Consider the following 72,089-nt stretch of genomic DNA (forward strand, 5'->3'; position numbering starts at 1 on the left):
CACAGTATCACAACCTACCAATCCGCCACCTTTTTCAGGGGCGGATTCACCGTGGATAAAAACACGGCGGAAACAGCCATTTCAAAGGGAAAACGCTCACCTCTACACACTCCACAAGGAATCAGGACACCATGGATCCAGAACTCCGAATACTCCCTGCGATAGTCTTCCTGCTCCTGTACGACCATCCTGGAGAGTGCAAAGCCACAGTCTCTCAAGTCTCTACAGTGGGTGGTTTGCCCACTGTACCATCCTGGGGAGTGCAAAACCACAGTCTCTCAAGTCTCTACAGTGGGTGGGTTGCCCACTGTTTAATCCTGGGGAGTGCAAAGTCACAGTTTCTCAAGTCTCTACAGTGGTGGTTTGCCCACTGTACCGTCCTGGGGAGTGCAAAGCCACAGTCTCTCAAGTCTCTACAGTGGGTGGTTTGCCCACTGTTCAATCCTGGGGAATGCAAAGCCACAGTCTCTCAAGTCTCTACAGTGGGTGGTTTGCCCACTGTACCATCCTGGGGAGTGCAAAGCCACAGTCTCTCAAGTCTCTACAGTGGGTGGTTTGCCCACTGTTCAATCCTGTGGAGTGCAAAGCCACAGTCTCTCAATTCTCTACAGTGGGTGGTTTGCCCACTGTACCATCCTGGGGAGTGCAAAGCCACAGTCTCTCAAGTCTCTACAGTGGGTGGTTTGCCCACTGTACCATCCTGGGGAGTGCAAAGCCACAGTCTCTCAAGTGGATAAGAGTGGGTGGGTTGCCCACTGCCATATCCTCGGGAGTGCAAAGCCACAGTCTCTCAAGTGGATAACAGTCTCCACTGGTTCTGGAGGGGAACTGGTGCCCAGAGTGCTTCATCCTGTGCAGGACAGAGATAGTGGATGGATCTCTCCACTGGTTCTGGAGGGGGACTGGTGCCCAGAGTGCTTCATCCTGTGAAGGACAGACAGAGTGGATGCTGTTCTCCACTGGTTCTGGAGGGGGACAGGTGCCCAGAGTGCATCACTCTCCCCATGACGGTCCCAGTTCCGTCACTGCCCCTGGCGCACATGGGCTAGCGGTGCTTGAGTTGGCAGTGCTTGCCCTGTTCAGCGGTGCTTGTCCTGTTCAGCAGTGCTTGCCATGGCAGTCTGTTCCCTGTTTAGCAGTGCTTGTCCTGTTCAGCGGTGCTTGCCATGGCGGTCTGTGCCCTGTTCATCGGTGCTTGTCCTGTTCAGCGGTGCTTGCCATGGCGGTCTGTGCCCTGTTCAGTGGTGCTTGTCCTGTTCAGCGTTGCTTGCCATGGCGGTCTGTGCCCTGTTAAGCGGTGCTTGCCATGGCGGTCCTTCATTGCCCAGCGGGGCTGTGGCTGCCGGGGCCCTCCTGGGCACTGACTCTGGTGGTGGTCTCCTGGCCACTGACAATGGGGCTGCCCTCCTGGGCACTGACTCTGGCGGTGGCCTCCTGGCCAGTGACGATCGGGCTGCCCTCCTGGGCACTGACTCTGGCGGTGGCCTCCTGGCCACTGACGATGGGGCTGCCCTCCTGGGCACTGACTCTGGCGATGGCATCCTGGCCAGTGATGATCGGGCTGCCCTCCTGGGCACTGACTCTGGCGGTAGCCTCCTGGCCACTGACGATGGGGCTGCCCTCCTGGGCACTGACTCTGGCGGTGGCCTCCTGGCCAGTGACGATCGGGCTGCCCTCCTGGGCACTGACTCTGGCGGTGGCCTCCTGGCCACTGACGATGGGGCTGGCAGTGGCCTTTTGGGCAGTGGGGATGATGGTGGTCTTCTCCGCTGTGCTGCTCTTCCCAGACTTTGGCGATTTCTTCTGCCCCTTCACCACCTTGGGAGGAGTCACAGCTGAGTGGACACTCCCCCCGGGACCCTTGTGAGCGGCTTTGCCTGCTGGAGTCTTCCCCCTCTTCCCGCCGGGCACTGTCCAACTTCTGGTGCTACACAGGGGGGGGACTGGCTGTGCTGTGGCTCCGTGTCACACTGGCTGCCCTGGTTCCCGGTGCACTCCACATTCCTCTAACAGGCACCACTGGTACCGGCGATTTTTTGGCTGAGGTGCTAGTACGGGACCTATGAATTGGAGGTGGGGGGAGGTGGGAAAGAGGTCAAGGTTGCTCAGGAAAAGTTTCTTAGGAACACTGGGACGGGTAGCTGGAGGGGGTCTGGGAGTGGAGAAAGAGGAGGTGGTTGTAGGAGGTGTACATTTTGTGGCTGTGGGTGCAGGTGCATGCGCTGGAGGCTGTCGTGAGGTGGATGGCTGTTGGGTGGGTGTGTGCCTGCGTTTGTGTACTTTGGGAGGGGGCGCCACAGACACACTGGGAGACGACACAGGGGACGTGTAAATGGTAGTGGGGGTGGTGAGTGCAGGTGAGCGGGGTGTGGTGCTGGGTGTTCTGGTGCGAGTCCTAGTTGCTGTTGTGGTAGTGCATGCAGGTGAGAGTGTAGACGAGACTGGGAGGGAGGAGGGAGATGAGGAGGAGGGGGACACAGTGGAGGCAGTGGATGTTGGTCTGTCTGCATGTGTGTGATGCATGCGTAAGTGCCTGTGGGATGTGTGGTGCTTATGTTTGCCTGAACTTCCCATGTGTGTTGATGTGTGTGCAGGCTGGTCTGATGGTGTGCTTGGGATAGGCTGAGGTACAGGGGATTGGGTCTGGGCGGAGGAAGTTGGAGGGGGGAGGCTATAGACAGGGACAATGGCTGCCATCAGTGCTGAGGCCAAAGATTGCAGGGTTCGATGAAGGGCAGCCTGACCAGAATGAATGCCCTCCAGGAATGCATTTGTGTGTTGCAATTCCCTTTCTACACCCTGGATGGCATTCAAAATGGTAGACTGGCCAACAGTAAGTGACCTGAGGAGGTCAATGGCCTCCTCACTGAGGGCAGCAGAGGTGACAGGGGCAGGGGCTGAGGTGCCTGGGCGAAGGTGATGCCCACCCTCCTGGGTGAGCGGGCACGGGGCAAAGGCTGAGGGGCTGTTGGGAGGGCGGTGCTGGTAAGGGGGGTGGCGGCTGTACCTGTAGAAGTGGGAGGCACAGATTTTGCCGCCACCACAAGGGAGCTCCCATCGGAGGACGAGTCCGTGTTGCTGGTTGCTGATCCTGTCCCCGCCGTGAAGCTCCCCTCGCCCTCCGTCCCACTGGTGTATTCTGAGTTCCTGGTGTGGCCCTCCATGGCCATGTGGGATGCAGCTCCCTCGTGCTCCGGTGCCACTGTACCTCCGCCTGATGATGCTGATGCACACAAGAACAGGGAGACAACAAAAGGGGGGGGGCGACAGAAGAAAGATAGGTTCAGTGCATGGCTTACAGCTACCGTTGGCGGACAATACAGACACAGCAGCCCCCTGCACTACGCCCCGCTGTTGGGCTCTACAGATGCAGTTCCTGGGCCTACATGGCTATGGTGGACATCAGCACACATAGATGACACAGGGGCATGTATACCTGTATTTGGCACTCTACAGAGGTGGGGTGGAGTGCCACATGGCCTGCATTATGGAGGGGCCTAGCCTACGGAACTCGCCCTGGCCTAGGGAAACCCACAGCCCTCCTCCCCCACCCAGACACCTTCACTGCACGCAAAGTCCGAAGAATGATCTTGTACTCACCCCTTTGTGTCTGCTGTGATGCCCTCAAGCGCCCATCCAACTCTGGGTAGGCCACCACCAGGATCCTGAACATCAGGAGGGTCATGGTTCGACGGGCACCCCTCCCACGTTGGGAGGCCATCCCCAGCTGAGCCTCCGCCGTCTTCTTGCTCCAGCGGCGAATGTCCTCCCATCTTTTCCGGCAGTGGGTGCTCTGTCTCTGGTAGACCCCCAGGGTCCGGACGTCCTTGGCGATGGCACGCCAAATATCCTTCTTCTGGTGGGCGCTGACCTACATGACATGTACAGGGGAAGAAGGGAAGTCATTAGCAACTGCACCGTCGAAGTGAGTGGCCCACATCCCTTGCCTTGCCATGTGGCACATGCATTCACAGTCCTTCATGCACACAGAACTCTGCCCCCTTCCTACTTACAACCAGCCCTCTCCACACAGGCGTAGCCCATACAACATGCTCCCTGTGTACTCACCTGTTGGTCTGGAGCACCGTAGAGTAGCGTGTACTGGGGGAGGACCCCGTCCACGAGCTTCTCCCACTCCTGTGCAGTGAAGGCAGGGGAACTTTCCCCAGACGCACGAGCCATTGTCTCTTCCAGACCGAGGTCACAGAAGCACTTGCAGTGTAGGTCCTCTCCTGTTGAAGATCAGGTATCGAATGATTCAACAGATAGAAAATGGCGGTCACGTCCGCAGCGGTGCGTATCATCACCGCCAGCGCACTTCCTCATTGGCTCCTGGGACCCATAGGGTCCAATGTTAACCAATGCAGCATTGCGCCGCGGTCTTCGACCGCCTACTGCGACGGTGTACAACGCCAGCGCAGTTACCTCACATCCCATTGTCCCAGTTTAGAGGTCAGGCAGCCGCCATTTCAGGGGCCCACATGGCTTCATTTTCAACTGCGTCACACATACCTAGGCCTGGACTCAACACACATACAGACAACTTTTTGGATTTTGTTTCGTATTCTGTGTAAACTGTGGGTACATACCTCTGAGCTGTTTGACTCAGTGGTCGCTGTTGTCCTTCCTAGGCACCGTCAGCTGGGACAGGTGAGGAGATGGCGGAATCCTCCGGTGTACCGACCGCTGGTGGACCTGTTGACAATGGAGGAGCGACATTTAATCATCCCCTACAGGTTTTACCATGCCACCATCCAGGAACTGTGTACCCAGTTGGAGCCTGACCTGATGTCAGCTATCCGTCGTCCCACAGGGATCCCCCCTCAAGTGCAAGTGCTATCAGTGCTCCATTTCCTGGCAAGTGGGTCATTTCAAACAACAGTGGCAATGGCATCAGGGATGTCCCAGGCTATGTTTTCCAACGTGTTGTCCAGAGTGTTGTCTACCCTGCTGAAACACATGAGGAGCTACATCGTTTTCCCTCAGGTGGAGGATTTGGCTACAGTTAAAGGTGACTTCTATGCCCTGGGACATATCCCCAACATCATAGGTTCCATTGATGGGACCCATGTAGCTCTGGTTCCCCCCCCCCCCACAGGAGTGAACAGGTGTACAGGAACCGGAAGAGTTATCATTCCATGAATGTACAGATGGTATGTTTGGCAGACCAGTACATCTCCCAGGTAAATGCTATGTTCCCTGGCTCAGGGCATGACGCCTACATCCTGCGGAATAGCAGCATCCCTTATGTGATGGGTCAACTCCAGAGGCACCGTGTGTGGCTATTAGGGGACTCTGGTTACCCCAACCTGTCATGGCTACTGACCCCAGTGAGGAATCCCAGGGCCAGGGCAGAGGAACGCTACAATGAGGCCCATTGGCGGACTAGGAGGGTGATCGAACGCACCTTCGGCCACCTGAAGGCCAGGTTCAGGTGCCTCCATATGACAGGTGGTTCCCTATTCTACTCACCAAGGAAGGTGTGCCGGATCATCATCGCCTGCTGTATGCTTCACAATCTGGCTTTTTGACGCCAGGTGCCTTTTCTGCAGGAGGATAGTCCAGATGACGGTGTTGTGGCAGCTGTGGAGCCTGTGGACAGTAATGAGGAGGAAGTAGAGGAAGAAGACATTGACAACAGGGACTCAGTTATCGAGCAATATTTCCAGTGACACACAGATGAGATCACATTCCTGCCTACTACAAGTACTTTCACACTTCTAACTCTATCCTGTCTGTCAATTTCAACCAGTATATGGTAACTGAGTTGTACATTTCCATTACGCTTTCACAGGTGTGGTTACCAACGTGTGTCATCTGCTTACATTCCTCATGGACTTGTGATGTGTGACCATAGGTATGTTAACATTACCTTTGATAACAGACTTTGTCACTGTCATTGGTAATACACATTTTCAAAATCACAGACTGACTCCAGATTGTTTTGTGGTTCAAGGGTGTTTATTGAAGTGCTAAATATTGGAGGGGGGGTGGTAAAATGGTGAGGGGTGATGGTGGAGGAATGTCCATGGCAGAGTCCAGTCTATTAGTCTCCCAGGTGCACTGCCCATATGGGCATAGGAAGTGGAGCTGGGGCAGTTCCAATATGGACAGGGTTACAAAGTGGGACAGTGGGATGACAATCAGGGTGATCTCATTGCTTGGAGGGGGCTTGCCATCGTGCTCTGTCCTGTTCCTGGATCTCAGGGACCGCTTGCGGGGTGGTTCTCCGTCTGCAGGGGGTGGGGTGCTGGTGTGGTGGTCCTGTGGCGGTGCCTCCTGTCCACTAGCGCCAGCGGAGGTGGTGGGCAGTTCATCATCCATGCTAGTGTCAGGGGCCCCTTGGAGTGCCATGGTGTCCCTCCTGGTGTTAAGTATCTCCTTCAGCACCCCTATGATGGGGCCCAGGGCGGAGCTGATGGTTCTGAGTTCCTCCCTGAACCCCAAATACTGTTCCTCCTGCATGCGCTGGGTCTCCAGAAACTTGGCCAGGACCATAGCCATCGTCTCCTGGGAGTGGTGGTATGCTCCCATGATGGAGGATAGGGCCTCGTGGAGAGTGGGTTCCCTTGGCCTGTCCGCCCCCTGTCACACAGCAGCCCTCCCAGTTCCCCTGTGTTCCTGTGCCTCCGTCCCCTGGACTGTGTGGCCACTGCCCCCAGGTCCCTGTTGTTGTTGGGGTGGTGGGTTATCCTGGGTTCCCTGTAGTGGTGGACACACAGCTGATTGACGTGTCCTGGGGACGGAGGTATGGGCCCGCTGGGTGGGTGCTGTGCTGGTGTTACCAGAGGGTGGAAGGTCTGTGGTGGGCTGTGCCTGTGCGAGGGGAACCGACTGTCCCGAGGCCCACGATGGTCCGGGCTGGTCATCTGGATCCAGTTGGCCAGAGCTGCTGTCATCACTGTGGGCCTCTTCTGTGGGTGGGGTAGAGAGGTCTGGACCCCCCTGTCTGGTGACGTTGGGTAGTGGTCCTGCAGGAGTGTAAAAGCATGATTATTGCATGTGTGTGTGTCATGGTGTGCAATGGGTGGGTGAGCGTGTACCCCGGTGCTAGCATTCCTGTGTGGGGGCTTGTGTGATGATGGTTGGGTGGGTGTTATGGGTATGTGCAGTGGGCATGCTTTGGTGAGTGGTGTCCATGCTTTGTTGTGTCATGCAGGGCTTGGTGTTGGGATGGGTGGTTTGTGTTATTAGTACATTAGTGAGGAGTTGCAGTGATGGGGGAGGGGCTGCGGGTGGGGGTCTGTGATAGCATGCAGGTAGGGTGGGGGATATGATATTTAAGATTTGACCAGAGTCCATTCCTCCACCGACTCCTCTGAGGCCCTCAGAATGCATAATGATCAAGACCTGCTCCTCCCATGTTGTTAGTTGTGGGGGAGGAGGTGGGGGTCCGCCGCCAGTCCGCTGTACCGTGATGTTGTGCCTGGAGACCACGGAACACACCTTCCCCCGTAGGTCGTTCTACCTCTTCCTGATGTCCTCCCGATTTCTTGGGTGTTGTCCCACTGCATTGACCCTGTCGACTATTCTTCGCCATAGCTCCATCTTCCTAGCTATGGAGGTGTGCTGCACCTGTGATCCAAATAGCTGTGGCTCTACCCTTACGATTTTCTCCACCATGAGCCTGAGCTCCTCCTCCGAGAACCTGGGGTGTCTTTGCCGTGCCATGGGGTGGTGTAGGTGATGTGTGGGGTGGTGTATGTGGTGATGAGTGTGGTGATGTGTAGTGGTGTGTGGTGTTTTGTGCGTGGATGTAGTGTGGATGATGGTGTTGTGTGCCTCTGTGTGGTGGCATTGTCTATGCTGTGCAGTCTCCCTGGCCTTCGTCACTATTTTTGATCGTAGGGGTTTGTGGGTGATGTGGGTGTGTGTTTTATATAGTATTGATTGTGTGGGAGAGGTGTTTGTATGTGTATCAGGTGTGTGTATTTGGAATTGTCCAATGTGGCGGTGTTTTGGAGATGTGTGTGTATTTTGAGCGCGGCGGTGTGTACCACCAATTGAATACCGCGGTTGAAAGACTGCTGCGTTGATTCGTGGGTCTTGATAGCATGGGCGTGTTTCTGTTGGCATGACAGTGGAGGTTTTGTTTTCGTAAGTTTATCACTGACCTTTGGTGTGGCAGACTTGTGTGGGTGTCTGAATTTTGGCGGATTCCGAGATGTGGGTCATAATAGCTGTGGCGGATTTCCACGGCCCCGGCGGTGTGTTGGCGGTCTTCTGCACGGCGGTAAGCGGCTTTTACCGCCAATGTTGTAATGACCCCCACAGTGTCCCCGCACTTAAGTCCTTCAAGGGCAGGGCCAAGGGAGGCTTGGTTACCTTTGTATCTGTAATGGCAAAGGGGGTGGATGTGCGTGTATTGGGCACATCCCTTTTTTCTTGGTTCTTATTTTGAAACTTCCCGAGCTTTTTGATGTGCTGTTGATTAATTACTATAATAATATTTTTGATCACTCGGACACTAGTGTGGTAGATGACCTTGAAACAGTAATGCATAAGGCTATGAACACAAGTAAGAAGGAGTTAAGAATAATTTGGGTTGGTGATTTTAATTCCAATCTGTGTGAATCGGAATTCTTAGACTGTTGTGGGCTCTATGATGAATATGACTGTCCCATCCAACATTTTAAGCACTCCCTTTATGGGAACGCTCTTAATCGTTTGATAATAGCTAATTCCCTGCTCTTCTACATGTCATTGGCAGAGGGGGCACCAACATTTGTAAGAGGAGACACTCATACTACAATTGACTTTATTATCTATTCCAGAGAACTTACCCCTTTTGTTGTACAGTGTAGGGTGATGCTAACATGCGTTAGTGACCACAACCCGTTAATTTTAGAGACAAGCCTGGGTCTTAATAGCAATCCTAGAGTCGAAAAGCGACATATGAAATTTTCAGCTTGGAAAGGCTTGACCATTAAATGGGGAAAAATAGATAGTAACAGTTTTTTTAAGGACCTAATTATGAATAGATGGACAGACGTGATGACAGCCCTGGGTGAAGGCACTCCTCCCCATCAAATTGTCCATGCCTACTCATCCCTGACAAAATATATGGCCAAAAAATTGCAGTGCCCTAGTACCAATAAACCAAGAGGCCCACGATGTTTCAATCATGCATGCACTTCTTCCTTAAAAAACTTTAAGAAAATAATTAATTTTTTCCCTCAAGATAGACATGCAATTAAAATTGCAAGAAAGAAATACAAGGATGCCCTTGCCACTAGAAAAGCTGAACTGAGGGAGTCTGCCTGGGAGGAATTGACTGAGGCGAGCAAAAGCAGAGATACAGCCGCTTTTTGGCGGGTGGTCAATTCACCACTATTAAACGACAATGTTAATATGACTATGGACACTGTCATTCCAGCACAAACCTGGGTGGACTATTTTTCGAAAACCTTTACAACTGAGGAAAATGTCACACAGGATGACATGAGTTGCTTTATGACACTAGTAATGCCATCATTAGTGCAGCTTTTAGTAACACTGTAAATGTAGCTGATGTAAAACAGGGTGTCCAAGATTGCCCCTCTGAGAAAGCTCCTGGCCCGGACAGAATTCCTACCGATCTATCTAAAGCTCTCCCAGATTTTTGGGGCCCACTGCTTACCAATGTTTTGAGATCTGCCATGACAGGCCCATTAGTAGACACCTGGAGTGAGGCGATCATTGTCCCGATTTTCAAAAAGGGGAATAGGTCAGACCCCCTATGCTATCGACCAATTTCCCTCTTGGACAGCTCTGTCAAGATCCTGGGCCGAGTGATTCTAAATAAGTTGGAAAATTGGGCAACGGAGACTAATTGCCTCTCAGAAGTGCAATTTGGGTTTCGACCAGGGCTGGGAACAGTCGAACAAACACTCAATTTGACCTTGATAGTCCAGAAAGACACGAAAGCCAAAAAAGGGTGTGTACATCTAGCATTTATGGACTTGTCATGTGCCTTTGATACAGTCAATCGAGGAAAATTGTGGACGGTTATGTCAGAATTGGGGGTGGATAAAGACATAATTGTCCTACTCAGTAGGCTTCATTCATGCACTTCAGCCTGAGTCCGATATTCTCAGGAGGGCGATTTAACAGAGAAGTTTTCTCTATCAAAGGGGGTCAGGCAGGGTTGTGTGCTGGCCCCCGTTCTTTTCCTTCTTTATATAAATGGATTAGAGAAATATCTCTGTGAAAAGGGGAAGGACTTACCAATCATTAATAATTCCCCAACTCCAGTTCTGTTGTATGCGGACGATGCCGTGCTCATGTCAAGGACAGCTAATGGCCTCCAAATTTTATTGAATGCTTTTAATGTGTTTATGGAAAATCCTGGTCTTAAAACTAATAGATCAAAGTAATTTGTGATGAAGAGTGGGCCAAAGCTAGCAAAAACTAAAAAATGTATTATGGAAGGAGAAGAAATACTCAAGGTTCCACATTTTACATATTTGGGGGTTCCTATTGATGTAGATTTTAACTGGAAATTTTTAGTAAATATATACGTCCAACACAATTCCAAAGAGCAATAGACGCGGTTTTTAGATTTTCGAAAAAGTTGGGACACAAACACATAAAAGAGATGATGACTGTTTTTTCGAGTAAATGTCTCTCCATTGCGACATTTGGAGCAGGGGTCTGGGGTTATGCTGAATCCTCGAGCCTTCAGGTTGCAGAAAACAAGTTCCTAAGGAGGCTATTAGCAGTCCCGCAATCAACCTCAGTAAAGTTTTGTCATGAAGAAGTGGGCTTGAGAGGTATATCCGACTACATAAAGCTCCAACCTGCATTATTATGGTTAAAATTTGTTTAAAACCGGAAGCTCATTTATGTAGAAAGGTGATACAGGACTGCCTCTCATTACCAAGATCAATGGACATACCCTGGCTCAGATATGTCCGCTCATTGCTTCTCTCTTCCGGAGTAGGGGAGCTTTTCACTAACCCGGACCTTATAACAAAGCGGGACATTAAAAGACTAAAGGATACATATTGACAGCAAATATGGGACCCAAAGTCAAACTTGGGTCTAGACCAAAATCAGGAGAGATGTCAGTCACAGCAATTACATCCAATGTTATACTTGGTTATAACTAGCTCTGAGCGACAAAGGTTCCTACTTACCAGGTTACGCCTGAACACATTACACCACCTGGTAGCATTTCCCTCATGTGGAACCTGGTTTAAGACTCTCCCCCCTTGTTGTTGTGATGGAAAGACACCTCAAAGCACATTGCACTTTATACTTTTTTGTAAGTTCTATGATACCCCAAGAAAAAGGTTTTTACGGCAGATTTTTTAACTAAAAGGATTAGAACCAGCCAGAACGCATACTCTTATTTACAAAAGTTGGAAGACGCAGAGATAATACAGGCTATGTTAAACTATTCATATGCTGCTTTTGGAATTGGAAAGAGGCTTTAAAATATGCTGTATTAATTTAATGTTTATAGATTTTAATTATTGTATTTATTGGATGTCTTTAATGGTCTTTTTGTACCGAATAAAGTATTGAAGAAGAATAAGAAACTGCCAACTCACCTCTCAAATTAAACTCTTGACAGGCCTAAACCTTCCTTTTGAATATTAATATGTCACCCCTAAGTAAGGCTTTAGTGCCCTTAAAACAGGGGGCATAGTATTGATAAGAAGTAACATGTAAACGTTGACTGTTACACCTGTCCATACAGTGAGAAATTCTAAATTATTTTCACAGCAGGTAGGACTCTGCTTACATAGGAAAATCCTGAATTACTTTATTCAACCTCTTAATACAAATGTTGTGTTGGTAACAGCTAGAGAAATATTTCAAATTATATTTTCAATAGACAAAATCCAAATTAATACTACAGTTGAATTTTATGTATTAAGGAAAAGGTATTTTAGAAACATTGCTGTTTCCCTGTCTCAAGGCTCTAAGGTCTTTCTCTAAGCAGTCCAACTGGCACCTGGCAGCTGATGACTCTCTTGCAGTGAAGTGTGAATTTCTCAGGACAGGGACAAACAAAAATTTGGGTGGGAATGTGTTGTCCTTCCCTTGACAGGATAGTCTGTGGACTGTGCCTAGACACTTGGTTAACTTCAAAAGAGGCCTACCCTGTCACAGGCATATGTAGGTCACACCTAGGCCTGCACCCTCTATTATCCTTCTAGTAAGGCTGGCACCAATCCCTATGAAGTGGGAGGTGAGGATGGAGGTACCCAAGAACTAGTTTCGAGTTATTACAAGGAAAGGACTTGCCCATTTCCATAAACACTCCTCTAGATGGGCACAGTGAGCTCTGATCAGAGGAAGAAAAGATCTGCCATGTTGGATTTAGGGAGAGAGGGTCACCAGTGGGATAGTTTACAGTACAACACTCAGAATGTTCTGCATAAATAGAAAGGGTTACTCCTGGAAACTTTTATCCCATCTGCTGGGGAGTGGCCAGGAGTTGCCCCCACTGACAGAGTGGCACTGGGCTTTAATGTGGTGTCCTCAGTACCATCCTCAAAACAGTGCTGCACATGAGGTATATTCAAAAGAGGAATACCCTGCTCTCTGAAGACCTGAAAAGACTGGACCTGCTTTTGGTGTGCACAGAACCACAGAAATGACTCAGAGGGTTGCACAACAGGCCTCCTGTTTGAGTTACAGGGGTACACCAAGCTTCAAGAGGATTTGTTTCTGCATTTCCAGGTGAAGAATTCCAAATGAACCAGTCTTCGGCAACGCTGCTGGTCTCTGCTGGAGTGCGTTTTGACCCCAAGTGCTGGCCCCAAGGTCCTGTGCTCCTCCCAGCCTAACCCTAAGACCTGAGACTTAGAAGCTTATTGCTTTGAAAATCACCTAGAAACTAGGACCAACCTGCCAAGCTGACCTGCATCACTGACGACAGTACGTTCACATAGCCCCCACTGTATTCTCCTCTACAGCAGACATCTTGACGCTAAAATGTGTCAACGTCAAGCTTTCTTTGGCTATAGCCTACTGCCTAGTACCACCAAATACATTTCCTCTTCCATAAAAGTTTCTAAGCGCAAAAGTAACTTTTTAGCTGTATAAACCTGTACCTGTGTTGGACCCTTGTTTCATTGCCATTGACCTTGCCGTTCACCTCAGTTCCATTCAAAGGCAACCAAATGACTGCACTTGGCACTTAAAGCTCTTAGGAGGTAGCATTTTTAATTCAAACTTCAAAAAATTATACCTCCTGTTCTCTTTATTCTGTTATATTATTTATTTAAATATTCTTTATTTGCTAAACTGGTTCAGGATTTTATTTGTGTTCTTTTGAGTGCTGCATAAATGCATTACATATTGTATCTAAAGTTACCCCTGACAGCAGTGTGCCATAGCTATCAGGCGGTTGAACGCAGGTTTCTTTAGTGACTTTTGTAGTTCACCCTGACAAAAATGGATTATTATTCAGGGTCTCATGGATGTCAACTAAAACAATGTTTACACCAACCAGTATTTCCTATTGAGTTCTGTTGGAATTCAGAAGGAGAACTAGTTGAATGTTATCAAATGCCATCAACAGATCCAACAGGATTTACGCTAGAGGGTGGGATTCCATATTTTTTTTCAACTTCTGATACTACCTCCAAATTAGTGTATTGTCAGTACCTCTTTGATACTAAAATCCCCAGGACGGTCGTGGACTAATGACATCATTGGCCCTTTGTAACAACTTCTTCCTCTTTAGTTTCACTACAAACAGGAAGATAAACATGATCTACAATTGCAGGGTACTGAAGAGTCCATAGAAACTTCAACAATAAAGAAACTCTTTTCTCTGTTTTTTGAGACTCTGAAATGTTTCTGTTGCTTATTATGGTTTTAATGTACGGCTAGTGAAGCAGTGATCTATGACTATGGTAAGATTCTAGTCTGTCAACAAAGTAGTGGGTCGCAGGCAGAATGCAAGGGCCCTAATGAAGTTGATGGGCAAATGTATTCATGACAATGCAGTCTTGTGTGGTTACTAGAGTTAGCAAAACCTAATTGTGTGTGTCTAGGCACACCTCTTTGGGCTTTACAGCCACATGCTGACTTTTAGAGTTAAACTTCAAACTCTTTTGCCCTCATTACGAGTGGCCCAATAATTTCTGATATGTGGAGAAACTCCTGTTAATGCACACATTAGAACTGTATGTTTTTTTGTTTTCTATTACACACAGTACATACATTTTGTGATAAAATGGCATTCCCAGTTAAATTTCAGTAGGCCAGTCCTGATGGCACTGAAAGGTAGAATAAGGTCAGAAAAATACTAGAGCATGCAGATTTCAGTGCAGAAAGCACCAAAATCCTCATTTCATGCCTGCATTTAGGGGATAAGCTCATAATATGTGCTATTAATTGCATCTGATAAAATTTCCCATGGTACTGTTATTTATGAGGCACCTGATACCAGGCCTTTCATAATGAATCCCTTTGTGTCAGAAGCCAGGGAGCTGCAGAAGTGATGGGAGTATTCCGAACAAACTTGTGAGTTTTATTGAGACTAAAAAGGTTAATGGAGTGCCATGGATAGACTGGACTTTGTACCAGCAGCTCATTTTGCCACACTCTGGCAGAGTGAGATGAATCCAGAAAGACTTATGGGTGACAACAGGTTGGCCAACTACCCCGTGTAGTCGCTCATGTAGCTCGGGATGATGGGAGCATGTCCAGTCTTCCTTCTCAGAGAGGAGGCAGTCCTCAAACAGGGGGCAGCCCTCTGGGAGTCATGACAGGCCTCAAGCAGCAAGGAAGAAAATTATTAAATTTAATCAAGTAAACCAATATTATCAGCGGAAAAAGTAGGCCTCCGATAACTGACATGAACAGGCATGTGCAGATATGCATCCTGCAAATTGATGGTAGTCAAGTAATCCCCCAGACACACCAAGGAAATGAGCTACTGGAGAGACAACATCTTGAATGGAATGGATGCCACCTATTGGTTGAGGAGCTTCAAATCCAAGACTGGCTGAAACTCCCCTGATGCTTCGGTACCAGGTACAGATCAAGTACTCGCCTTGACTGACCTGAATGAGTGGCACTGGGAAGATCACCTGTTTCCTAAACAAGTCCTCAATCCCTACCAACAACGCAGCCCTCTTGGCCGGATTCTTTGGTACAAGAGTAGGGATGCACCCTTTACCTGGAGGAAGTGAGACAAAGTCTATAAGATAGCCACTCAGTACTATGGTCCTCACCCAGTTGTCGGCTATATCTTCTGACAACTTGCTGCTTATTTGGTAACAGGTATTTATTTGTATTTCTCTGACTGTAAAGTGAGAGTATTTGTAAAAGTGATCTAATTGTCAATCCAGCTGTTGTACAGGAAGTGACAGGAAATGAGGTGGGCAGTGGCGGCCCGTCCTTTAGGGTGAAGGGGCCACGCCCCCCCCCCCACCTTTTGCCCCTCATGAAGAGTGTCTGTCAGGCTGAACAAAGGCCAGCCTGACAGACACTCTTGATTTTCAGCTCAGACATCCAGGAATGATCCATGTTCAATTTTTGCAGACTCCTGGCTGCCTGAGCTGAACTTTGCTGGGCTGAGGAGGTCACAGCTCCTATGGGCGTGACCTCCTCGGCTCAGCAAAGGTGCCTCAAGGCCCTCCCCTGGGTGACGAGGAAAGCGTCACCCATTGACACTTGCCCTGAGTGCTTCAGGTTTAAGCCCTGAAGCTCCCAGGGCGAGTGTCAAGCAGTGACACTTCGTCACAGAGTGGGGTGGGGTCAGCAGTCTCACTGACCCCATTCCACTCTGTGACGAGGCTGGGACTGCTGCCTTCCCTCATTGGCTGACCTCAGGTCAGCCAATGAGGGAAGGCAGCACTCCCAACCCTCCTAGGACCTGGAGGCTGAAGGTAAGTGTGTGTGTGTATGTGTGTGATGTTTTAAATTGAACGTTTGGTGCACGCGTGCATGTTTGAGTGTTATGAGTGTTGTTAATGGGTGTGCGTGCGTGTGTGTGTGTGAAAGAATGAGTGTGTGCGTTCTTTTAAAATGAATGTTTGGTGCATGTGTGCATGTTTGAATGGTATGAATGTTGTTAATGGATGTGCGTGCGTGCATATGTGAAAGAATGAGTGTGTGTGATGTTTTCAAATGAATGTTTGGTGCGTGCATGTTTGAATGGTATGAGTATTGTTAATGAATGTGCGTGCGTGTCTGTGTGTGAAAGAATGAGTGTGTGTGTGTGCCCCGCCCGCCCCCCTCCCTCCTAAAGCTGCCGGCCACCACTGGCGGTGGGATGTCAGTTTTTGTCTGAGGTAACATTTAAAGCCTGGAAAATGAACTATATACATATTTCAAATTATATCTGCAATTTGGAAAGCACAAATGGATTCTTGTAACTCTGAATTGTGATGCATACATAGATTTTAATAGAATCAAAACAGACACTTGGGGCCAGATGTACCATTATTACCAATAGCGATTACCAAATTATGATTTTTTGTGAATCGCAATTAAGTAATCACAATTGGAATGTATGAAACTCCAGCAGCTTCATATAGTGATTTGCAAGGGTTCACAAATGAACCTACCTCATTAATATTTATGAGGTAGGTCGCAATTTGCAAACCATTGCGGATGGCTACAATCACAGGGATGGTGGCCATCTGGGCTCAGCAGACCACCATGTCTGTGATTGCTTTTATATAAAGCAATCTTTTTTTTTTTTTTTAAATGCAGCCCATTTTCCAAACGAAAACGGGTTGCATTTAAAAAAGAAAAATGAAAAGTTTTCTTTTCATTTTTTAAGGGTAACCACTGCCTGCTCTTAAAAAATGTTTTTGCATGCATTCACAACGGGGAAGGGATCCCTTGGGACCCCTCCCCTTTTGCAAATGGGTTACCACCAATTTGAAATTGGTGTTAACTGCGATTGTTATACGACCGCATTCACGATCACAAAACAATTATACATGCCTCTGCGATTCGGTATCAGGAAGGGACGCCCTTGACACGCCCCTGCCTAATACGGAATCGGTATATAGACGCAAATTGTGCGTGATACATCCCACAATGTGTTTTGGCTATCGCAAACGGCTGATCGCAAAACTGTTTGATACATCTGGCCCTTGGTATTCCAATGATTACATATTGGATGAAATCCGACTTCCACGCATGATCATTTTTTTACACAATATAGTTTTACCAGTAAAACTGCCTATCTACTCAAATTCAGTAGCCGTTCTAATGGAAACCGCTCTCTGTAAACTACAAAACGCTATTTCACCAGTGCGCCAGGGCACCACCAGCTAGAAACCACACCATGGGACACTAAATCGCGTCCCACAGAGCGTGCAGACGCCGCGGCACTTCCTTCACAAAGCAGCTCGTTGGGAGGCCTCTCTGTTATTATTAGCCAAGGCGCTGCGAACGCTTCCCGCCTCAATTCATCATCATATCTGGCAAACCTTTCAGCTTGCCAAGCAACGGACTGGCACCGAGGCCCTCATTACGGGCGAGCTGATTGTTATGAACTGCAGCGTGCAGACCAAGGCATACATCACAATTAGTGGACAGCACAATTTTAAACCCAGTAAATTAAATTAGAAAAAGCCACCCCTCAAAGTGCAAGCATACAATTACGGATGGCTCCAAGGACCATTTTTTTATTTCAGTGTATTATGTTTTTGTATAGCGAGCATGCTTGCGTACTCACCCAGAAATATGTTAAAGTGTCTTGTAAATAACTATTGGGATATGCATTTTGTCGGCCGAGTTTCTGACTGAATTTCCTCTTCCTCGGCATTCTGGGCTTCCTCCTTACGTCGATGGCCAGAATGTGTTTGTGGATAGACAATGTTGCGGTTCACACACCAGTCAGATCCTATGCATTTGGCGGGGTCGCTGCCACTTCCACTTGGGTCACGGCTGGCAAGATTTCCTCCGGTCATCCACGATTTCGAGTTGCACTTGTCAGTCGCGTGGCAAAAGATGTTCGAGTCTGTTTAATGCATGAGGATTTTTGATTAAGAGTGAGGAATTCATTTAATGGCCATCTCTGAGATGTTTTTGTAGGTCGCATTGCTAATTTTTCGTGCAATTTTTTTGGTGAACCCGCATACTTAGTCTCTGCGCGCCCCCTTGCCCCAACATCGTTTCTCCGCTTGCATTGCCCGTTCTGTTTAGTAACTCACCTTCTAGCGAGGTAGCTGAACCTCAGGACCAATAACAGTGCCAGAAAAACTATGGATGCAGGCAGAACCAATTTATTATTTTGTCCTTTTAAAATGCCTTTTTAAGGATTACCAAGCGAACTTCCATTTGAAAGTGTCCGGAAATTTTGGAAAACCATTGTTTTAAGCAAGCTTATGGCTTTAGCTAGTTCAGCTGATTCAGAACAATGCTACAAGTCACAAACTCATCAGTTTCTTAAATGAAAGGCCGGGCTTAGAGAAGACCAGAAACACGTTTACCCTGTGATAAAGATATCTGGCCAGCCTCTTCACACTGTCAGGTTAAACTGCCTTTTAAGCCTCGGATCTCTAAAATAAAAACATCTGTAGTGGAGGCAAGGCACAGTAAAAATCCTGCATTTACCTACTGGTAATAGCATTACTCTGAGGTCCTTCTCTTGCCATCATGGCCCACATTGTGAGGCCCCTGTGCAGCCAATCACAGACATTCCTTACCCATAAAATCCTCCCCTTACCTCCTGTTCCATACCAAACCAAAAACCACACAGTTGGACTGGTCGAAAAGGGTGAGAGAAAGAGCCTCAGTTATCACAGTGAGAGAAGGACTCAGAGAAATGCTATTACTGGTAAGTAAACGCAGCATTACCCCTCCGTCCCTCTTGCCATGATGACTCACATTGTGAGATGTACCCAAGCCAAGAAGCAGACCAGGACAATTGTACATTATAAGCAAACACTGATTTAATCCCATGGTATCAAAACAAAAGAAAACAGCTTACAACACAGAGCTCAGCACCTTGGAACCCAACAATTCCGGAACCTCTGAACCCTGCACCATGCCCAATATTGAGACATAAACCGTAGAAGGAACTGCCTGAGTGGCAACCCAAGAGATCTCCTGTAAAATAGCACCCTGCACCTCAGCCACTGATACAGCCATGCCCCTGGCTGACCTCCCCCGAATCCCCAGAGTAGAAGGCAAATCAAACTGCTTGTATGCCAGTTGAATCACAGACTTGATCTACCTGCTCAGTGTCTTGAGTGGAAGGCTTACCTCCCTTTCGAGCAGGAACAAAGTTAACAAACAAAGAGGAAGAGATCCTGAACTCCTTCACCTACTCCAGGTAGATCATCTCCAACTGCCACACAACCGGTGAATGAAGCGCCACCTCCTCAGTAGTCTGAGGAGCCAGATAAAAGTCTGGAAGAGTCATCTCCTGTTGTTGGTGAAACAAATAATTCACCTTGAGCACAAAGCCAGGACACAACCGAAGAACAAGCCAGTCCTCATACACCCACAAGAAAGGAGACAGACAGGACAACAAGCTCAGTTCCCTCAACCGGCGAGTGGAAGTGGCCACCACCAGAAAAAACACCTTTGAGGTCAGAACGCGTAACCCCACCAATGACAGAGTCTTAAACGGGCCATACTGGAGAGCCCCCACACAACCAGTAAATCCCAAGATGGACACACCACCTGGGGAACCAAGCGAGGATTGGAAAATCCCTTAAAGAGCAGGGAAACAAGACCCTGATTGTCCACCAGCACCCACCCCCCACCATCCCCACCACCCCAGGAGATCAAAATGGCTTAATCGCTGCCCATTGTACTTAAAGAGTGGCAGGACTCGGACCCACTGAAACCCTTCCTTGAGAAAGTCCAGCACCTGAGGCAGAGACAGAGAAAGAGGAAGCACCTGCCGCCGATCACACCAGGCCTGAAACATCTTCCAATGTCTAGCATAAGAAGACCTGGTAGACAATCGTCAGGACATCTGCACAGAAGAAGAGACTGAATCTGAGATGCCCTGCGGCATTAAGACTCCTATTAATTCGCCAAGCAGTCAACCTAAGCCTGGTCAGGGATGGAACCTGGGAACATGGAAACCTCAGGGGAGACAGAGCCATCAGAAATCGCCACTCCTGACCCACCCTCATCTCCATCAACAGAGGAAACCAAGCAGTCAGGTCATGCCAGAGCCACCAGAACAACCTGAGCCGTCTACCTCCAAACCTGAACCAGAAAACTCAGGATCAAAAGGAATGAAGGGAAAGCAAATAGCCGACCCGACGGCAAGGACACATCAGGGCACCCATCCAGAGGCTGACTCCATCCAACCACAGGAAAAAAATGGTGAAGAAGTGCATTTCCAGTACTTGCAAACAGGTCCAACAGGGGGTGACACCACAACTGACACACTTTGGCAAACATCTGGGGAGAAGGACAAAAATCCTGAGAGGACAGAATCTCCCTGCTCAGGAGATCGGCCCGACAATTCAGCCCTCCCTGAACAAATAGGACCCTCAAATACCCCACAGTCAACTGATCCCAAAGGAACAGTCGGTCCGCAACTGTCGACAAGACCAAGCTCACACCCCTCCCTGTCAATTGACATAGGATTTATCTGTGGTGTTGTGTGTCTGTATGATGGCAACCCTGTCCTTCAAAAGAGAGAAACAATGAAGGAGAGCCAGCTGAATCGCCTCCAACTCTCTCCAGTTGGAAGGCCGGGAACTCTGGCATGTCTGCCACAGACCCCAGACTGTGAGATCCCCGACCAGGCCTCCCCAGCCACTCTCGCTGGCATCTGTCTTGATGATTTCCTGCTCAGGGGACATCAAGGATAAGAGCCTTCAGGATATTAGGCAGAATAAACCACCACCCCAGTTCCTCCCGGATACCAGGGGTCACTGGTAGAAGACATGTCAAATCCTGCATATTGGGATACCACTTGATCAGCATGAACCTCATGAGAACGGTGAGGTACCACTGAGCCCAGGACACCAAAAAAACTGTGGCAGCCAGGTCACCTTATAGCCTTAGCCAAAGGGAGACAGGCTGAATTGGCACTGCCAGAAGATCCATCAGATGTAACTTTGTCACCCTTGAGTCTGGCAAAGTCACAATACCCAGATCTGTCCGGACCTGGGCCCCAATTAAGATGCAATCCTGAGATGGAACCAGTTGAGATTTACTAGCTTTCACCTAGAAATCATGAGATGACAGAACATCCAGTGTCCTCTGCACATGTAAACAACTCAGGGGAAGTGAAGCCCCCTTGGCCAAACAGTCGTCAAAATATGGGAAGATGGCAATCCCTTGCAGATGAAGAATTGCATTCATAGGGGCCAACTCCTTTGTGAACACGTGAGGGCTGACTTCAGGCCAAACAGCAAAACCTGATAATCCGTCTCCCTAAGAGTGAACCTTAGAAACTTCTGATGACTGACATGAACAGGCATGTGCATTTCCCAGACACACCAAGGAAATGAGCTGCTGGAGAGACAGTGGGGGTCATTCTGACCTCGGCGGTAAAAGGCGCTTACCACCGGTCAGAAGACCGCCATAACACCGCCGCGGCCGCGGTAAACCGCCACGGTCATTCTGACTCGCAACTTGCAAACCGCCAAAAACCCGACATCCACAAAAGTCCGCCACACCAAAGGTCAGCGAAAAAATGGCGATGACCAAACCTCCACCGTCACGCCAACAGAAATACGCCCATACCATTCCGACCCACAAATCCACGCGGCGGTCTTTCAAACGCGGTATTCCATTGGTGGTACACACCGCCGCGCTCCAAATACACACACACATAGAAAACTCAGCCACATTGGTCAGTTTGAAACACACACACCTGATACACATACTAACACCACTCCCACACACCCAACACAATATAAAACACACACCCACATCACCCACAAACCCCTACGACCCGAAATTATTGACGAAGGCTAGAGAGAGAGCACAGAATAGACAATCCCACAACACAGAGGCACACAACACCATCACCCACACAGAATCCACGCACCAAACACCACACACCACCACACGCACCACACTCATCACCACAAACGCCACCCCACACCTCATCCACACCACCCCATGGCACCCCAAAGACACCCCAGGTTCACTGACGCAGAACTCAGGGTCATGGTGGAGGAAATAGTCCGTGTAGAGCCCCAGCTCTTCGGGGCACAGGTGCAGCACACCACAATTGCCAGTAAGATGGAGCTATGGCAAAGGATAGTGGACAGGGTCAACGCGGTGGGACAGCATCCACGCAATCGGGATGACATAAGGAAGCGCTGGAATGACCTACGGGGGAAGGTGCGTTCCATGGTATCAAGGCACAACATTGCGGTGCAGAAGACTGGCGGCGGACCCCCACCTACTCCTCCAGAATTTACATCATGGGAGGAGGAAGTCTTGCACATCCTGCATCCTGAGGGCCTCGCAGGAGTAGGCAGAGGAATGGACTCTGGTAAGTCAAATCTTCACTACTGCTTCCCACCCCCACCCCACCTGCATGCCAAATCATACCCCCACCCTCACCCCCACCCCCATCACACCAACTCCTTGCAAATGGCTCACCATCACAACCCACCCATCCCAACACTAAGCCCTGCATGCGACCACAAAGCATGGACACCCATCACCAAAGCATGCCCACTGCACACACACATCACCCCCACAAGCCACCCTCACAAAAGCCCCCACAAGGGAATGCCTGCACTTTGGTACACGGACACCCAGCCATCACACGAAATGCCACACACAGAATCAATAACCATTCCTTTATACCCCTGCAGGACCCGAACGCCACCACACCGCCACGGAGGGTACAGAGATGTCCATCCCACCCCCAGAAGAGGCCCCCAGCGATGACAGCAGCTCTGTCTCCCTGGACCCAGATGACCAGCCCGGCCCATCGGGGACCTCTGGACAGTTGGTCCCACACAGACAGCCACAGGCTACACCAGACCCAACCCCATCTGGGAACACCAGCACAGCTCCCACCCAGCGGGCCCATGCCTCTGTCTCCAGGACACGTCAATCAGTGGTGTGTCCACCACTACAGGGCACCCAGGTTGACCCACCACCCCAACAACAACAGGGACCTGGGGGCAGTGGTAGTGGGCACACCGTCCAGGGGACAGAGGCCCAGGAACACAGGGGAACTGGGAGGGCTGCTGTGCGACAGGGGGGGGACAGGCCCAGTGAACCGACTCTCCAAGAGGCCCTCTCCTCCATTATGGGAGCTTACCACCACTCCAAGGAGACGATGGCGACGGTACTGGCCAGGTTCCAGGAGATCCAGGCACTGCAGGAGGAACGGTACATGGGGTTCAGAGAGGAACTGAGGAACATCGGTTCCGCAATGGGGACCATCGTCCTGGCCCTCAACCAGATAGTCACCACATTGCGGGACCATGTGGCACCCCAAAGGGCCCCTGTCACTAGCCCAGGCCAGGAACAGCCTACCTCCTCCGCCGGCGCTAGTGGACAGGAGGCCCCTTCACAACAACAGGCCACCAGAACCCCACCTCCTGCAGAAGAAGAACCACCCCGCAAGCGGAACCTGAGATCTCACAAGAAGACAGAGTAGGATTGCAAGACCCCCGCCAGCCTAAGATACCCCCTGATGTCATCCCACTGTCCCACATTGTCACCCTGTCCAACCTTTAACTGCCCCTGCTCCATCCTTCCACAGGCATATGGACAATGCACCTGTGCGACTGAGAACTGGACTCTGCCATGGACATTACTCCACCCCCACCCATCACCGTTTTACAATCATGTACCTATATGTAGCACTTAAAATAAATCACTTATTGCACTTAAAATAACAGGAGTCTGCTTGTATTCTTAACAAATGTATTACACATAACAGTGCAATAATGTCCAGTTACTTTGTGATGACAACATACCAATTTCAATAAGCTTTAGTCCATGGGCAAACAAAGCAGAAGTCACGCAGTGGGTCATTCAGCTCTGAAAAGGGAAGGGAAAGTCACAAATCAGTTAACAGGAACTGGGGGGAAACACAGACAGTGGAGACGCATGAGGCCTTAAGTAAATGTAAAATGGCGTGGGTGATTCTTACCTGTATGCTACTGAAAATATTGTTTTATGACTGTATCCCTGTTGTCCGTGTTGTCCCCGTCGTCTTCCTCCTCTTCACTCCCCACAGGCTCCACAGCTGCTACAACACCACCATCTGGACCATCCTCCTGCAGAAAAGGCACTGGCGTCGCAAAGCAAGATTGTGAAGCATACAGCAGGCCACGATGATATGGCACACCTTCTTTGGTGAGTACATTAGGGATCCCCCTGTCATATGCAGGCACCTAAACCTGGCCTTCAGGACCCCGAAGGTCCTTTCTATGATCCTCCTAGTTCGCCCATGGGCCTCATTGTACCGTTCCTCTGCCCTGGTCCAGGGATTCCTCACTGGGGTCAGTAGCCACGACAGGTTGGGGTAACCAGAGTCACCAATTAGCCACACACGGTGTCTCTGTAGCTGTTCCATCACATAAGGGATGCTGCTATTTCACATGACATACGCGTCATGCACTGACCCAGGGAACTTGGCATTTACATGGGAGATGTACTGGTCAGCCAAACAGACCACCTGGACATTCATCGAATGATAACTTTTTCTGTTTCTGTACACCTGCTCACTTTCTTTGGGGGGAACCAAAGCCACATGGGTCCCATCAATGGCACCAATGATGTTGGGGATATGTCCAAGGGCATAGAAATCACCCTTCACTGTAGCCAAATCGCCCACCTCAGGGAAAATAATGTAGCTCCGCATGTATTTCATCAGGGCAGACAACACTCTGGACAAAACCTTAGAAAACATAGGCTGAGACATCCCAGATGATATGGCCACTGTTGTCTGAAAAGACCCACTTGCCAAAAAATGGAGTACTGACAGAACCTGCACCAGAGGGGGAATCCCTGTGGGTTGGCGGATGGGCGACATCAGGTCTGGCTCCAGCTGGGCACATAGTTCATGTATAGTTGCTATGTCAAGCCTGTATGTAAGTATGATATGTCGTTCTTCCATTGCGACAGGTCCACCAGCGGTCGGTACACGGGAGGATTCATCCTTCTCCTCTCAAGTCCCAGCGGACGGTGCCTAGGAAGGACAACATGGAGCACAGAGTCAAGCAACCCACAGGTTCGTTCACACAGCTTGCACAGTACACGAACGCTATGCATTGAAAGGCTTGTATGAGTGGCAATGCAAGGCCTAGGCCTGTGTGACGCAGTAGAAATTATGCCATGTGGGCCCTTGAAATGGCGGCTGCCTGACCTGTGAAGTGTGACAGTGGGATGTGAGGTCAATGCGCTGGCGTGGCACACCGTGGCGGTAGGCGGTCGAAGACCGCGGTGCTAAGCCGCATTGGTTAACATTGCAGCCTATGGGTTTCAGTAGCCAATGAGGATGGGCGCCTGCGGTCGCGGTACGCACCGCGGCGGTACGCACCGCCGCGGGCGTGACCGCCATTTTCTATCTGATTAATCACTCGAGACCTGATCATCCACAGGAGAGGACCGATACTGCAAGTGCTGCTGTGACCTCGGTCTGGGAGATACAATGGCTGCTGCGACTGGGGAAAGGGCCCCTGCCTTCACTTCCGAAGAATTGGAGAAACTTGTTGATGGGGTCCTCCCCCAGTATGCGCTACTCTACGGTCCTCCAGACCAACAGGTTAGTACACAGGGTGCACGTTGAATGGGCTATGCCTGTGTTGAGTGGGGTGTATGTAAGATGGTGGGGAGGGGAGCGAATGAGGAGTGCAACGCACGAAAGATGAGAGCATGTGCCACATGGCAAGGTTGGGGAGGGGGGGGCCACTCACATTGACCAGGCAGAAAAGTGATGAGATTTCCTTTACCACCCTGTACATGTCACATAGGTCAGCGCCCGTCAGAAGATCGACATTTGGCGTGCCATCGCCAAGGATGTCCGGGCCCTGGGGGTCCACAACAGACGGGGCACCCACTGCCGAAAGAGGTGGGAGGACATCCGCCGCGGGACCAGAAAGACCGCCGAGTCTCTGCTGGGGATGGCCTCCCAACGTAGGAGGGGTGCCAGCCGCCAATTGACCCCCCTGATGTCCTGGATCCTGGCGGTGGCCTACCCCGATTTGGATGGGTGCGTGAGGACATCACAGCAGACACAAGGGGGTGAGTATCAGCACATTCTGCTATCTTTGCGCGCAGTGAAGGTGTTTGGGTGGGGGAGGAGGGCTGTGGCTATCTCTAGGCCAGGGCGCATTCTGTAGGCTAGGCCCCTCCGTTAGGCATGGCCCTGTGCCCCTGCCCCCCACCTCTGTAGGGTGCCAAGTACAGCTATCCATGGTCCGGCCTCACCCATGTGTGCATTTGTCGTCCATAGACCTGTAGGCCTAGTCACAATAACTGAGTAGTGTACCCCGATTGCGCGGCCTAGTGCAGGGGGCTTCTGTGTCTGTCCTCTCCGACAACGGTGTTGCCAATGCATGCACTCAACCTGTCTTCATTTCTCCCCCCCCCCCATTTTCTTTGTCTTCCTGTTCATGTGTGCATTAGCATCATCAGGCGGAGGAGAAGTGGCATCGGCGCACGAGGGAGCTGCATCTCACATGGCCCCAGAGGGCCATGCAACAGACTCCGAGTACACCAGTGAGACGGAGGGCGAGTGGAGCTCCACAACGGGGACCCGTGGAGACGTCAGCGACACCGACACGTCCTCGGAAGGGAGCTCCCTTGCGGTGGCGGCAACATCCATGCCCACCGCCACAACAGGTACAGCCGCCACCCAGCGCAGCAGCCCCGCCCTCCCAGCAGCCCCTCAGCCTTCGGTCCGTGCCCGCTCGCCCAGGAAGGCGGGCATCTCCTTCGCCCCAGGTACTTCAGGCCCTGCCCCAGTTACCCCTGCTGCCCTCAGTGAGGAGGTCATTGACCTCCTCAGGACCATCATTGTTGGGCAGTCTACCCTTTTGAATGCCATCCAGGGTGTAGAAAGGGAGGTGCATCGGAGCAATGCATACCTGGAGGGCATTCATTCGGGTCAGGCTGCCCATCAGCGATCGTTCAACGCTCTGGCCTCAGCACTGACAGCAGCCATTGTCCCTGTCTCCAGCTTCCCTCTTCTGACTCCCTCCACCCAGTCCCAGTCTCCTGTTCCTCTGCCTATCCCATCCACACCATCAGACCAGCCTGCACACACCTCTACACCCAAGGGCAGCTCATCCAGACATAAGCACCACAGATCCCACAAGCATTCACCCAAGCAACATCCAGATGCAGACATGCCAACAGTCACTACCACCTCTGTGTCCCCCACCTCCTCATCTCCCTCCTCCCTCCCTGTGACATCTCCACTCACACCTGCATGCACACCACCATCAGCCAGTACTTCCATCACCAGCACACCCTCCATTACAGTCCGCACACGTGCAGTCACCACCCCCACTGCCATTTACACGTCCCCTGTGTCCTCTCCCAGTGTGTCTGTCACCCCCTCTTCCAAACCACACAAACGCAGGCAGCCACCCACCCAACAGCCATCCACCTCACGACAGCCTCCGTCACAAGCACCTGCACCCAAAGACAGCACACTTGACTCTCCTACAACCACATCCTCTTCCTCCACTCCCATACCCACTACACCTACCCGTCCCTGTCCTTCCAAAGTGCTTTTCCTTTCCAACCTTGAGCTCGTTCCAATCACTGACCCACCCCCTCCATCTGGTAAGAGTCAAAAATGCACCTCAGCCACCACCAGCCCTGCATCTACTATGACCATAGTGCAGGGCTATTGGAGTCCACCAGCTCCTAGGGCAGGAACATCGGCCAGCAGCAAGGGGACAGCCAGCCCACCCCCTGGGAAGAGGACAAAAAAAACTAAGGGCCGGCGCGACAAGCCTGAGACGGCTGCCACCAAGGACAGTAGCCTTGCCCCGTCACCTGCCACATCATCAAAGGGAGGCAAGGGCCACAGAGCTTCAGCGAAGGAGGGCAAGGGCAGCAGGCCGGAGAAGTCAGGCAGCAGGCGAGCTGCCCAGGAGGGCCCCACCAGCCCCATTCCGGTTGTGACGGACGACACCCACAGGCCCAGGACTCCATCACAGGAGGGCCCGCGACCGCAAGTTCGGATGGCGACTGAGCGGGAAGTCTTGGCCAGGTCTGGCTCCCTAGAAACACAGGACAAGCACTGCTGAACAGGGCCCCGCCGTGACAAGAACCGCTGAACAGGGCCCCGCCGTGAGAAGCACCGCTGAACAGGGCCCTGCCGTGACAAGAACCGCTGAACAGGGCCCCGCCGTGAGAAGCACCGCTGAACAGGGCCCCGCCGTGACAAGAACCGCTGAACAGGGCCCTGCCGTGACAAGAACCGCTGAACAGGGCCCCGCCGTGAGAAGCACCGCTGAACAGGGCCCCGCCGTGACAAGAACCGCTGAACAGGGCCCCGCCGTGACAAGAACCGCTGAACAGGGCCCCGCCGTGAGAAGCACCGCTGAACAGGGGCCCGCCGTGAGAAGCACCGCTGAACAGGGCCCCGCCGTGACAAGAACCGCTGAACAGGGCCCCTCCGTGAGAAGCACCGCTGAACAGGGCCCCGCCGTGACAAGAACCGCTGAACAGGGCCCGCTGTGACAAGAACCGCTGAACAGGGGCCCGCCGTGAGAAGCACCGCTGAACAGGGGCCCGCTGTGACAAGAACCGCTCCGCTGTGCCCTTCCTGTCAAGCACCGCTCCGCTGGGCCCTTCCTGTCAAGCACCGCTCCGCTGGGACCTTCATCTCAAGCACCGCTCCGCTGGGCCCTTCATCTCAAGCACCGCTCCGCTGGGCCCTTCATCTCAAGCACCGCTCCGCTGGCCACCGCCGTCTCAAGCACCGCTCCGCTGGCCACTGCCGTCTCAAGCACCGCTCCGCTGGCCCCTTCCTGTCAAGCACCGCTCCGCTGGGCAACGCCGTCTCAAGCACCGCTGGCCCATTGACAGTGCCGGTTCTGTGTCGAGCAAGGCTTCACGAAGCACTCTGGGCACCATGCCTCCTCCATTAACAGTGGAGTCGGTAATCCATCTGATGGACTGTGGCTTGGCACTTCCCAGGATGGAACAGTGGGCAAGCCACCCACTGTAGAGACTTGAGAGACTGTGGCTTTGCACTCCCCAGGATGGCACAGTGGGCAAGCCACCCACTGTAGAGACTTGTGAGACTGTGGCTTTGCACTCCCCAGGATGGGACAGTGGGCATGGAGGCCCCTCGTGGATCTGGCGTCGTGGACTCATGTGGCTGAGGTGCCCCCCCTTCCCTTCCCCCTGAGGTGCCTGTAGTTTTATCATCTGATGCCCCAGCAGTGTTCTCTCCAATGGTATCTGGTCTCCTGTGTGGGCTTTGCCCATGTGTTTGTGCACATTGGCCCACGGACTATGGAACTTTGACAGAATGGGCAGGACTTATTGCCTATGTATATATTTTTAACTATGTTCATTCCTTATTTTGTATCTTTCATATTGCATATTTCCCATAACTTCAATGGAGCTATTTATACATATATTTTATAGATCATTTTAATTGTGTCTTTGCATTATTCCGGTGGGTTTGGGGGGTGTCACTCTGACTTGTTGCTCTGCATTGGGGTGTAGGTATTTGGGGTGGGGGGTGGGTGTATGGCGTATGTGTGTGCCCGTAAGCTTTCCTCCTCCCCCCTCCCCTGTGTCGTAGGTGCAGTACTCACTGTTGTCGTCTGTGCTGGCGTTCGTACTCCTGGTAGATGAGCAGGTAGACAATAGCTGGTAGGATGTTTAATTCGGGTTCCATGCTGTCCTCCTTCCTGGTGGAGTGTGTAGAGGTGAGCGTTTTCCAGTTCGTAGTCTGTTTCCGCCGTGTTTTTATCGGCGGGGCTCCCGCCCCAGAAAAGGTGGCAGATTGGTGAGTTGTGAAAGGGTGGGTGGTACATTGTCTGCCGCCTGCCTGTTGGCGGTGACCGCCGCGCTGTTTGTCTGTCCCGCCGTGGCGGTTGGAGTGTTAAAGTGGCGGCCTGTGTTGGCGGTTCCCGCCAGGGTCAGAATTCCATTTTTTTTACCGCCTGCCTGTTGGCGGGTTGGCCGCCGCTTTATCACCGACCGCCAGGGTTGGAATGACCCCCAGTATCTTGAACGGAATGGATGCCACCTATTGGTTGAGGTGCTTCAAATCCAAGACTGGCTGAAACTCCCCTGATGCCCCAGTACCAGGTACAGGATCGAGTACACGCCTTGACTGACCTGAATGAGTGGCACTGGGAAGATCACCTGTTTCCTAAAAAAGTGCTCAATCCCTACCAACAGTGCAGCCCTCTTGGCCGGATTCTTTGGTACAAGAGTAGGGATGCACCATTTACCTGGAGAAAGTGAGACAAAGTCTATAAGATAACCACTCCGTACTATGCTTCTCACCCAGTTGTCGGCGACAGAAAGCACCCATTGTGGAAGGAAGGCTGCCAACCCCCTCCCCACCAGTTGTGAGTCCGAAGGAATCCCATAGTCAGGAGTGCTGACCAGAAGGCCCATCCTTGGGGGTGACATTCTGCTGCTTCCTTCCAAAGGAATAGGAACTGTTGTTCTTGCGAGGGAAGTCCCTACTGTCTCTGGTATCCAAGCGATTCCATGATGTAGAAGACTTGTGGGAAGAGGACCTATAGGGCCAAGTGTGCTTTTTGCTCTTGAATGACTTTCGGATCAGACCATCCAGCTACTCACCGAACACCTTACTTCACTCAAAGGACAGCTTAAGAAAGGAAGCCTTCTCTGCTAGATCCTTCTTCCAGTCCCACATGTTCTGAAGGCAAAGGTCAACTAGGGGCATGGCTGCATCCATGGCTGGGGTGCGGAGTGCTTCTTTACAAAAGATCTATTTGGCTCTCGCTGACACATTTGTCTGTATATTGATGCATGATTAGTGTCTAAACTGCCTCTAGATTCGAAAATGGGTATATTCTGTCCTTTTGCATGCATGGGTTTTCATGGCTTTGTAGGTATGTGCATGTGTGTTTGTAGGTGTATACATTTTGTGAGCACGAGTGCCTTTATGTCTAATGGTCTGTGTTCATCTTTGCTTGCATGTATGTTAGAAAGTATTTTTGAATGCACACTGATATTCTATCACAGTTGATGAGCTTCAATTAGACTTGACCTCATTCCAGAAATTCCAATTAACAAGTATAACACAAAATGCAGGAAAGTAATTGCATGAAATTATGCAGACATATTACAAAATTTGCCCAGGCCTCATCACACCACCCTTGGCATTTCACCCAATATAACTTTGCATTTTAAAGCATGTGGCTTCTCATTTTGTGATACAACTATGGTTCTCCTGCTTCGTTATACCACAACGTTCTGATCTTCATTCCAAAGAGTGAACAACAAATGTCTTTTCCAGGATTTGTCTCCCGGCAAGTCTCATATGCTGGATGTTCCCTTTGTATTCAGTTAGTTGCATTTATAAAGTGAAAAGTAGAACTGCAAGTACCATAACAAATAGGAAAAAATAGGGCTGCAGTAGCTACTTATGTCTGGCAAGTGGCACAATGAGACGTTTAAACTGCTTAAATAAAGCACAGTTTATAACCTCCATTTCCTACCTAGCAAGCTGCAGAAATCTGTTCATGATGCCATTGTAGTTTCTTTCTATGTAAGTAGCTGCTGCCTCTGTAGTCTGCTTTGTCCTTGGTAACTACTAATGTTTTTATCTCTATGTAAATGAGTGCCCTGGAGAGCCGCCCAAGCACTTTGCTATTAAAGTGCTGCCACTTTATTCATTCTGCAACTCTACAAGTAGCTGGCTTTGGTGCCTCATAGGTGCTGAGATATTGTCCTACACTTCTTTGCCCAGAATGGAAAGGACCTGAAGTCACACTGGTGTGACTCTGAGGAAGGAACCAGCAAAATATGCACTCCATTCCTAACTCAGGTTCCCAACAGCATGGCTTCAAATACTCCCCGTATAGAGACGGGTAATATTTGGTACTATCATGTGATATTTCTTTCCATGTACACACTTCAAGATCCTTCTATCAAGACCCAGCAAAAGAGGATGTTCACAGCTGCGACCCATCCTAATGGGCTGAGGGACAATGCTCCCTCACCTTTTGGCCACTATAAGGAGTGATTGTCAGGCTGAGCAAAGGTCAGCCTGACAGATACTCTTTATTTTCAGGTCAGGTAGCCAGGATCTGTAAATGTGGTAAATGTACAGGCCCCTGGCTGCCTGAGCTGAACTTTGCCATGCTGAAGTAGTCACAACTCCTGTGGGTGTGACCACTTCAGCCCAGCAAAGCAGTGCAAGGCCCTCCCCTTCATGATGACAGAAGCCTCACTGATTGCCTCAGACCGGGGCACTTCAGTTCTAAACCATGAAGTGCCTAGAGCCAAGTGTCAATCAGTGACATCTCATCATAGAGTGGAGTGGGGTCACCAAGTCCCACTGACCCTATCCCACTCTGTGATGAGTGAGGGACTGCTACCTTCCCTGCATTTTCAGCAGCTCCCTGTGTGTGGGATCAATGCCGGTTTCCGCAGGAGGGAAGGAGCTGGCTGGGCCTGCAGGGGCCTTAAGGGTCCCCCGCGGTCCCTTGTTTATGCCTAGGCAGACAAACACATCACCACCAAAGAAGCAATTACTTGTGTACAGTACACATCATCCGTGTGTGTTTTCTCTGCAGTTCTACCTTGATGAGTTATGTGATGATGACGCTTGAGGAACAATTACATTGGCAAAGTTATAGCTGCACAAGGACACTGGAGACATTACCTCAGTGTCCTTTGCGCAGCTGTAGTGTAGGAGATGCGCTATACATTTACCCAATGAGATAGCACATACTAATTAGCCAGTAGAAAGTACTCCAGCTGGGTCGACATCCTGCACAAAGCAATAGCCTCTTCTTGGATAAATACGCAGGGCAGGATTCATTCTGGCACGATGCTCATTTTACAGAAAATTAACCTCAATGGGAAGCATTTACAGATATAAACAAAGCAGGTGCCCAAGCGGAAGCTCCACTTCTGTAAAGTAGTAATCATATTAATTCTTTGCACAAGGTAAAGACAAAACAAGTGTGTTTTCTTTGGATTTTCACCATAAAAAGGTATCTGTAATCATTGATGGAGGTGATTGCATCCTTGCATTTATTTGAGTGCAATATCTCATGTGGTGACTCTCATGAGTGGGTTATTTCTTGTCATCTGCTGCAGAGACCAGAGATTGTGTTATCCCTATTAAAATTATAAGTATGTAAAATGGCCTAGAAGCTCCACCCTTTTTGTCAAACCCCATTTACATTAGTGAGATGCAAAGTCTTTCCCTCCATTCTACTGGGAAGATGGACAACTTACTAAAAGAACCCCCTCCCCGAACATTAAATCCTAATTTCAGCTATCCTGTGTGACGGAGACTCATCTTTTCACGTTCGGGGCGAGTCAACTTGGTCCCCGAGTGTTCGGATGTTTGTTCTTTGATTTATATATATATATATATATATATATATATATATATATATATATATATATATACATATTTATATATATATATATATATATATATATATGTATATATATATATATATACATATATATATATATATACATATATATATTGTCGGTCGCCAGTAGGCAGTTATCGTTAGGACCTAATTTCCATATGAAGAGTGATTTCTGATTTACCAATAACTTTGGCACCGGTTGACGAATCTTCACAAAATATAATCCAATAGTCTGTTTAGCTGCTGTCTTGAAAGTTTTTTGATGACCCATCAAGTGGGGGCTTGATGGATCCCCAAAACACATTTTCCCCACTCATTTTTCCATAGAGATTTTGAACACAACTACAGCCCGAACCGCTAGACAAAATTACACCAAATTTGGCAAAAAGCTAGCCCTTGATCCAGAAAGCGTGCTTTTTGTGATAAATCTGTTCAGTAGTTTTTGAGATATTACAGTTTAAAAATATAGATATATAGGGATGCAGATCCTCCACGGATCCGGATCTGCTTATTCGGACTTGCATCCTCGGTTCTCTGAGAAAAGCTAGGCCCTGAATGGCTGGTCACAACCTGACAGAAAGTTGCGGCAGCCATGTTGTTTGTCAAATCAGCTGGGGGGTGGGAAAGAGAAGTGAAAAAACACATAAGGGGTCAGGATACAGGTCGTCTGACCCCATTGGGCACATAGAGTGCTAGGGACCCCTTGCAGGCAAAAGAATTGCCCATTGTTTCTTTTTTTGTCCAATACGTGGATCCATGTGTGGATCTCCCAATCCAGAGAAAAACAGAAAAAAAAAACACAATGGAAATCATAATCATGCTGCGCACTGCCAAATGCCATGCACAGCTCGGGTATGGGTGCATTCAGGCCCCGTGGCCAACTCCCAGCGTGCATAACCTTTGGCCTTGCACAGCATTGGTTATATTTATGTGTGTGTGCTAAAACGTTCATAGAAAGTCACTACAAAAATCAAAGGTTGCAGGGATTTTATAGTTAGGTTTTGAATTTACTTGCAAAAAACCATAGAAATTTAACAGTTATAGTTATGGTTACCTCAAGTAACTATAACTTGCACCCTAAGGTAACTATAACTCGCCCTTTGCCATGTACAGCTAATTACTAAAATATATCACATCCTTGATGACCCCTTCTACGGCATCATCAATATTATCACAGCAACATTTGCAATAACATTATGAACGAGAAAACTGTGCATGGTGAGGGTGTGAGTTATGGTTACCTTGGGGTGCGAGTTATAGTTATTTGAATTTTTAAAATAACTATAACGGCTGAATTTCTATGGTTTTGTGCGAGTAAATTCAGAACCTAACTATAATGTACCTGTAACCTTTGTTTATATATATATATATATATATATATGCTATATATGTATATATATTTACTTGCCTATATCTTTAGCTCTGTTTGACGAATCTTCCTGAAATTTTCCATAAAAAAAAATATGATGCTCTCTTCAGGTGCTGTCTGGAAAGTTTCAGGGTGATCCATCAAGTGGGGGCAGAAAAAGGGGGGGATCCCAAAATGTGTTTTCTCCATATTCATTTCCATAGGGATTTAAAACAGGAATAGCAGCCTTACCACTGGATGGATTTACACCAAATTGGAAAAAAAGCTAGCTCTGACCCAGAAAGCAACATTTTTGTTATTTGGTGTAAATCCTTTCAGTAATTTTTGAAGCATGAAAGAAAAAACAAATGTGTACAAATAGAGACGTGAAGGCTCTGCAAACCCTCCCAATCTCGTGCTGAGATCTGATTGGCTGCCAACACTTCAACAAGGAAGTGATGGCATCCATAAAAAAAAGATAGGAAATTAGAAAAGGGGACAGAGTAGGGACACCCTAACCCCTTAGCTCTGGGGCTGGGGTCCCTGAGGGACACCCCAGGGCATAAAAGCACTTTAAAAAAATGTTTACAGGAAACTCACAGTGGGGTTGCAAATCTGCAGTAAAAAAAAAAAAAAACTGCTGCTCCTGCGCTTGTTTTACTAGAGCCCCTGCAAGGGCCATATCCCGTGGACATGTAAAAATAAAGAGGGGGTGCATGGGGCCCAACTCCTGAGTTTATTTATTCCCTTGGGACCGCCATCTCATTGGTGCTTTATCTTAATGGTATGCAGCGGAGCCGCACATCCCCCCCATGCCCCGGGGCCAACACCTCCCTGGGGCGAAACATTTTAATTATAATAGGGGGGTCCTGCAGACCTTCTTGTGTCCTGGGCACCACCACCTCCCTGAGCCTGTTTTGATTATATGCAGTGGGACACACGATACTCCCGCAGCCCCCCGTAGCGTCAGGGACCACCACATCTCCCCAGGCCAAATATTGAATTAGATGTGGGTTAGCCACGTGGCCCTCCCACAGCACCGGGGGCAGCCACCTCCCTGGGGGAAATATTGAACTATATGCGGGTGGGCCACGCAGCCCCCCACAGCCCAGTGGACCACCACCACCCCACAGTTGAAGTAAAAGAATGAAGGGGGACCGTTGCGGACCACCAACTCCCTGGGGCAAGTATAATGTTGGAGGGTGGCTTCACAGCCTCTCTCATGGAGCCATAGATGGCTTTAGGAACAGCTACCTCCCTTGGCCGGCTCCTGGTGTGTCCTGGTGTTAAAAAGTGGATTGTTGGTAAGGGCAGGTAAGTACCTACACTTAGCAATAGGCCACTAACCCCCACCAAGTCCAGTTAGGTGCACTAAATTAATCCCAGCTCAACCCTTTGTAGCTTGGCAATGAGCTAAAAGGCTTAACTTTGGAGACAAGTGTGTAAAGCATTTAAAAATCATAAAACAGTAAATAAGTAAAACACAATAAAAATCTAACACCAATATATAAAAATAGATTTTATTTTTATCTTTTAAATGATTAAAATCGGATGAGACGAACTCGAGATATTAATTTTAAAAGAATTCATGTTTTCTAGGTCATAGAATCTACAAGTGCTAATCTAGACATCTGGTCACACTAGACTGAGGCAAAGTCAAAATTTGAGTCAGACCACAATGGAACCCTGCTCGGTTACAGCAAGGGGAGGCCTCATCAAAAGTTTACCTTCGGACTTAGTCTTTTTCTTATAGATATTCTTCAGCGGGACGAAGTTACCAATCCTATCTGACCTCCCTGGAGCCCTTTTTGGATACGCGTCACAGGAGACCTCAGTGAAGAATTCTACCATCAGACAAATGATTTTTCAGGTTGGAAATCTTCATGCTGGGGGACGAAGTTGAATTTGGATCTGACGTCACTGGAGCTCTCCTCGGATACACTGCGCAGGAAGTCCTTGTCAACTTTTTACATTTGGACTGTGTCACTTTTTTTTTTAGCTTTTTCTCTCTGACGTCAGACGACTTTCCACAGCAAGCCGATTTTGAGTCGATGTTGGCAGATTGCCTTTCCAGGAGCCCCTGGTGAAATCTTAGAAGTCTGGGGCTCCAGAGCTTTTCAGCGGGACAAACTTGCAAGTCAGACTGGGTCCCGGTTGAGGTAAGCCGGATTGACTCATGATGTCGGGTCGGTCCCTTTATGGAGCTTTTTACCAAAAGTTCTCCAATCTTCTCCAAACTTCTGGATCTTCTACCAGAAGGTCCTTGAATGTCCTTTAGGAGTCCACAGCTCACCCCAAGGTTCCAGAGGCTCTGAGTTGCTCCTTGAGTGTTAGGACTCATACTCCCAGAATGCAGCAGGCTCAAACTCCAAAATGACCACTGGACAGTGGTCAGCTGGTCAGTTTCTTCAGGTTATCATGCAGGGGAATCTGGTTAGCTAGTTTCACCTGTAGCAAATCGGGAGTCCCTTCTTGAACCAGTTGAAGTCAGGCAAAGCGCTTTTAGTGGTGAACCCCAAGTGTGCAGCTGGTGCAGTCCTTCAGAGTGCAGTGTCCAGGTGTGGTCCAGGGGTCCAGAAGGGCAGTCCTTCGTCTTTTGTTGTTGTTCCTTATAGGGATCTGAGGTTCGGGTGCAGCTCTGCCATATTTATCCTTGCTCCTGGGGTGGAAAGCGGGGAGGAACAACTGTCCAATCACAGACAGGCCACCACCCTCTTGGATGACAACTTCCTGGGAAGTGTGGCAAAAATCAATCCCAGGGAGCAACATTCTTTAAAAATCCAAAATGGCAGAATCTGAATTTTGGAGGTTAGGTCTGGCTGAGTCCAGCCACTAGTGTGGCTAAAATTCCTTAACACATCTCTTTCCTGCCCTCTCATAATCTAATCAAGGGGTACATGGTTGTCTGAGTTTGCAAGAAATATGGGAGGTCCTGAGCTGCTCCAAATGTCCTTCCCTCCTTTGAAGACCAGTTTGGCTACCCTCACCCATCCTGTTTTACCATCTGCTGTGGCAGATCTCCTCCCCCAGGCACTTTCTTTGTCTTCAGCCCAGGCCACTTCAAACCTCATCAATGCAGCCTGGCCAGGCTGCCAGAGGCTGGCCAATCAGAGAAAAGCACTACAGAGCAGAATTTGGCAACTTTCAGATAGAGTTCTAAAACACTTTCCCTGAACTAGTTATATTAAATCCACTAATGGCAAGTTTTTTGATTTATTATAACAATAAGGCCCTCATTACAACCCTTGGTGTTAAAGCAGCTTTAATACCGCCAACAGGCCTGTGGCAAAAAAAATGGAACCACGAACATGGCAGAAACCGCCAACATAGACAGCCACTTTAACATTCCGACTGCCACAGCGGTAGAAACAAACACCGCAGCCGTAACTGCCAACAGACAGGCGGAAGACAAGGTTCTGCCCACTGTATTAGAACACGCCTATCCGCCACCTTTTCCGTGGCAGTACCAATGCTATCAAAAGCATGGCGGAAACAGGACTAGGAAGAGAAACCACTCACCTCTCGACACCCAACAACGACACTCCGAAAACCTTTATCCATGTGCCACACTTATCCAGCATGCCTATTACCTCTTTTTCTAGTAATCTAGACAAGCACCAATCAGCTATCTGTCAACTCACCTCACACAGAGGTAGGGATACCTTTTGGTGATGGGAAAGATTGTATACTAGACATTGGAACTATTGGCTTACTATGACATGTTTTGGATATTGTTTCACAGCCTTGAAAAAGTGGTTGTTACGACGAAACACGTGTCGGCTGTATGTACATGAAACGGTAAAGCGATTGCTGTATTCAATGAATACCCAAGAAGAATAAAGGACTAATATTTGGAATGCTTGGATGTGCCATGGTTCTTTCAACTTCATTCATTCATTGTGGACATTTGGGATCACAATCTACACACCTTGTGGCTGGGTGTGGAGCCACTTTGGCACTCCGTAGATTGTAAATTCTGAATTGTCAATAATATGTACTCTTTTGGACTCTAATACCAGCAAAGAAGAAAATTATATTTGGAAGTGCGCACCATCTTATTACACTGCCACCAACTATCTTTAAGTTTACCCAACGAGGAACCAGGACGCCATGGAGCCCGGACTACAGGTCCTGCCCATGCTGGTCTACCTCCTCTTGTATCAGGAGCAGGAAAGACGCCAGCGACGACCACGGTGAGTACTGCACCTAGCACACAGGGGGGGAGGGAAAAGAGACTGACACACACATGCAACAGCCCCACCCTCACCCACAACACCATACACACAAATACATAGAGCAACATTACAAATAAAGCCTGTCACCCCCTGGAAGAATGCAAGGACAAAAGGAAATGATTGTAACAAGTGTAATCATTGAAATATCAGATAGGCCAAATTCAAAAATTAGTATATACAATAATGTACACCAACTGCACAAGTCCGGATATAAATTAAATCATTGTCCGTGGATCAGTGTCCCAAAATGCATGGGCGAAGCCCACACAAGATACCTGACTCGAAACAGAGAGAACACTGCAGGGGCATCAGATCAAAAATAAACAGGCACCTCAAGGGGAGGGGGGCATCTCAGCCGGATGAACGGCTAGGGGGCTCCATGCCCACTGCTGTATCCTGGGGAGTGCAAAGCCACAGTATCACAAGTCTTTCCAGTGGGTGGTTTGCCCACTGCTGTACCCTGGGGAGTGCAAAGCCACAGCCTCACAAGTCTTTCCAGTGGGTGGTTTGCCCACTGCTGTATCCTGGGGAGTGCAAAGCCATAGTCTCACAAGTCTTTCCAGTGGGTGGTTTGCCCACTGCTGTATCATGGGGAGTGCAAAGCCACAGTCTCACGTCTTTCCAGTGGGTGGTTTGCCCACTGCTGTATCCTGGGGAGTGCAAAGCCACAGTCTCTCAAGTGGATAACAGTCTCCACTGGTTCTGGAGGGGACTTGGTGCCCAGAGTGCTTCATCCTGCCAAGGACTGAGGTAGTGGATGTCATTCTCCACTGGTTCTGGAGGGGGCTTGGTGCCCAGAGTGCTTCATCCTGCCAAGGACTGAGGTAGTGGATGTCATTCTCCACTGGTTCTGGAAGGGTCTTTGTGCCCAGAGAGCTTCACATGCAGTGTGGCAGGTCCCATTCCCTCCCCTGGGTGTATATGCCACATGATTGCCTGGGAACAGGTATCATGATACTCCATGGAGGCACAGACACACTCCATCCTGCTGCGACTTCGCCTGCCACCTGAAGGTACAAACAGTGCTGGGATTCATGCCTCATGTATGCTCGGCAGGGTCCAGGACATCTCCTGCAGCCTCGGACGGCTGCCCACTGGGGATGATTGCCATGCCAGCTGTGGTGGCACTGTCGTATCACGAGGCGGGGCTGGTTGCGGGGCTTGCGGCAGTTTCTGTGGCGGTGGTGCTGGCGGTGATGCATGTGTCTGCACCTGTTGAGGGACACAGCAGGACGTCTCCTGCAGCCTCGGACGGCTGCCCACTGGGGAGGATGCTGGGGACTGTTGCTGAGGCAGCAGACGTGCAGGTGGCAGTGCTGGTGGCGGTGCAGGTGGTGGTGCAGGTTGCGGTGTCCACCGCGGTACAGGTTGATGTTGTGGGCGACAGAAGGGGTGACTCTGGTCCCTCATCCAGAGCCAGCGTGCCCTGTCCTGACCTGCTCTTTGGCTTGTGTCCCTTCCACACCTTTGATATCGCTCCTGGTACCTTGCCACTGTCCCCTTTTGGCTCGGGGTAGCCCTTGCTTGCTTGCAGGTGCGGCTTCTCCCTACGGCATGTGGGCACCTACTTCACCTTGGCAGGTGGTGGAATGGCCTGCTCCTTGGCCTCACTATGTGGCACACTGGCAGCCCTGATGGGTGGCACTTGCAATGAGACCAGAGTTGCTGGGATCACTGTGCTTGAGGATTTGGTAGTTGAGGTGCTGGGCTGGGACCTGAACAGCCTGGCCCTAGGGGAAGGACGGGAGGGAGTTGTAGGGAAGAGGTCAAAGTTTGCGAGGAAGTTTCTTAGATACACTGGGACGGGAAGATGGAGGGGGTTGGGAGTGGAGGAAGAGGTAGTGGTTGTAGGATGTGTACGTTTGCTGAATTTGGGTGAAGGTGCATGGGCCGGAGGCTGTTGTGAAGAGGATGGATGTTGGTTGGGCTGTGTGCCTGCGTTTGTGTAGTTTGGGAGGAGGACTCACAGATCAATCAATCAATCAATCATAGTATTTATAAAGCGCGCTATGTACCCGTCAGGGTTTCGAGGCGCTGAGGGGGGGGGGGGGGGGGAGGGGAGCGCTGCTGGTTTATCGGTCGAAGAGCCAGGTCTTGAGGAGCCTTCTGAATGCGAGGAGGTCCTGGGTCTGGCGAAGGGATGTGGGGAGAGAGTTCCAGGTCTTGGCGGCGAGGAAGGAGAAGGATCTGCCGCCGGATGTCTTGCGCTGGATTCGGGGTACGATGGCGAGGGCGAGGTTGGCGGATCGGAGTTGACGTGTTGGGGTGTAGAAGTTAAGTCTGGTGTTGAGGTAGGAGGGTCCTGTGTTGTGAAGTGCCTTGTGAGCGTGGGTCAGGAGTTTGAAGGTGATCCTCTTGTCTACCGGGAGCCAGTGGAGTTCCTTTAGGTGAGGGGAGATGTGACTTCGGCGGGGTATGTTGAGGATCAGTCGGGCGGAGGCATTTTGGATACGTTGGAGGCGTTTGATGTCTTTGGTTGGGATGCCTGTGTAGAGTGCGTTGCCGTAGTCAAGTCTGCTGCTGACGAGGGCCTGGGTCACCGTCTTTCTGGTTTCTGTTGGAATCCACTTGAAAATTCTGCGGAGCATTCGGAGGGTGTTGAAACAGGAGGAGGAGACGGCGCTGACCTGTTTGGACATGGTGAGGGCGGAGTCCAGGATGAAGCCGAGGTTTCTTGCGTGGCTGGCAGGGGTGGGTGGGGGTCCGAGGACGGAGGGCCACCATGAGTCGTTCCAGGCCGAGGGAGTGCGTCCGAGGATGAGGACTTCCGTCTTGTCGGAGTTGAGTTTCAGGCGACTGTTGTTCATCCAATCGGCGATAGATTTTAGTCCCTCGTGGAGGTTTGTTTTGGCGGTGAGCGGGTCTTTGGTCAGGGAGAGGATGAGCTGGGTATCGTCGGCAGACACACTGGGAGAGGACACAGGGGATGTGTGAATGGTTGTGGTGGTGGTGATTGCACGTGAGCGGTGTGTGGTGATGGGCATGCTGGTGATGGAGGTAGTAGCTGAGGATGTAGTGCATGCAGGTGTGAGTGGAAACAAGACGGAGGAGGAGGACGTGGAGGATGTGGAGGAGGGGGACACAGTGGAGGCAGTGGATGTTGGTGTGTCTGCATGGGTATGGTGCTTGTGTGAATGCCGGTGGGATGTGTGGTGCTTATGTTTGCCATGTCCACTCTTGTGTGTTGATGAGTGTGCATGCTGGTCTGATGGTGTGCTTGGGATAGGCTAAGGTACAGGGGATTGGGTCTGGGTGGAAGAAGTTCGAGGAGGGAGGCTGGACACATGGACAATGCCTGCCATCAGTGCTGAGGCCAGAGCCTGAAATGCTCTCTGTTGGGCCGCCTGGCCAGAATGAATGCTCTCCAGGTATGCATTTGTTTGCTGCAAATGCCTCTCAACACCTTGGATGGCATTCAAAATGGTAGATTGCCCAACAGTTAGGCATCTCAGGAGGTCAATAGCCTCCTCACTGAGGGCAACAGGGCTGACTGGGGCAGGGCCTGAGGTGCCTGGGGTGAAGGAGGTGCCCACCTTCATGGGTGAGCGGGCACGGGAAACACGCTGAGGGGCTGCTGGGAGGGCGGTGCTGGTAGGGGGGGTGGCGGCTGTACCTGTTGATGCGATGGCCACAGAGGTGCCCGCCACCGCAAGGGAGCTCCCACCAGAGGAGGAGTCGCTGTTGCTGTCGCTGGTGTATGCTCCTGTCCCCGTTGTTTAGCTCCCCTCGCCCTCCGTCCCACTGGTGCCTTCAGACTCCGTTACTTCACCCTCCAGGGCCATGTGGGATGCAGCTCCCTCCTGCTCCGGTGCCACTGCTCCTCCGCCAGATGATGCTAATGCACGCAAGAACAGGGTGACAAAACAAAAAGGGGGGGAGACAGAAGAGACACATGGTCAATGCATGCAACACCACTACCGTTGGAGAACACAACACACAGGGAGCAGCCCCTATGCACTAAGCCATGCACGAACAGTGCAGGGGAAAAACACATGCCCAAGGGGGACTCTGTCAAGACCCATTTCATGCACAGCTGGAACCTATGGGAGCCTGACTAGGTGTAGTGGGCCACCTTTGGGGCTGGAGTGGGAATGAGCCTGCAAATCAATGGATCTACCTTTGCGCGTCTGCACTGGCCTTGGGGAACCCACAGCCCACCACCCACACCCAGACACCTCTTCAAGCGCACAGAGTCAGCTGAATGAGAGTGTACTCACCCCCTTGTGGCTGCTGTGATGCCCTCAAGCGCCCATCCAACTCCGGATATGCCACTGCCAGGATCCGGTACATCAGGGGGGGTCATGGTGCGATGGGCATCCCTTCCACGTTTGGAGGCCATCCCCAGCTGGGACTCTGTCGTCTTCTTGCTCCAGCGACACAGGTCGTCCCATCTTCTCCGGCAGTGGGTGCTCCATCCATGGTCGACCCCCAGGGTCTGCACTCCCTTTGGCGATGGCACGCCAAATACCCTTCTTCTGGTGGGCGCTGACCTAGAGGAAAAGGGAAGTTATAATGGATGTTACTCTCCTGTACAGTTCTGCTCACACACTAGCCACAAACCTCCCACCTTGGCCCAGACATAAATACACACACCATCCTCAGATGCTGGCCTGTCCCCCCCACTCCCTCTTCCTTCCACGACACTCCATACAATCATGTGCCAGCCACCATGCTCACAGTGTACTCACCTGTTTGTCTGGAGGACTGTACAGTTGCATGTACTGGGGGAGGACCCCATCCACCAGTTTCTCCAACTCCTCCGAAGTGAAGGCAGGGGCCCTTTCCCCAGACACTGTAGCCATTGTTGCTTCCAGACACAGGTCACAGCAGCACTTGCAGTGTAGGTCCTCTCCTGTTGAAGGTCAGGTATCAAGTGAGGGAACTGATAGAAAATGGGGGTCACATCCACGGCGGTGTGTGCCGTCACCGCTGGCGTACATCGTCATTGGCTCCTGGAACCCATAGGGCCCAATGATAACCAATGCTGAATTGCTCCGATGTCTTCGACCGCCTACCACAACAGTGTACAATGCCAACGCAGTTACCTCATTTCCCCTTGTCCCACCTTACAGGTCAGGCAGCCGCCATTTCAGGGGGCCACATGGCAGGCCAAATAACTGTGTCACACCTATTTAGCCCAGGAATACGGACAGACAAAGGCACATAGAGAAAACGTTACTTTTTTGCTAAACAGCCTTGTGGTACCTAAATGTTGTATTACCGTCTGCTCACCGTTCTCCTCCATAGGGCATGTCCACTGGGGCAGGTGATGAGATGGCAGCATCCTCCGGTGTACAGACCCCTGGTGGACCTGTCTACAATGGAAGACAGACACATAATTATCACTTACAGATTTGATCGTGCAACAATCCAGGAACTGTGTGCCCAGTTGGAGCCTGACCTGATGTCAGCTATCCGCCATCCCACAGAAATACCCCTCTAGTGCAGATCCTGTCTGTACTCCATTTCCTGGTCAGTAGGTCTTTTCAAACAACAGTAGCCATGGCATCAGGGATGTCTTAGCCAATGTTCTCTAACGTGTTGTCCAGATAGTTGTCGGCCCTGCTGAAACACATGCACAGCTACATCGTTTTCCCCTCAAGTGGAGGATTTGCCCACAGTGAAAGGTGACTTCTATGCCCTGGGACATATCTCCAACATCATTGGTGCCACCGAATGTACACATGTGGTATTTGCCCCCCCCCCACGCAGGAATGAACAGGTGTACAGAAACCGGAATAGCTACCATTCTATGAATGTGCAGATGGTGTGTTTGGTAGACCAGTACATCTCCCATGTGAATACCAAGTATCCTGGCTCAGTGCATGACACTTACATTTTGAGGAATAGCAGCATCCCTTATGTGATGGGGCAACTCCAGAGGCACCGTTTGTGGCTAATAGGTGAGCCTATAGCCTCACACAGTTTCATTTGCTGTCTGGGTATGGGAGATTCACTAATGTTTGGAGTATGTCTAACAGTTGTCCCTCGATATTTGCAGGTGACTATGGTTACCCCAACCTGTCATGGCTACTGACCCCAGTGAAGAATCCCAGGACAAGGGCAGAGGAACGCTACAATGAGGCACATGGATGAACTAGGCGGATAATAGAGCGCACCTTTGGCCTCCTGAAGGCCAGATTCCGGTGCCTCCATCTGGCAGGTGGATCCCTATTCTACTCACTGAAGAAGGTGTGCCAGATCATTGTGGCCTGATGTATGTTGCACAACCTGGCTTTGCAATGGCAGGTGCCTTTTCTGCAGGAGGATGGGCCTGATGGTGGTCTTGTGGCAGCTGTGGAGCCTGTGAACAGTGAAGAAGAGGAGGCAGAAGAAGAAGATGTAGACAACCAAATAAACATCATCATGCAATACTTCCACTGAGACACAGGTAAGAAGATGGAACTGCTTCCCAAATCTCACACTATTGTAGGACCTAGCATATGTCTGCTTTTTTACCTCTGTGTATGGACCCTGACTTGTCCCTTTGGCTTCCCATTTCACAGATATGGGTCCCAATTTGTGCCCTCTGCTATGTTTACTCCTGGCCTACAGCTGTGTAACATTGGTATGTGGACAATTACATTGACATTGCTATATTCCAGAGATTTTGCAATTACACATTTGTGAAAGCACAGACTGACTCCAGATTCTTTGGGGATTCAAGGGTGTTTATTTTTGTGCTCAGAAGTGAAGGGGGTTGTGAAATGGGCTGGGGTGAAGGTGGAGGAATGTCCATGGCAGAGTCCAGTCTCTTGGTCTCACAAGTGCATTGTCCAGTGGGGCATGGGAAGTGGAGCAATGGCAGTTTAAGGTGGACAGGGTGACAAAGTGGGACAGAAGGGTGACATTTAGGAAGATCTTATTTCCTGGCAGGGGTCTTGGCAATTTTCTCTATCTTGTTCCTGGATATCAGGAACCGTTTGCGGGGTGGTTCTCCTTCTGCGGGGGGTGGGGTGCTGGTGGCTGTTGGTCCTGTGGCAGAACCTCCTGTCCACTAGCGCCGGCAGAGGTGGAGGGCTGTTCATCATCCAGGCTAGTGTCAGGGGCCCGTTAGTGTGCCACTGTGTCTCCCATGGTGTTGACAAGGTCTGCCAGCACCCCTGCAATGGTGACCAGGGTGGTGTTAATGGACTTCAAGTCCTCCCTGATCCCCAGGTAGTGTTCTTCCTGCAGCCGCTGGGTCTCCTTAAACGTGGCCAGTACCGTGCCCATGGTCTCCTGGGAATGGTGGTAAGCTCCCATGATGTTGGAGAGTGCCTCGTGGAGTGTCGGTTCCCTGGGCCAGTCCTCCCCCTGTCGCACAGCAGTCCTCCCAGCTTCCATTTTATCCTGTGCCTCTGTCCCCTGAACCATTTGCCCACTGCCACTGACCCCAGGTCCCTTATTTTCTTGGGTTGGTGGGTTTGCCTGGGTTCCCTGTAGTGGTAGACACACTGCTGATTGACGTGTCCTGGGGACAGAGGGATGGGCCCGCTGGGTGGGTGCTGTGGCGGTGTTTCCTGAGGAGGGAGGTTCAGTGGTGCTTTGGAACTGTGTCAGGGGAACAGACTGTCCCGAAGTCCCTGATGGGCTGGACTGGTCATCTTGATCCAGGCGTGCAGAGCTGCTGTCATCACTGTGGGCCTCTTCTGTGGGGGGGACTGGATATGTCTGGCACCTCCTGTCCGGTGACGTTGGGTATGGGTCCTGTTGGGGTGTAAATGCATAGTTTTTGTATCTGTGTGTGCCAGGGGCCCGTTAGTGTGCCACTGTGTCTCTCATGGTGTTGACAAGGTCTGCCAGCACCCCTGCAATGGTGACCAGGGTGGTGTTAATGGACTTCAAGTCCTCCCTGATCCCCAGGTAGTGTTCTTCCTGCAGCCGCTGGGTCTCCTGAAACGTGGCCAGTACCGTGCCCATGGTCTCCTGGGAATGGTGGTAAGCTCCCATGATGTTGGAGAGTGCCTCGTGGAGTGTCGGTTCCCTGGGCCTGTCCTCCCCCTGTTGCACAGCAGTCCTGTGCGACACCTCTACACCTGTGCTTGCATCATTGTGTTTGCCCTTCTGTGATAGTTGATTTGGGGTCTGTGTGGGTATCTGTATTGGACATGCTTTGGTGATGGTGGTCCATGCATAGGTGTTGCATGCAGGGCCTTGGTATTGAGATGTGTGGGTAGTGATAGTGGGACATATGTGAGATGATGGAGTGATGGGAGTGAGGGTAAGGGTGGGGGTGTGTGATGGCATGCAGGTGGGGTGTGGGGGATTTGGTAGTAAAGATTTGACTTACCAGAGTCCAGTCCTCCTGCTACTCCTGCGAGGCCCTCAGGATGCAGTATTGCCAAAACGTGCTCCTCCCATGTTGTTAGTTGTGGGGAGGAGGTGGGGGGTCCACCGCCAGTCCTCTGTACAGCAATCTGGTATATTGAAACCACGTAATGCACCTTCCCCCGTAGGTCGTTCCACTTCTTCCTGATGTCATCCCGTGTTCTTGGATGCTGTCCCACTGCGTTGAACCTGTCGATGATTCTCCGCCATAGCTCCATCTTCCTCACAATGGAGATGTGCTGCACGTGTGATCCGAAAAGCTGTGGCTCTACCCGGATGATTTCCTCCACCATGACCCGGAGCTCCTCCTCTGAAAACCTGGGGTGTCTTTGAGGTGCCATGATGTGGTCGGGTGATGTGTGAGGTGCTGTCTGTTGTGATGTGTGGGGGATGTGTTGGAGTGTGTTGTTTGAGGTGCGTGGATGTTGTATAAGTGATGGTGTTGTGTGTCTGTGGATGCTGGTGTTGTGTTTGCTAATCTTTCTCTCTGACCTTCTTCCAATTTTTACGTTGTTAGGGTTTGTGGGTAATGTGGGTGTGTGTGTTTTATAGTGGTGTGAGTGTGTGGGTGTGGTGTGTGTATGTCTATCAGGTGTGTGTATTTCGAATTGTCCAATGTAGTTGTGTTTTGTAAGTGTGTGTGTATTTTGAGAGCGGCGGTGTGTACCACTAATGGATTACCACGGTTGAATGACTGCCACGTTGATTCGTGGGTCGTGATACTGAGGACGTATTCCTGTGGATTTTGGTATCGCCAGTTTATCACTGACCTTTGGTGTGGCGGACTTGTGTGGGTGTCTGTATTGTGGCGGATTCCGAGATGTGGGTCATAATACCTGTAGCAGAATTCCACTGCCGCAATGGTATGTTGGCGGTCTTCAGCACAGCAGAAAGCAGGATTTACCGCCAGCCTTGTAATGAGGGCCTAAGTTTGATACCACACTGGATATATCTAGCTCCTTTTCAGACTTTATTAATTTAAATAAAGGCTCCCCATTTTAGTATATGGAGCCTATTCACTACAATGAGGGAAAAATTAATTTGGTTATTTTTCCTCACTAGGGATTATAAAACATCTTTTATAAGGTCCCTGTTTATAGTTACACTACAGGCAACCCTGGGAGCACTTGGGCACACTGTAGGGGTGACTTATATGTACAAATAAGTTACAAATTTGAAAGTAACTTTAATTTTAAAGTAGCCAGCAAGGCAGGCCTACCTTTAAAATGACCTTGGGCACTTCAGCAGTGCACTATGGGTGCACTACTTATGCTGGGGTACCTAAACCCACACCCCCTACCATATACTAGGGACTTATAGGTAGGTTGGCATAGCCAATTATAATTAACCTAATTTGCATACTCTTTTTAATCAGAGCACAGGCCCTAGGACTGTTTGCAGTCCCAGGGCACCCTCAGAGTCAGAAAACACCCATAAAAAATGAAAAATGGGGACAAACAATTAGGGAGTTTCTACAATCAGCCCAGTTTTCTTATACCTGGGATGCCCACCACCAGGACACAGCTGTTTGCTCAGAATTGGCGGTAGCTTTGACAGCTCCCGCCAAGTCAGAGCAAACACTTGGGTTCCAGCAAGTGAGTGGTGTCAATCAGCTATCGCTTGCTCAAAGCTGAGGTTCCTCTGTTTCCCTGCTTGCAGAGATGCAGACAGAGAAACAGAGGAAACAATTGCTCTCACAATCAGGGATCTACATCTGTGACAGCAATGCTGGTTCCTACAGGAGGCTGGGAGCCAGCTGGGACTGTGGGGACCTACAGGATCCCCTCAGAGTCCCTTTGCACATTGAGTGCCCTGTGGGGCACCCAGGAGAGATGGCCGGGCCCCAGGGTACTCAGGGCCAAGATCAGTTGAGGAGGTGGAGCCTCCTCCTCCTTTAATTTAAGGCTGGGGCCCCAGGGAGGGGGGGGGCAAGATCAGCCCAGGGAGTGGAGCTGCGCTGCCCCCACCATGGAATTGTAGTGGGCACTTGTGATGGGGTCCTCGGAGTCTACATCAGCTGGTTTAGGGGGCCCCCCGCCACACTGCACATTTACCCAATCAGATAGCACCTACTAACTAACCAGTAGAAAGTGCTCCAGTTGCGTAAACATTTTGTGCAAACTGTGGACTCTTGTTGGATAATGGAGCAAGTGAGCTTCCGTTCTGGCCATGATGCTCATTTCATAGAAATTAAACCTCCGTAGGAATTTCACAGAAATTAAACCTCAGCAGGAAGTACTTACAAATATAAATGTAGTAGGTGCCCCAGTCGAAGCTCAACTCCTGGAAAGGACAAATGATCCTAACTCATGGACATCATGAAGGCAAAGCAAGTGTGTTTCCACAATTCCATGTTGAAAAACAGTCTGAAATCTTTCATGAGGTGAATGCATCATCTATTGGAGCTCAAACAGACACTCTCACACCCACTCTCACAACAACACAGACCCTCTCACACCCACTCTGACACCCAGACACTCACAGACCCAGAGACACCCTCTCACATCTATTCTCATACTCAGAGACAAAGGCCCTGGGGGCAACACCTGCTGCGCATGACCAAAGGCTGTGCGCAGCGTAGGGTTGGGTGGTTGTAGTGGGTTCGCCGCAGGGCCTAGCCGCAGGCCAGGCTCTGCAGCCAACCCTTACCATGCGCGGCAGTAGTTGGATTAACATATAATATTAAAAATTACTTTATTTAAACAAAACCAAAGAAATTCATTGAAAAAAACTAAGGTTACAGGGACGTTATAGTTAGGAAATGGAATTATAAACATCTTAGAAATTCACTTAAGAAACAAAAGTTACAGGGACATTATAGTAAGGTCTGAATTTACTTGCTCAAAACCATGGAAATTCAGAGACTCGTGCCCTCTCACACACCCAGACACTCATGCACCCACTCCAATCCACTCATAGACTCACACACCCACTTTCAGACCCACTCAGACAATCAGGCACCCACTCACAGATCCACTGAGAGAGTCAGACCCTGTGACCCTGAGCCTAACTATAATGTCCTGATAACCTTTGTTTTTTTTAAATAAATGTCTATGTTTTTTTTAACTCAAAGTAATTTTCAATTCTATATGTTAATCCACCCACCACCTGACCTGTGCATGGCCTTAGGCCGTGGGTGGTGGCAATTGGCAACAGAGCCTGGCATGTGGCTAGGCCCTGTGGGAAATTCTTATAAACACCCTACCCTGTGCTGCGCATGGCCCGCAGGGCCTGGCCGGTGACATGCCACACTATAACCTGCACCCTCACCAAACACTGCTAATTAACCCACAAATTATAGCACACATGACATCTTTGATAACATCACTGACAATATCAATGTAATATTTGCAGTAAAAATGTTTATGAAAAAACTGTGCATGGCGGATGCGCAAGTTATAGTTACTTGAGATTACTCTAACAGGTGAATTTCTATGGTTTTGTACATTTAAAATGTGAGCCTAAGTATAATGTCTCTGTAACCTTTGTTTTTTTCAGTGAAAATATATATATTGGGTGTATATACTTATATGTAGACATATATAGAGAGATATAGATACATAGCAGATCAAGACAAGCAGTTTATGATGATACTTTAATCACTAGATTTAGAATCAGAAGAGGTATTCAACAAAATCACATGGACTTTACTGGCCCAACTGCTAAGTAATTGTTTAAAAATTGAGTCAGAACATATACATGCTAGTAAATTTTGTGAAGCCATTAACAACATGTTTTTTTTTTAAAAAGGCAAATTTACAACATATATCCAGTTGAAGAGAAAAAACAGACATGAGCGATTGTTCTCTGATTTTTGCCATGACGCTGGAAACTGTAGCAATCAAAATCTGCAAATTCCATACATCTACTGAATGATAGTGAGTCATCATAAGATTGAAATGTTTTCAGATGACATCCTCTGCTTACTGACCAAACGAGATATTTCACTTACTCACATACTACAAGAAATAAAGAAACTGCCTGAAGCCTCAGACTTCAAAATCAACTGATCAACATCAGTAGGTATGGGAATCTAAGACTATAAAAGAACGAAAGAAACTATACTTACTAATAGAGGTCTCAGTACCTCTGATGATTCCATAAAATACCTTGCGTGTATATCCTTTTCACTACAGCCTTATCATAGGCCTGTAATTTGGCACACATTAGGGGCCATATTTATACTCCGTTTGCGCCGAAATTGCGTCGTTTTTTTTGACGCAATTTCGACGCAAAACTAACGCCAACTAACGCCATATTTATACTATGGCGTTAGAGGCGAATAGCGCCAAAGTTCCCGGAATGTGCGTCATTTTTTAGCGTGAACCCCTTCCTTGCGTTAATGATATGCAAGGGAGGCGTTCCCGTCTAAAAAATGACTCCCAGGACTTTACGTGGTATTTATACTCCCGGGCAAAAGAGACGCCCGGGAGTTGGCATGGCTAAAAACGGCGCATTTGCGCCACTTTTTAACGCCTGCTCAGGGCAGGCGTTAAGGGGCCTGTGGGCTCAAAATGAGCCCACAGGTGCCCTCCCATGCCCCCAGGGACCCCCCCTGCCACCCTTGCCCACCCCAGGAGGACCCCCAAGGATGGAGGGACCCACCCCAGGGACATTCAGGTAAGTTCAGGTAAGTATAATTTTTTTTTTTTTATATTTTGTTTTGGTGGCATAGGGGGGCCTTATTTGTGCCCCCCTACATGCCACTATGCCCAATGACCATGCCCAGGGGACACAAGTCCCCTGGGCATGGCCATTGGGCAAGGGGGCATGACTCCTATCTTTACAATGATAGGAGTCATGTTGATGGGGGATGGGCGTCGTTAAAAAATGGCGCAAGTCGGGTTAAGACGATTTTTTCGACGTAACCTGACTTGCCCCATTTTAAGACGCCCATGCGCCATTTTCCCCCTACGCCGGCGCTGTCTGGTCTACGTGGTTTTTTCCCACGCAAACCAGGCAGCGCCGGTCTGATTGCGCCGTCTAACGCCATTCCATAAATACGGCGCCCGCATGGCGCTTCAGAATGGCGTTAGACGGCGCAAAACTTTTTGACGCTAAACTGCGTTAGCGCAGTTTAGCGTCAAAAAGTATAAATACGGCCCTGGATGTATTGTTTAAGTAGCTGTACAGATGAGGCAAACTAGAAATGTCAAAGGTAGGATAAATAGCTAGGATCAAAATTAAATGTATACCATCACTCGTATGCATTCTCTTAAAGCTCCCTCTATTCATACCAGGGTCACTTGTCAGACAATACAGCAAAAGCTCATGGACTGTGTATAAGAGGGTAAACCACTGAGGGTAGATAAAATCAACAAAATACACAAATCAACAAATTAGAAGGCATAGGACTGGCTCATGCGGTGAGCTATATTACAGTTGTCCAGGTGAGACCAGCATCAGACTGGTGCCACCTAGCACATTCAAAACCCTGGGTTATGGTCAAACAAGATAGAACAAGGATCCCACAACAATAAAAACAATGGCTTCCACCCAGCAGAGACAACAAAATTGAGCAAATCAATCAAATCAGAAAAAATAACTACACTTTATGAATATAACACTGAGGCCCTCATTAGAACATCGGCGGTAAAAACTGCCTACAGCCCGGGCAATGGCTGCCAAAAGACCGTTGCTGCGGAAACCAGCCATCCGCCATAATATGACCAAAGCCGGATTTCTGCCACAAGAATGGTGGAAATCCGGATGTGGCCATACTGGCAGTTGGCGGTAAGGTGGGGCTGCTACCACCAGCAGCACCATGCCAGTTGACCGCCGCCAGAAGTATTATGAGAAATAATAAGGCCTGGCTGTGTTCTGCTGGCAGTAGCAGCGCCCCGTTCCGTTCCTTGCCGGAGGACCCCCTGGATCCAGGAGTCGGGTCTTTGACAGGGGAGGGTGTTGGGGGGTTGTGTGTGTGTGGGGGGGTTGTGAATGTATGTGTGTGTGTGAATGCGTGTGTGTTACCACCAGCCTTTTATCGCCGATTGCCGGGGTCGTAATGACCCCCATAAGACACAGTCAGAATAACCTATACCATTAACTTCTGTAGATGTGAATCCTAACTTCACCTGTAGTGGTCAACCATGGATTTAAGGTTTGGGGAAATCATAATCCTCCCAGATTAGGCGAGGTATACTCGAAAGGAGAACTAATCAGGGACAAAGGATGCCTACAATTGTTCCCTCTGTCCCAACAAGATAATTATAGATTGTTGCAACTATTGCATTTGGCAAGTACAGAAGCATGAAGGGAAGGATCACAATGGTATAAAACACCAAATGGAAACACTATTTAGTCAACAAAAGACTTGAAAATGAATATCAAAATTGTATACAGTCTAGCAAAGCCAGGTCACAAATTCTAAACACAAATATATGAGCAAATGGAACGAAGGGAGTCAACAGAAAAATAATATGTGGCACATTCAGTGCTGGGGTGTGAGGCAGTGTACTCCTAACCCTCTTATGTTAGAAAAATAAATGCCTTATGCTTTTTTGTTCTGTTTGTTCTCTCATCCCATACTTCCATCAAGCAAGCCTTTTTCAACTTCTGTTGAGAAAGAACTCATGACAAATACTGTTTTTACCCACTGCTGCTTAAGATGCTAGGGGGCTCAAGATGTTTCTGAATGGGAGACAGAGGTTGGGACAGTCAGAGCAGAAGTCAAATGGATACTCATGAAGAGAAGTGCTATAACGCCACAATATGCTCCTACAATCCAGAAAACTCATACAAAAGCCTGATGTAATGTTATCTCACACAACTGAAACTGGGAACAATGTTTGAGGACTTTAAAATTGTCCTGCATGCAATGCCACGAGAGGCACAATTCCACATGTGGTGGTAATGTACCCATATCCTACAATGTTGGAAGTCTATTGTGTCCTTAATTAAGTGAATAAAGGGTGTCACTTTAACTCTCAAACTCTTGATTGTCCTGCTGAGTTACAAAGGTATTGGCTGTTTCTACACCCATGAAGAAATGGTTAGCACATTTGTAACTGCAAGACTCTCAATAATACATCATAAGAAGAAAATTATATCACCGCTACTGAGCATAGTGCGAATTAATAGATAGTACGCTTTCATTATGTATGAGGTACTGGAGACACTATTCTCATGTGTCAGAGTACTGTGTGGTCCCTATTCATTGTTGTATGAAAATCACCCAGTACCAGATGAAGCAGTCCTTTTCATGACCGAAATACTAAGGTGATCTAAATTGACTGTGTTGCCCTTTACCCACAAGCTCCAGTTATAAAGACATGTCTTCTCCCCACCTCCCTGTGGAAATATGGACACATTTTTTCTGTGTTTACAAGGTTGAGATGGTTTGATAATATAATTGTATATAAAAACATAGAAGAAATAAGATTTACTGTGTACATTGTGGAAAACCTTGTAAGAGTTGATAAAAAAAACAAGCATTTGCAATGCCAATAGATCAAGCGCCAAAGTGAGAAGGTAACTTCCATCACTCTTAAGTGATTATTTAAGAACTCTAGCCACCATTGTTGTGCGCTGACTACATCTTGCATTCACAATAAAATACACAATATCCCAACAAGATAAATTAAATAACACTACAACAATCAAAACATGTCACCATCTAAACGCGGCTGGTAAATGTTTGCAAGAAACAAAAGCAAACATTTCTTTCTGGCAGGTTTCTGCAAATGGTAATATGCACATTGTACCGGCGTCGTGAAGTTCCAACGTTACCACCACGATAAGCAGCAATCATGTGCAGCAACATCCCAGCCAAAATGGCTTGTAAGCAAAAATTACACTTGGTGGCCATTTTGAAACATTATTACACATAGTATATCAGTTGTACTGATCCATGATGTATCCATCTTGGAAAGGTAAAGCACTGGTATACTGTGAACAATACCATTCCAAGAAAACCTGATGGTTTTGATGCAGAGGCCACATTGATCCAACGTACTGCAGATGAAATGACCCGCAAGCAAGCTGCAAAATAGCTCTGTCTAGGGGAGAACCATGAAACTCTAAAAAAGACAAAAACTATTAAAAAGGGGCAGAAAAGAAATGAAAGGTGACCTAGAAAAAGCAGAAATGTAAAACCAAAAGGACTTGACCACCAGCCCCTGCACTGATGCATGCTTATTTCGAGGCGGATGTGTACATATGTTCAGACAAAATGCTGTTGCTTACTGGCAATACAGACAATGGCTATGCGGTTGTGATGGAACCGTGCAGGCAATTACCACGCATGGCCTTACAACGCCATTATTATAACACATGCATCTTTATCACGCATGTATTTACAACAAACATTTTTACCATGCATATCTCTTTACCATGCAGGCAGAGTTTTCTCATCAATAACTTCATTGCACATGTGGTAGTATTATCAATGATGTCATAAAAGATGCCATGACTAATGTAATCTTTGGGGTAATTAGCAGTGCATGACGAGGGCGCAAGTTATAGTTATCTTATGGCACAAGTTGTAGTTACTTGAGATAAACATAAATATAACTGCTGACTTTCTATGATTTTGTGCAATAACCTAACTATATAGTCACTGTAACCTTTGTTTTTTTACTTGAGATAAACATAAATATAACTGCTGACTTTCTATGATTTTGTGCAATAACCTAACTATATAGTCACTGTAACCTTTGTTTTTTTAAGTGAATTTCTATGTTTTTTTTCAAAATTCTATTTCCTAACTATAACATCCCCATAACCTTTGTTTTTTTCAGTGAATTTCTATAGTTTTGTTTAAATAAAGTAATTTTAATTACTATACTCGACCACCACTGCACGCAGCCTTCAGGTATACATACCCTGCCCCATTTTCTTTCTTCTTTTTACATTTTTTGGGCACTCAGCTGAAGCTGAGTCCCAGTATAGTTGCCAACACTGCTTGTTTGAATTGTTGGCAGCCAATCAGATCTCAGCAGGGGATTTCCCTTGACTCGCGGCCCTAGATATAGAAATTTATTTTCCCTTTATTATCTCAAAAACTACTGAACAGAGTTACACCAAATAAAAATACAGTGACCTGTAGACAAAAAGCTACCTTTTTGTCATATTTGGTTTAATTCTGTCCCTCGGTTCAGGCTTCGGGCATGTCTAAAGAATCTATGGGAATTAACATGGAAAACACACTTTTTATGCCCCCCCTTTTTCTCTGGCCCACTTGAAGGATCATCTAAAAACTTTCAATACACAACAAGACCTAACTTGACACTTTTATTTAGAAAATTTTGGGAAGATTCGTCAAACGGTGCCAAAGATCTAGTGAAGTCAAAAAAGTGTTTTTTCTATGGAAACCAGGTCCTAACTATAACTATATACTGGTGGCTGTCAGTAGGTACTATAAATATATATACATATACTTACATACACATATATATATACTGTATATATATATATATATATATATATATATATAGTAATTGCATTAATCAGATTACTTCCACCTACGGGCCAGTTCCGGGCAAGCGGGCGCAGGACCCGCTATACATTATACAAAACTCCTTCGTCTTCCACTCCAGGAAGGTGCCCGTACTCCAGGAAACTGTTACAAAGTTTATTTAACGCTCATGCCTATTAACCACCACGGTCTTCATCAGAGCAAACATAGTGGAAACAATGTCGCCACATTTAAAGACACATCAATACATTTACAACATAAACACAAAAAAGATACCTAAAACTTTTAACATTATTAATTTGTTGCCCTCAAAACAATTATTACAATATTCCTGCTGCAAAGAAAGTCTACCATGCAGATCACAAAGTGCATGTAATGTGAATAGGTCAGTTAGTTACTGTTTTTGTTAGAGAGATCCTTTTGTTGCTTGCAGTTTAGAACTTAAAATCCTAATATAGATCAGTGAGCAATTAACTGTCATCAAAGAGCTGCATGCAAACTTCAAGGTACAGATTAGAGCATTATCATTTTTCCCCAGTCTTTCATTAACCTAATGTTGCAAAACATGTTCATTTGAGTAGGAATCAAATCTTATTATTAAAGAAAACCCCAAACAATGGTGTTTCATTTTAAATATCGAGTTTGTGTTTCTCCAGACCAAGCGCTCTTAAACTATGCTGCCTACTAGTATGGATGACCTGACTCCTACACCTTGTAGTCCTTTGTCCTATGTAACATTTCCTATACACTGATATACATACCTATGATTGACTGTCTCTGTGTAATGAGTGTGTGATGAAAAGTGCTCTGACATCCTACATTGGTATGAGTGGCACTATAAAAATAGTGAGTAGGTATGGAGACTTAAGGAGCACTGTTAAAAGTTGGTATTGAGGGAATCCATGGCAGAAGTGGGCACTGGGGGGTGCCAACAAACATTGTCGCACAGAGCACCACCAGTGCTAAAGCTGGCCGTATAAGTTTTATCCACACGGCTCTCCCTCCCACAGCTGATTTTTGCCTTGGGCACTCCATCCCCTGGGCCTGGCCTTAATTTTGGTTTTTATGTGGAAGGGGGCTGTGCGCCCCCGGGCCGATTTCAGCCCTGGAACCCTATCCTCGAGGACCCGACCTCAAAATATATTTTTTCTAATATGAGAAGGGGGCCACATGACCCCCCGTATTGATTTCAGTCCTGGGGACCCCATCCCTGGGTCCCAGTCATGTCACCTGGGTGGTAACCACCATTGGGGACTGAGGTGGGAGCCAGAGCGCCACTGTGGTCCCCAGCCAGCTCCCCGCCTCCTGCAAAGGCCTGCATTGCTGTCACAAACAGGGAGCTGCTAAACATGACTATGAGAACAATTGCTTTCTCTGTTTCCTTGTCTGCATCGCTGTTTGACAGCTCTTGCTTCCTGGAAATGGAGTTTGTTTGTTCATATTTGGCGGAAGCTGTCAAAGCTCCCGCCAAGTCAGAGCAAACAGCTATGTCCTGGGGTGGGCACTCCGGAATATAGCAGGATCCGGCCTTGGGGGAATCAGTCGTCCCCAAGGCCATTATTGGCTCCACAACCGTCCAATGTTCAAACAGCCCCAGGGAGGTGGTGTTCCCCGGGTCCGGGGATTAGCCACGGACCCCCCTTCATTCTTTCAAGTCACACTGGAGAGGTGGCTGTTCCCAGGGCTGCGAGAGGGTCTTGCATCCCCCCTTAATTTGTTATAAGTGCACCAGGGAGGTCCCCAGGGTTGCAGAGGGGCTGTGCAGACCCCCACCTATAATAGATTGTTAGCCTTGGGGATGTGGTGGTCCAGGGGCCCAGTGTGTCTGCAGGACCCCCTACTACATCTAAAAGGGGAGGTGGGGGTCCCTGGGGCTGTAGGGGGCCCACACGCCCCCCTTATTTGATTACAATTGCCCTGGGGAGGTGGTGGTCCCGGGCCTGATGGGTGCCCAGGTGGCCGCCCTAATTTTATTATAATTGTCACAGGGATGTGGTGGTCCTCAGGGCTGCAGGGGGGCCCACCCCCCCCCCACATATCTTGCCAAGATTGCCCCAGAGAGGTGGCAGTCCCGTGGCTTTGAGGGAGCCACGAGGCAGGGGTGTGGAATTTATTAAAATATCCACTTGTCCAGGGGACAGGTTGCTTCTCAAATCTACTTGTCCTGTAAAAAGATCTACTTGTCCCTTTGGTGCCATGTAGTGTGGCGACAAATTATGGCAACAATCTCATTATGTAAGAGCTCTGATAATAGCCTCTCTGATTATGCCAGGGCTACTACCATAGAAGGGCTTGAATACTTGCAGTTTCAATCCCTACTGTAGCAATTTCCTTATTTTGCCACCTTTCTGCAGATCTGCATACTGGGGCTGGAGGAAGCAGTAAGCAGTAGTTCCAGGGCTGGAATGCCTTTGAGTCGGCAAACCTACTAACCTGCATGTTTTAAAGATTTTCACCAGCTTCTCTCTAATATTTTCCCATAATAAGAAAGGTTGGACATTTACTCCTGACAATGGCAGAATTAGAACTTCTTCCAGGGTTGGGAAGAAAGTGGCCGGAGGGAAAATGAACTTGCAAATGCTCAATAGATTTTCATATGAGCAAATCTACACATGCGTATTTACCCATGCTAAAATACAGTTCACAAATATTTTATAGGGGTACGACATATACCATGGGTGCACTTTTGTGACTTTCTTTAAGAATTTGGGGCCACATGTAGGTAGGTTCAGTTTTGCGACCCGCAAATTGCAAGTCGCAAATCCGAATTTAGGATGGTGTCCCTGAGACCATCTGTGATTCGCAAGGGCTTCGCAAATGCCCACCTAGTGAATAATTATGAGGTGGGTCGCAATTTGCGACCCCCTTGCAAATAGCGGCCCTCACAGGGATGGTGGCCTGCTGGAGACAGCAGACCACCATGTCTGTGACTGCTTTTCAATTAAGCAGTTTTTTTTTTTGTAATGCAGCTCGTTTTCCTTAAAGGAAAACGAGATGCATTACAAAAACGAAAAATTAAATGTTTTCGTTTCATTTTTTCAGAGCAGGCAGTGGTCCGCAGGACCACTGCCTGCTCTGAAAATTTTTTTACAGTGACATTCACAATGGGAAAGGGGTCCCATGTGGACCCCTTCCCTTTTGCGAAAGTGTTAGCACCCATTTGAAATGGGTGCAAACTGCGATTGGTTTGCGCCCTCGTTCGCGGTCACAAAACAATCCTACATTGCACTGCGAGTCGCAATTAGGAAGGGAACACCCCTTCCTAATTGCGAGTCACAAACCCATTTTGCGATTCGGTAACCAGGTTACTGAATCGCAAAACTGGGTTTGTGCATCGCATTGTGCTTTTTGCACGTTGCAAACATCGAAAGTCGCTGTTTGGGACATGCAAAAAGCTACCTACATGTGGGTCTTGGTCCCTAATTAGGTCTGGTGCTAACAAAGACATTTTGTTTTTATTAAACTTCTATTTCTCTCTCTTTCGGCTAGCTTTACTGTGAGTGATCGCATTCTGCTCTTCCACAAGGAGCATATTGGCACATAAAGTAGTTTTGCTCAGTGTCAGGAACGACAGTGGCAATCAGTGACGTAACGAAACTGGAGGGTGCCCCTTTGCAAAGAACATGGAGGAGCCCCCCCTCCAGACTCACTCAGGGCAGGTGCTGTGCTGAAGGGGCCCCCTGGAGGGCAGCTGCGGGGCCTTTGTTATGCCACTGGTGGCAACGTGTGCTTTTAGAGTTCAAAAACTTTTTTTTTTTTTTTTTGCCAGTGTTCGTTACAATGTTGAGGGCCTGGTAGCTCCCACAACAATAAAGTGTTACAAAAGCCATGTCAAAACAAGACACACATTGATGAAACTAAAAGACTTATAAAAATATGTCCGATCAGTTGGCTTTGTCAGTGTTTGTTTATTTTCATGCTTCCCATATTCGTGTTGAAAATGGTCACACTGATTTTCCATTCGAAATATTTTTGGGAAAGACTAGCATGCATCAACACATTTTACTAAATGACACTTCATTTACATCTAATCAGAGAGCATTCTGGGAGCATTATACTTAGCCTCATAGCCTAAACCTTTCAAACATGTGTATACATGTTTTTGTATTTTTGTACTGGAACCAACGTCAGTAGTGAAGTGTGACCTTAAAACATTTATTTACAGCACTCACCCTAATAATGAAGGCTTTCAAATAATGAACCATAAATACAAGTTCGAACAGCCCTATCTTTTGGAAACACATTACCTCAACTGCAGAGAGTTCCACTCTCTGTAAACAAGGAGCCAGAGGGTTGGGCCTACTTGTCCCAAGGGCAAAGTAAACATAAAAACTAGTTGCCCCTGACCCCAAACAAGATGTCCTGGGCAATAAAAATTCCACATCCCTGCACAAGGCCTCTTTTATTTTGAAGGAGGTGACAGACCCCAGGACTGTGGGAGGACCACATGCCCTCCACCTATAATAGATTAAATGCCCCGGGGAGGTGGCAGGTTGTCCAGAAAGCAACTGACATAAGCTCCAATTTTATGAGAAGATTTCGTGAAGAATCATCAGTCGGTGCCAAAGATATAAGCAAGAAAAAAACGCTTTTTCTATAGAAAGTAAGTACTGACTGTTAAACCCTTACCACCCAAAAACGCATAACCCATACCTACCCTAAAACCTAAAAATGGCCTTATCACCCAGAAACCCATACCCACTCTAATCCTTAAAAAACCTTTACCAACCAAAAACCCATATACTCTTACCTGCCCTAAACCCTAACCCTTTCTCCTATATATATCTATAGCTAAATCTGTCTATCTATCTATCTATCTATCTATCTATCTATCTATCTATCTATCTATCTATCTATCTATCTATCTATCTATCTATCTATCTATCTATCTATCTGTTAGAAATGGGGTCTTTGGTTGACAGTCAGGTTACCCCCTGTTCAAGCAAGGACCCTCACTCTAGTTAGGATAAAAGAGAATCACCCTCAGCTAACCCCTGCTTACCCCCTTGGTAGCTTGGCAGAGCAGTAGGCTTAACCTCAGAGTGCTGGGCGTAAAGTATTTGTACCAACACACACAGTAACTTAATGAAAACACTACAAAATGACACAACACCAGTTTAGAAAAATAGGAAATATTTATCTAGACAAAACAAGACCAAAACGACAAAAATCCAACATACACAAGCCAAGTTATGATTTTTTTAAAGGTTTAAAATAAAAAGAGTCTTTAGGTAGTTGTAACACCACACTAGCGCTGCTAGCGTGAAAATGTACCTGGTTTGCGTCAAAAATAACCCCGCACGGGCGGTGTGCGTCGAAATTAACCCTGCACGGCTGTGTGCGTCGAAAACAACTCGGCACGGCGGTGCGCGTTGAAAAAGCCAGCCACACGACGATCCGAAAGTCCCGCGGCGCAGGGTGCGATCTCTCAGCCTCCGTCAGCGATGCTGCGCGTCGTTTCTCCTGCTCCGGGCGTCGGTTTTTCGGTCGCGTTTCCTGCGGCGTCGTTTCTCAGCTGCGGAACCGGCGTCGCGTCGTTTTCTCTGCCGCGATCGGATTCGCGTCGATCTTTTCTCCGCACGGCGCTCGGTGCGTGTATTTTTGTCCTTAGGCTGCCAGCCTCTCCTTTCAGGGTCCCAGGAACTGGAAGGGCACCACAGAGCAGAGTAGGGGTCTCTCCAGAGACTCCAGGTGCTGGCAGGAAGAAGTCTTTGCTATCCCTGAGACTTCAACAACAGGAGGCAAGCTCTACATCAAGCCCTTGGAGATTTCTTCTTCAAGATGGAAGGCACACAAAGTCCAGTCTTTGCCCTCTTACTCTGGCAGAAGCAGCACTGCAGGAAAGCTCCACAAAGCACAGTCACAGGCAGGGCAGCACGTTTTCCTCAGCTATCAGCTCTTCTCCAGGCAGAGGTTCCTCTTGGTTCCAGAAGTGTTTCTAAAGTTTGTAAGTTTGGGTGCCCTTCTTATACCCATTTTAGTCTTTGAAGTCACCTTTCTTCAAAGGGGACTCACACCTTCTTGTGAAATCCTGCCTTGCCCAGGCAAGGCCTCAGACACACACCAGGGGGTTGGAGACAGCATTGTCAGAGGCAGGCACAGTCCTTTCAGATGAGAGTGACCACTCCACCCCTCCCTCCTAGCAGAGATGGCTAATCAGGAAATGCAGATTACACCCCAGCTCCCTTTGTGTCACTGTCTGGTGTGAGGTGAAAAACAACCCAACTGTCAAACTGACCCAGACAGGGAATCCACAAACCAGGCAGAGTCACAGAATGGTTTAAGCAAGAAAATGCTCACTTTCTAAAAGTGGCATTTCCAAACGCACAATCTTAAAATCAACTTTACTAAAAGATGTATTTTTAAATTGTGAGTTCAGGGATCCCAAACTCCACATGTCCATCTACTCTCTAGGGGAATCTACACTTTAATCATATTTAAAGGTAGCCCCCATATTATCCTATGAGAGAGAGACAGACCTTGCAACAGTGAAAACGAAATTGGCAGTATTTCACTGTCAGGACATATAAACCACATTACTATATGTCCTACCTTATCCATACACTGCACCCTGCCCTTGGGGCTACCTAGGGCCTACCTTAGGGGTGCCTTACATGTAAGAAAAGGGAAGGTTTAGGCCTGGCAAGTGGGTACACTTGCCAAGTCGAATTCACAGTGTAAGAATACACACACAGACACTGCAGTGGCAGGTCTGAGACATGATTACAGAGCTACTTATGTGGGTGGCACAACCAGTGCTGCAGGCCCACTAGTAGCATTTGATTTACAGGCCCTGGCACCTCTAGTGCACCTTACTAGGGACTTACTAGTAAATCAAATATGCCAATCATGGATAAACCACTTACATACAATTTAAACAGGAGAGCATATGCACTTTAGCACTGGTTAGCAGTGGTAAAGTGCTCAGAGTTGAAAAGCCAACAGCAACATGTCAGAAAAAAATAGGAGGCAGGAGGCGAAAAAGACTGGGGATGACCCTGCATAAGCAAAAGTCCAACACGACCCCCTACCAGCCTAAAGCCAGGGGAGAACAATCAATACCTTGATGTACTTCCCTGACTGGGGCGATAGAACAGGGACCCAGGCCCACAACAGCAGGGGCATGTTCCAGTTCTACGCCTTCCTGACTCCAGTTGGATCCCTCTGTCCATACTCTCAGGGCCCACTAAGCTAACCCATGGGGAACCCTTCTCCACATCTACAGACACCATCTGTGCAACACCTAACTTTACTTTGCTCACAGATGTATTGCAATGGGCAGATAGTACCACCAGGGCCAACACAGTGGTGTTGCCCACTCCACCCCCGGGGTGTGACTCTCGTCCTCCCCCCCCCAGGGGCAACTCTGTCCACCAGGACAGCAAGCCACAGTGGCCCCAGACAACTGTCAGGGATGAGAGCCCGACCTCAGGCCTCTCTAACCACTGTGACTGTGGAGAGTGGGGGGAGGTAGCCCCAGGTGCCTGGCACCCTTTGACCACTCTCTCTTCCACCAGGTCAGGGATGACAACCTGACCCTGGTCCTCCCCTCTGGGGCTCTGTAACCTCCCTGCAGAAGCGGCACCCCCAGAGTCAAAAACTGTCAGGGTGCTTGTAGAAGCAGTCCTGCACAATTCTTCCACCAGTGCAGGGATGTTAACCTGCAACTGATCCTCCAACCTGGGGTCTGTACCTTCAGGTTGGACCAGGGCCAGGGGTGAGGCTTCCCTCCCCCTGCCCTCTCTTCTGGGGTCCTGAACCACCCAACTAGGAGTGGCCCCCCCAGAAGACAACATGGTAGGGGCACTGTTAGCAGTAGCCCCTTCCTCCAGGTCAGGGGGGACACCCTTAACCTGGCCTCCCAATCCAGGGTCTGTACCCACAGACGGGATCACTGCCTGGCAAACCAGGACTTCCTGGGGGGCATACCTACCCCCTACCAGGTCAGAGTTTACCCTCTGAACCTGGTCATCCAACCCAGGGTCACCACCCTGCGGTTGAACCACTGCCTGGCACACCAGGACTTCCTTGGGAGCACACTTACCCCCCATCAGGTCAGAGTTTACCCCCTGAACCTGATCATTCAACCCAGAGTCACCACCCTGCGGTTGAACCATTGCCTGGCACACCAGGGCTTCCAGGGGGGCACACTTACCCCCCTCAAGGGACACACTGTCCCGAAGGGCCACACAAGAGTCTGGCTGGCGCAGGTCTCCTGACCTCTGCCCATCTGACAGAGTCTGGATTCCCCCCAACCCAGAAATGGTCTTACCAAGGTCATTCATGGGGGGCTCTGCTCTCAGAGCTGACCCCTGACCCTCCAGGTTCTCCACTGGGGTCCGCAACCCCCTCTCAACCCTCTGTCTGGACTTCTGCACCCCCTCACTAGGAGTGGTACTGCCAGACACCAGAACTGGTGGGACGTTGGCTACAGCCGCCCCCCCAAGTTCTCCTGACACTGTGGGGTCTCCCTCAACAGATGGCCCTATGGTACAGGCTAGGCTCCCCTCCTGGTGTTCCCGCAGGGAACCCTCCAGGACCTGGGACCGGATCTCGGGCACCTTGGGCCTCAACCCATCCCCATTCCCTCTCCTCTGAGACTGGACACGGGGTCCCTCACCCATCCCACTACACTGGGACCTACCTGGGACACTACAATCCTTCCCTACCTCACTTGGTTGGGAACTACCTAGACCACTCCTCTCAGGAGCACCCCCAAATGCCTCTTCAGACTCTCTGGTACTCACCCAGAAGTCTGCCTCCATTGTAAGCTCCCTGGGGTCAGAGAACTCACACTCCACCTGGTGTTGGCATAGCTCTGGAAAATAAGGACTAGACATATGCTCTCCAGCAATTACATCACTCAGCCCCTCACATGAATTAACCAAAGTACCCTTCACCCAACCATCCAGTGACTCTGCCTCGAAAAAGCACCCCACATCACCCTCCTGAGACTGGTGAGACAGTACCTGACTGTCCTTGACACTCAACCCACACTCTTCTGGGATGTTTTCACACTCCATAACCAGGACTTCTACCTGGGGGGAACCCCTCTCCCGGTCACTCTCACCTAGAGTCAGTAGAGTGTCCCTCCCACCAGTAGGAATATGACTCCCCATGCCAGTTCCCCAATCCACCTCAGGGACCCTGTGCATCACTGGAGCTACCTCATACCCCTGAACCTCCTGGCGTGTGTTAACTCCCTCCTTCAAGTAGGGCACCACCTCTCTGGGCATGTGCACTTCTGCAGCATCACTGGATATACAATTGTTGCTGCCACCATTCCAGCTGGACTCAGCCCTCATGACTTCCAGCTCTTTCAATTTAAGCTCGTAAGCATAAATCATTTTTTTAATCTCTAAGTTCCTCCTCCTTTCTTCCAACTCCCAATCGAGCTTTTTCAGCTCCCATTGGTACTCCCTCTCTGCCTGTCTGTCCTGTAACTCTTCAGGAGTCAGACCCTTGGGTGACACCCTGCCACCCCTCCTGGGGACCCTCCCCCCAGGCGTAACAGGTTCCTCCACTACACCACTGTGTATCCTCTGCACTTCCCCCCCCATATTCTCCTCCTCTGTGTGCCTTCCAGCCTTCTTGATTGTCACCCAGGCCCTCTGTGCCTGTTGCAGCTCCCCCTCCCTGGTGGAGCTCTCAGTGGGACAGTCAAGATCTTTAAGGAACTGTTTCAATTGAGCAACTGAGTACTCCTTCAGTTTCTCCATTTCAAACACAGCTCCAGCTGTTGCATCTCCAGATTGAGACATGATGGTCACAAGTGCAAAGTTCCAAAAGGCAGAAAAAAATAATTTCCCAATGAAGTAACAAGAATCAGTCAAGGGATCAGCAAAATCATGGAAGTAGAATAAAAAGAGTCCTTAAGAGAAAAATCAAAAGATCACCAAACAAGTAGTATGTGGTCACGTAGTGGTCTGAGATCAAAACAGTAGTGTACACTTAATTACTGTATGTCAAGTACAAATACAAGTCCAAATCCCGACCGCTGGTCACCAATGTTAGAAATGGGGTCTTTGGTTGACAGTCAGGTTACCCCCTGTTCAAGCAAGGACCCTCACTCTAGTTAGGATAAAAGAGAATCACCCTCAGCTAACCCCTGCTTACCCCCTTGGTAGCTTGGCAGAGCAGTAGGCTTAACCTCAGAGTGCTGGGCGTAAAGTATTTGTACCAACACACACAGTAACTTAATGAAAACACTACAAAATGACACAACACCAGTTTAGAAAAATAGGAAATATTTATCTAGACAAAACAAGACCAAAACGACAAAAATCCAACATACACAAGCCAAGTTATGATTTTTTTAAAGGTTTAAAATAAAAAGAGTCTTTAGGTAGTTGTAACACCACACTACCGCTGCTAGCGTGAAAATGTACCTGGTTTGCGTCAAAAATAACCCCGCACGGGCGGTGTGCGTCGAAATTAACCCTGCACGGCTGTGTGCGTCGAAAACAACTCGGCACGGCGGTGCGCGTTGAAAAAGCCAGCCACACGACGATCCGAAAGTCCCGCGGCGCAGGGTGCGATCTCTCAGCCTCCGTCAGCGATGCTGCGCGTCGTTTCTCCTGCTCCGGGCGTCGGTTTTTCGGTCGCGTTTCCTGCGGCGTCGTTTCTCAGCTGCGGAACCGGCGTCGCGTCGTTTTCTCAGCCGCGATCGGATTCGCGTCGATCTTTTCTCCGCACGGCGCTCGGTGCGTGTATTTTTGTCCTTAGGCTGCCAGCCTCTCCTTTCAGGGTCCCAGGAACTGGAAGGGCACCACAGAGCAGAGTAGGGGTCTCTCCAGAGACTCCAGGTGCTGGCAGGAAGAAGTCTTTGCTATCCCTGAGACTTCAACAACAGGAGGCAAGCTCTACATCAAGCCCTTGGAGATTTCTTCTTCAAGATGGAAGGCACACAAAGTCCAGTCTTTGCCCTCTTACTCTGGCAGAAGCAGCACTGCAGGAAAGCTCCACAAAGCACAGTCACAGGCAGGGCAGCACGTTTTCCTCAGCTATCAGCTCTTCTCCAGGCAGAGATTCCTCTTGGTTCCAGAAGTGTTTCTAAAGTTTGTAAGTTTGGGTGCCCTTCTTATACCCATTTTAGTCTTTGAAGTCACCTTTCTTCAAAGGGGACTCACACCTTCTTGTGAAATCCTGCCTTGCCCAGGCAAGGCCTCAGACACACACCAGGGGGTTGGAGACAGCATTGTCAGAGGCAGGCACAGTCCTTTCAGATGAGAGTGACCACTCCACCCCTCCCTCCTAGCAGAGATGGCTAATCAGGAAATGCAGATTACACCCCAGCTCCCTTTGTGTCACTGTCTGGTGTGAGGTGAAAAACAACCCAACTGTCAAACTGACCCAGACAGGGAATCCACAAACCAGGCAGAGTCTCAGAATGGTTTAAGCAAGAAAATGCTCACTTTCTAAAAGTGGCATTTCCAAACGCACAATCTTAAAATCAACTTTACTAAAAGATGTATTTTTAAATTGTGAGTTCAGGGATCCCAAACTCCACATGTCCATCTACTCTCTAGGGGAATCTACACTTTAATCATATTTAAAGGTAGCCCCCATATTATCCTATGAGAGAGAGACAGACCTTGCAACAGTGAAAACGAAATTGGCAGTATTTCACTGTCAGGACATATAAACCACATTACTATATGTCCTACCTTATCCATACACTGCACCCTGCCCTTGGGGCTACCTAGGGCCTACCTTAGGGGTGCCTTACATGTAAGAAAAGGGAAGGTTTAGGCCTGGCAAGTGGGTACACTTGCCAAGTCGAATTCACAGTGTAAGAATACACACACAGACACTGCAGTGGCAGGTCTGAGACATGATTACAGAGCTACTTATGTGGGTGGCACAACCAGTGCTGCAGGCCCACTAGTAGCATTTGATTTACAGGCCCTGGCACCTCTAGTGCACCTTACTAGGGACTTACTAGTAAATCAAATATGCCAATCATGGATAAACCACTTACATACAATTTAAACAGGAGAGCATATGCACTTTAGCACTGGTTAGCAGTGGTAAAGTGCTCAGAGTTGAAAAGCCAACAGCAACATGTCAGAAAAAAATAGGAGGCAGGAGGCGAAAAAGACTGGGGATGACCCTGCATAAGCAAAAGTCCAACACTATCTATCTATACTTTTACCACGCAAATGCCTTTGTGATTGATGCCTTTAGAACAAAATTCATTGTAGAGGCATGCGTGGTAAAGACATATGCGTGGTAAAGGATTCATGGTAATGGTCTTGCCTGGTTATGACCACAATGTAATGGTTGTTTCTCTGCTATGCTTTGCCCAGTTCTGTATATTGTCATGGGCAGAAGCACAATGTGAATGACATTCGAGCAGACCATAGCAGAAGATAGGCAACCTAAGCCCTTCTGTGGCTGATATGATACTTTTAATATGATGTGGGTTTAATTACAAGGCAATTAAATCTGTCAGACTCTCCTAGAAGAATTACTGCATTATTAATCATCACTCACAGGGTATGTTGGAGGGGACAAATACCAAAACCCATGCCTACCAAGTTGAACTATGAGATTCTAAGTAAACCTAACAAACTGGACTATTAATTGTGATGGGTTTGAGTCCTGCACAAGTAATACATCCTGAATAGCCTTTTCACCGGGAACCAAATACCATGTTGTAGCACTTGACTCTCTAAGGGTAGAGAATCAGATGACTACAAGGCCTACTCATGGGAGGTGGCATGGAGGAACAATCCCAATTTGCTGGCACACACAAATAACACTCAAATGATTGTCCAGTCAGTGTTTTTTCTTTGAAAAGGGAAAAGTACTTGTATTACAAACTACTAAATACAATGCATCAAATTACAAATATGTTCATCAGGAATATGGAAATACCTTTGGCAAACCCTCATATCACATTACACCCCTAGTAGGTTCTGAATCCATAACCAAACCACCCCCAACTCTACCAGACACAACATTAGAATATACAGGAGTGTCATTATTTTAAGTAAGGCTCCCTGTATTCAGTTTTTACTGACATCTACAGATAAATGCAGACGGCCTCTATTTGTTTTTAAATGTGGACAAAATGTATTTGTTTCTAAATGTGGACAAAAATGGAAATAGGGTTGTTTTTTTCAGTCCTTCTAAATGCTGTCACTCAAGACTGCCAGCCCAATAGCTGTGTGGATTGACAGGCAAGCCGGTAAAAAAAGACATTTTAGGAATGAGTTTTAAACAGTGACAGATAGCACTGAGTGATTATTAAAATTTGCCTGTTTTCATATATTGTATGAATTTATCATCTGTGGGTATTTACATAATTGAAACCTGTTAGAATTGGATGAGTCAGCAAATTAAAAAGGAGAGCTGAGCACGGACAATGTTTACTATATAATTCCTACAACAAGCATCAAGGGAAATATGATAAAGCTTTTTAAAAATTCAAAAAGTATTTTTTTTTTAAGTGTAAGCTTTTTACATTGATATGTTACATGATTGCACTGCACTAAAAAGTACCTATTAAAAATGATATTTTGTAAGCATAAACCATTAGTAAACTAAGAGGCTAGAGAGTTGTCATGTGAACCTTGTACCTGGCCCAAAATATTATAAAGCAACATTATAGTCTATAAAATAAAACAAAATAGTTTTTTGCACAACTGGTATTCTGAACTCATTTGTTTGAAAGTGCTTTCACAAGGATGAAAAAAAGGAGTTTTAGAGAAATAAAATATTTCCGTAAGATCAAACAAGTTAAGCGAGGAAGCTGCAGTTTACCCAAGTTTTCTGGGTTCCCTTTGTACAAATTAGCCACTAGATGGGTATCTGTCTTTCCTCCTTTTTGTTAATGCCTTGTTTTACCTCTTTGTGCATTTTCTGCACTTTTTATATAGCTCAATCTGTAGGTATTGGAGTGTATTACACAAGCCCCAGTTACACTATATTAAACTGCATACATTTATTTATAAGCATGGGAAGATTAAGAGATTTGCTAAGAACCACAGCATGTTGAGACTCGAACCTGGTTCCCCAGTTCCAAAGTTTACAGCTGGTGCCCTAACACCACATCCTGGGCAAAAGGAGAATAGCAGACAAAAGCCACTCAAAGGCTTATGATTCAAGGATCCAACAGGACCGTAAGCTGAGCCAGAGCCAGGCTTCAGATTTGAACCTGGCTCAAGCTTTCAGAGGCTCGCCCAGCTTTAAAACCTGTCACATATTCAACAGAGAAGGCACATTAAATGCAAATAAATGTGGAAATATACTAATTTCAGCTTCACTTTTTCACAAAACCTGACGTAAATATGAATAAATACAGATAAAATTAGCAAAAAATAAATATGGATAAGTACAGATGGAAATCCCAAAACGAATATCACCATACAACCAGGGAGTTCTATTCATAAGGCAAGCATACTGGCTTTGCCAAGGTGGTCTCCACACCAATATACATAAGGTAAGCCTACTGTCTTTGACAAACATGACAGAGACCATATGAATGACAAGTTTTTGGGTTTGGACTCAGGGCATATGCAGCATCAATTAGACCAATGGAATGAGACAAATAAAGTGGTGTCCTGATGAAAGTATTTCACCTGGAGTCAAAGTCCTTACCATTCTATTGCTGGTGTCACCTCCTCGGCCCAGAGTCTTCTCAAATGTCTCTCCCTTGTCTAGGCATGTTTAAGTAGGAGTAGAAAGTACAAGATACCAGGAACCCCTGGCTCATCCTTGGATGCTGCATCATCTCCCTGCCCATCTCCCAGCTATTCTGCATAGACCACCCAACATGGCACAGTCTTGTTTATCTTAAAATAACTCATACAAGTGCCTCAGTTCCACCCCTAACTTATATTGCTACCAGATCCATCCCACCAAAACTTCAAAAGGAAGGTCACTCATGTGTTGGCTTCACACAGCTGGGCTCCTGCTTTATTCAGTGGACCGGGCTATCCCAGTGCAGGCGCAGTGTGACAAGCTAATTATCAGTTGCAGATTTTCCTCCACAACCCTTCAAATCCTAAAAAGAGTCAGCCACTGATAATTGTTCATTTTGTGTAGGGGAAGACCTTTGTTCTGTCTACTGGGGATTACAGTAATTACTTGGCCTAGGTGGGGGGGGGGGGGGGGGCAAAGGCCTGGAATCTGATTATGAGCGAAAATAGGTAAATGACAATTCCTAATGTTATTAGTGTTGGAAACTGCAAATTCAAATTTGGTATTCATGTGTTATCCCTATTAATACCTTATCGGACTGCATAGGCATAAATGGACACAACTGTTCTTTAGGGTACAGTTCACCCATATGCATAATACAGTAAAACCAATACAGATTAGGTAGTAAACCATACCGACCCATC

This window comes from Pleurodeles waltl, chromosome 10 (assembly GCF_031143425.1).
Source record: "Pleurodeles waltl isolate 20211129_DDA chromosome 10, aPleWal1.hap1.20221129, whole genome shotgun sequence".
NCBI lineage: Eukaryota > Metazoa > Chordata > Amphibia > Caudata > Salamandridae > Pleurodeles > Pleurodeles waltl.